This window comes from Anguilla rostrata, chromosome 7, assembly GCF_018555375.3.
Source record: "Anguilla rostrata isolate EN2019 chromosome 7, ASM1855537v3, whole genome shotgun sequence".
In the NCBI taxonomy this organism is placed as follows: domain Eukaryota; kingdom Metazoa; phylum Chordata; class Actinopteri; order Anguilliformes; family Anguillidae; genus Anguilla; species Anguilla rostrata.
In genome coordinates, this window is record NC_057939.1 from 20,164,674 (window position 1) to 20,236,762 (window position 72,089).

At 41.4% G+C, this 72,089-nt stretch overlaps 1 protein-coding gene across 1 annotated transcript; it reads left to right on the forward strand.

Moving 5' to 3' along the window:
• The first annotated feature begins 6,644 nt into the window (after nucleotides 1-6,644).
• LOC135259322 (serine/threonine-protein kinase 32B-like) lies at nucleotides 6,645-60,036 on the forward strand. Its single transcript, XM_064343557.1, has 12 exons — nucleotides 6,645-7,307; nucleotides 15,097-15,152; nucleotides 21,005-21,156; nucleotides 29,869-30,042; nucleotides 39,194-39,231; nucleotides 43,275-43,364; nucleotides 46,990-47,093; nucleotides 50,737-50,853; nucleotides 51,834-51,959; nucleotides 54,163-54,294; nucleotides 55,749-55,813; nucleotides 58,426-60,036. Exons 1-12 carry the CDS (start codon nucleotides 7,256-7,258, stop codon nucleotides 58,562-58,564), a joined length of 1,245 nt encoding a protein of 414 aa, XP_064199627.1. The 5' UTR covers nucleotides 6,645-7,255; the 3' UTR covers nucleotides 58,565-60,036.
• The last annotated feature ends 12,053 nt before the right edge of the window (nucleotides 60,037-72,089 follow it).

Below are 72,089 nucleotides of genomic sequence, written 5' to 3' on the forward strand. Positions count from 1 at the left end.
CAGTAGTGTAAGTTGTTGTAAATTACCAAATGAACATTTTCATGACATTTGTGTAAGCATCACAAACACTAATATCTTTGCCGCAATACACGAGGAAATAAGCAAGCAATCAGGAGGGTATACAGGCTACTCCTATTTGAGAGCTCGTTTTATTAGGTTCCCTCAATCATAAATGGGGCATACGGCTCATTACCTTCATTAAAGGCTTAACTTGCTAGCTGCTTGCGGGTCATTTCTCGTCATAGAAAAAATAGCTGTTTGTACAACTTAGTTATTGAGGTTGTTTATGTTTTTGTGTTAACGCCTCAGGGTTGAATAAAATTAATTACTGAAATTAATCACATCCAAATGATCATCTTTTGATTTTTCTTTAAATGCCTTTGCCTGGGGGATCGATTAACTTTAACGTTTGAAACAAACTTTAACTTACGTGCACATCCAGATACATTTTTGGCAACACCTCCACGCACGATTTCTGAAAGGTCAAATGGAATAGAGAATGATTAGTGTTCTGACATATATGTTATTGATTTGTCAGAACGTGTGTTTATGTGTAGCCTACGTGTTATCAAGCTTGTCTTATCTTACCGTGCGTTGGTATTGGTGCAGTTTTTCCAGCATTTCCATAATCTCTTTGCTCAAACCCAGCACTCGAGAATAGCAAGTTGGGGGAGCGCTGTTTGCCGTCCAAAGAAAGTTGAAGAAAAATACCAAAGCTACCACTGAAAATTTCATCCTGCTGCTTGCTCTTTCTCTCGTAAAAAACTTTTGACAGATAAAACTCCCGTTAGAACAGTCCTTGAGTAAGTTCACGCTCACAGTCCCACTGAGCTTTTCAACAGCAGAAGACAAAAACATCAATGACGTCACAACCATGCTACAACCAGCACATTATTGACAGGAGAGGGGAGAAAACATTTCACTGCCCCTGCAAAAATGAAAGGTAGTAGGCTACTCATTAGACTACCGTTTAATCATTTCAAGTAAACACAAGAAACATTTACACTGGCAAGGATGAAGGTTACATTCCTTTAAACTAACGGACTCCGGGAATCGACATGTAATAAGAGGCATTTATAACTTTTTTGTTATTGTTTGGTTAAACTTGTATTGACCGTTTTATATATTGCCAAGTAGTGCCTCACCTAATATCTGATTAGGCTTAACTTCCTTTGGAACAGTATTCTGCTGTGTCAAAACGAGTGTTCTCTTTTTGACACAGCAGCCTGTATTAGTCATCTAGCATTCCCTTTTTGAAAAGAAGATATCATTTAAATTGTAATTCCACGTAGAATAAACTGCGTGACTTGACGTGCATCAATGAAACGTCATTGATCATATTTACTGAGTTCATATATAGTTTAGCAGTTGTACAGGGCAGACCGGTATATACACAATTAACACGGTGCTTCCACTCTCACTTTTTCAAATCATTAAAATAATTGTAAAAATATATATTATGCTAAAAACGGAACAATGCAAGTAAAATAAGCAAGATATGTCGTTGTGACAACTGAAACAATACTAAATAAACTTAATAATGAACAGAAAAGTTGTATCAACCATTCACCCTGTGGGCAAAATAAATACACAAAACAAAATAGAATAAAATACAGAAAATAATAATAAAAGCGAATAATGATAATCAAGAAGTGATCCTATATCCCAACCAATAAGTAAGACGATCAATTTTAAGCTGCAAATTCAATGTGGAGAACGCAGCGTTTCCTCCACAAGATGTCGCTGTAGTTACCAGTGTAGCCCAGATTTACGATTACGTTTTATTTTGGTTATTATTTCAAGCTGAATCCAATTATTGTAGCAAAACAACTAATCAGGACGATCACATTTATTGTCTTTGTATATTCATTTCCCCCTAAACAAAGACGGTTAAATCTCTCCACTAATTGTGATTCTAAATCCAAGAACATTGCTCAAGCACTGTTTTCAAAAAGAACTGTGCCTGGAATACAATTGTATGGAATACAGATTAAATTAAAATATTTTTAGGAAATTTTAATCACTGGTGGCTGATACAACTTTGGAAAGACTCTTTTTTTTGGCCATAGCATCCAATTCCAGGATTATTAAATTCCTCAATAGATATTGAAAATGGGTCCCAAAATAATAAATAATAAAAATGATAAATAAAACAACACTACACCAGGGCCCCTTAACCATGCCATGGCCCTAGGCAGTTGCCTGTATGGCCCAATGGTTTGGCCAGCCATGCATTGTATCTGCACAAAGAATAACAGAATTGAATTATACCTGTCAGAGATGAGAGCTTTTTGAGTTTTTCTGAAAATATAAAATATATTTTCTTATCGGTCATAAAGTAAGCATTAGCATTTTTTTTACCCCTTTCATCCTGATACACTGAGAAAATTTAGCAGCAATACATGAGTAGGCCAGATGGTTTATTCAAAAGTACAATTGCACCATCTGATTCAGAGCAGAAATGCAAAGCAATCAGGTCATAGAATCAGCACATTTACACAGGAACCCAGATTGGCAAGCAGTGCATTGCCATATATTTGATTTGACTGGATTTTATTTTTAAAATACACATACATCTAGAGCATTACACAAATAAATCAGACTCACACATAAACGTACATTCATTAAAATTATGAAAGGCTCATTTCTATTTTCTTCAGACTTAACTGTATTATGGCCCTCATTTAGCTTGACATGAGGTAAACAGGACCTAGTTCTGGGCATTGGACCAGCGATTTGTGGGTTCCAATCCGATATGAGACGTCACCTTCATTGAAACACTTTATATGCACTTTTATAAACAGGTGTGGTAACGTTTAAAACGGTTTGAAAATACAGTGTCAGTAAAATTGTAACATTCGGAGTGGGCTGAGTCGTGTCTAACGGCATGTAAGATAGCTGCTCGGTTCCATTTCAGTGAACATCTGAACACCAGAACTGTGTGAGTTCAGATACTGTTCGATCAGGACAAAATCAAGACATGCTCAAGACAGACATGATGCTTATTGTGTTCTCAAATTCTTACCCAAATAAATTTATCAAGTGTTTATGTTTTTTGAATACATCATTCTTTTTTGTAAGTACAGCAGGCATTCTATAAAAATGTCCCACTTCTGTGCTTGGAGAGTGGGTGTGATGAGAGCACTCCCACACACAGACTTTGACACACATATTTTCAAATCAGCTTCATTGCATATTGAAACTTTCTCCAGGAATAGAGTCAGTGACTTTATGAACGCTAGCCACCCCTTATCTCCTCACGCAGAAGACCAAATTGATGTTTTTGCTCATTTAGCTGCATGTATAAAATTTGAACAGCCATAGTAATGTTGTGTCACGGTAACTCTTGTATGTGTCTTGTATGAGGTATCTGCTTAAAGTGGCCTGTATGTGTGGTTGACAGTGCTGGTGGTTTTACAGTGTGCTCCCTGGTCCTGTTCCTGTCTGCTTCTACTGGCTTACCCCACCACAGGCCTCTCCTCTCTCTCTCTCTCTCTCTCAAAAAATGAGTTTTTCTGACGAGTCATTCTGTTAATATCGCATCCTGTGGAATCATGCAGTAGGGACAGGGCACTGCACACGTTTCCGGTCTTGTTCCAACCCAGCTTTATGCGGTGTAACCTGAAAATAATGTAACATTTTTAAAACCCAGAAGTGGTTGCCACTCAAAAAATGAATATACTCTTGTGTAGAAAAACAAATACAAGTAGAAAAGGAAAAGAAAATGGAGCATTCTGAAGGGAAACAATGTCCTTAGTGGTGGAATTCCTTTTCTGCTCCCCTGGTTACACACTGTATCTATTTGCAATCAGAGGTATCAGACCAGGCTCTGCACACCAAAGGAGTCTGACAGAGCTGGTGTCCCAGAGATTGTCCAATCACAGCTCACTGGCACTCAAGAAGAGAACATCAAGTACTGCCAGTACTGTCTGAACCCTCTATCGCCCACAACTGTAACTGGTAAGAGAAAGAATATCTCTTCCCCAATACACACCCATTCTATAGCCCTCCCTCTCCAGTTCTTCAGCTTCATTGCCCTTTGCCTTTGCCGCACTTAAGGCCAGATCCACTACTACCACTGTTATCACTACCACTGCTACTACTACAGCCACTAATACTACTGTTAACAGTACTGATACTGACACTACTGCCACTACTACTGTTACCACTACTACTGCTGATACGACTACCACTATGACTACTGTTACCACAACTACTGCTGCTACTACTACCACTAATACTACTGTAACCACTACTATTGCTGCTACTACTACCACTAATACTACTGTTACCACTACTACTGCTCCTACTACTACCACTAATACTACTGCTACAAATACTACTGCTACTGTTACCACTAATACTACAGTTACCGCTAGTACTGCTACTACTACTACAACTACTGCTGCTGCTACCATTAATATGATGACTACCATACTAGCACACAGGTGATACTCTCTTCAACCACCTGCAATGTGTGGCAACTACCTGTAAAAAATATAATCAAAGCCTTCAGGTCATGCAATACTATACCACAGGTTCACACACTCGCAGCTCATATAGCACTGAAGCTATGAAGCTATCTATCCTGGAAATTATTTCTCATTGTGCAGATTATCCAGTATGCTGTCCCTTCTGAAGTCAACTGCCTATTGCCTGCTATGTTAGGCAGTGTTGTCAGCAAACACACAGAAGGACATTTTAGTAGTGATAAAAATATTTAAATCAATACTTCCTGACTGTGTTAATTTACACAATTATGTGTAAATAAGCAATGCCTCACTAGATTGACAACTTTTTGTGTGTATATTTTCCCAAAACCTGGGGTCATATGACATTTTCATCGCTCAATTAATAAGGTTTTTTATTCATCCATTTTATTAATTTACTAAAATCAAACATATTATTGTATAAACGAAGAAAGGCACATAAATCAAAACTATACCAATGAATGAATAGCAAAATGAAAAACAAACAGACTGAGTTACAAATATTACTGCCAAGTTTGTGTGGGTGATCAAACATAGACATTATATATATCCCATACTGGAAGGAATCAATTCATGCGTATCAGCTAATCTAGCTTTCTCATTTGATTTCAATTAATCTTGTAAATGAATTGTCCTTACTTCAAGCTATTGCACTCCCATTCTATCAGCTTTATTGGACTTTTTCCCCTTTATACTCTCTGTTGCTGTGCAGTATATATCAGTCTGTCCATTTTACTGTCATTCCACTGATTTCTCCTCTCACTTGCGCTGTCAGGTCATGTTTCGCGGGTTCAGTTATATGGTCCCATCATATTAAGGATTCTTTGTTGTTGTTGTTTTATTGTTCTGTGCTTTACACAGCCCTTGGCTGCAGCGTCAGTGTTCAGGGGGCTGTGCCCAGTAAAATTAGATTGGTTCAATTTAATTGTCACTTGTAATTTAGTCCTACCATGATTCATGCCCCGCTGCATAAAAGCAGACTGTGTAAATTGCCTTGGATAAGAGCGTCCATTAAGTGAATAAATGGGATGGTATCTATTAAGAAAATGAGGTCATTGATAAGGTTTGTTTTGATATATTTTTCTGATAGTGAAAGACTGGCCTTACATATGTAGTAATGGTTCATGCTTTAATCTTAATAAAATTACAAGAAATCAGTTTTCCCATTCAAAATGTGGCCAGTGAATTGAATCAGGTATTGTTGAATTCATCCAATAAAATAATTTGATGTTCCCATTTGTGCACATTGTTGTTGGTGCCTTCTCGGCCACTCCTCCCTGGCCAAGTCCTTTGTGTCAGTACTGTCAGATGTCCACCTTTCGGTGCAAAGGGCATGAGATCTGGTTTATAATGGCTGATGGTTAAACTCTAAAAGTGGCAGTTCTGTGTCAATGCCAACCTTTAAGGTTTTCTTCAGAGAGGAGTTCTCTTGAAAAGGAATGCATTTGGGGGGTGGTCTTTGCACCAATAGGCTGAAATACGACCATAATGATACAAAGGGTGTAAGATCAGTCAGTCTTGACACAGCGCTACTTTCCTTTTCCCTGGAGGTGCACAAATCACTGAACCTTTTGAAATATATGCTTTATATTTTGGGCCTGTATTGAGCTAGAAAGCATAGGCTAGTTCTGTATTGTGTTGAGATGACAGGTTAACTGCACCAATGATAACACCTCGGCTGTTGAGGCGTGTCAGCTCACTGTAAATACGCTTAACATGCTCTAAATACTAAGCTCTGTAAATGGTCAGACGACTTGCCACCAGGTCCAGGGGAAGAAAGTAGTTCCTAACTTCCTAAAGATTTTGTCAGAGGAAAATTAAACTTACTAAACTCTCATTTTTGTAATGAAACGCTCAGGGATATGCATATTGTCGGACGTTTAGTTTTATGTAGGCTATAAGTATGTGGGAAATTACACAAGCACGCATACACTCAGATATTTGCTGCTGAAGTAGGCTATTTATTTCCTTAGTTACACGAAGAAAACGCTATCGTATATTATTTTATTATGCTGAATATACCTGGTTGTATTTCACCATGATTGTTTCAAGCTGAAATGACAACTTGCAGAGATGCCTGTCCTTCAACTAATATTGCGAACAGCATCCCAGATGCCGCTTTATTGGCGTATTGCCACACGTGCTCATCGCATTCATTCTCCGCTCTCAAATGAAAGCACCGTGCCGATCGTTCGTCAGTGAGTGCTCATCTTTCTTCCAGAGGGTCTCCATGATAGGGTTAATCTACAGAGAAGCCGTTTTTTCAGAACCAGCCAGTAGGGTTTCCGCGATTTCCTTTATCCGTGGAATCACGGTTTACAGAAAGAGGTCTTTCAATTATTTCACTGAATCAGAACCCGTGGGCAATCTACCTCGGCATCCCCCGTACGAAAATTGAATTGAATTAGTCAATCGCTGGATGCATTTATTTTAAGGATAGATGGAGCTTTCTCTTTACACGAGCTGATTCCAAACACGCGCTGGGTTGTCCTTTAAATCTATCTTTTGAGATGATGCGATAGTGATTGTCCTCAATTGCGCTTAGTTTCTGGCTAATCGAAGAGGCTGTAGTTTGAAACCATGGATGAAAACGCGTGGGCTTCCTTCCGTATGTAGCAGTGAAAACAGACAACTTAAACAAACTGAAAAATTAAAGGGACAACTTTTACTCACAGAAAAACAAAAGATAAAATATTTGTTTCGTGGGATGCTCGTGACTGAAGTAGCGGAAGATTCCCAGTGGGCTGTGGAAAAAGCTCCAGAATATGGGCGCAAATCACTCCCACAAAACTCCTGTGTTTGATGAGAATGAAGACGGTAAGGAGCTGTCCAATGTACTGTTTTTGTCTCCGTCTATGCTTTTGCATGCGCCCCAGAAGCTGGCTATATCTGTTCGCTTTGTTGTGCGTAATCTTCATGTAATATCCGAAGCTCTGTGATGATACGCGAACCTTTGTGTGAAGACTTCATATTTTCAACATGTGTTAAAAGCGCAAAGTTTTTACCATATTATAAAACGGTTGCTTTCGATCCTCTTCCACAAGTCATGCACCATTATTTTGTCATCATATCCACTTTTTTAAATGTGTTTGACTACAAACAAAGGCTGATGGCTTTTGTTTTCAAATGGAAAAATCCGTAAGCCCATTGGCTGAAGATGTATTATCTGATATATTGAACAGATAATTAATTTAATAACTGCAAAACATTAGGCACAACATGCCAAATACACAAAGCCAATACTGAACAAGGTAGGCTACTGCGACAGCTTAGCCGTACCATTTTTTCAGATTGTTTTTTCCTTGACAGAAAATTACTAAATATAACACCAAAATAACATTTTCACCATTATATCGCAATATGTACTATCAAAATAGCAGACTGATTGTGTGTAAAAACAATAGGCGAAACGGCGAAGGTGCGGTTTAAAAAGAAGCGGCACAAGCGAATTCCGCACAGGCAAAGCCCGCCAACAGGATCTCGGTGAACTGGCGCTATGGGTGGGACGGAGTTGGCGCCCCATGAGTATCACAGCTGTACAGGAGCCCGACATTTGAATCTCCAGTAAATTTAAGGAAGATATCCTGAAGAACAAAAAGTTGCTTTATTTATTTATTTAAATTCCAACTTGGGTTAGAACTCAAAATTTAAATTAATACCAAACCAGTGGTTTTAGAAAGAGAGAGAGAAAGAAAGAAAGAAAGAAAGAAAGAAAGAAAGAAAGAAAGAAAGAAAGAAAGAAAGAAAGAAAGAAAAACACACATATAGTAGCCTAATTCAATTAGTGCACGTTCTGAGATTGGCAAGCAGAGTTTTCACTGTGCTATAGCACAAAGCCGAGGTGGTTCAGGAAAAGAGGTGATCGAAGTTTTGCTTATATCAAACCGTTTTATAGAGCAGTTCATGTGAATGCATAAATGCATGTTATAAGATGGGCATTTTATTTATAATTGAAAAGTATGGACATTACATCTCGCATAAAATGAAATAAACAGAACTTTGATTACTTACAAAGTCGTCTGCCAAATTATTACATTCATAAAAATGCAGAAGTGTGTGTGTGTGCGCGCGCGTGCGTGCGTGCGTGTGTATTCTGGAGTGCTGTCAGCAAGCGTTAGCAGTCCGCTTAAAGGGACAGGCTCGCAGGTGTTGATAAAGTCTGTCCCTGACCTGTCACCCTTTATCTCACCAACTGACATTTAAGTTGTGATGGGCTCCGTGGCTCGCTCATCTGGTCGCCTTGGTTGTGTAGCCCAGACTGTGATAGCGCGCGTGCATACCAGACGGGTCTTTCATCAGTGAAATAACAGGTCAGTCAATTCCTACCGCAGCATGTTTTCCTGTGTGACAGGGAGAACTCAGACCTCTCTCTCGGGTCACAGGGTGGCGCATACCAAGGATGCAACCGCGCTTCAGTTGCGCTGCCTTCTGTCTGCGTTCTGTCACCAGTACAACTTGTTTTAGACGTAAGAACAGATTAAAATCGGACACCTTAAATGGTGGTGCGTCCGAATGAGTTTTATGTTATTCAGGAGCCCATGACGTGACTACGGTAGGCTAGAGTGAAATACCACAATAATTTTAAGTTGTGTTAATTCAACGCAACAGTAATCATATATTATAGTTTCTTTATTATCTCCATATTCACCGTTGCCTGCGTAGCGCCTCGTTATTTTATGCACCCTGAGCGTTCTGTTTTGTACGGTAACAGCGTGACACATCACACAACTGAGATCGAAGAGCATGTTTTAAAAGAATAAATTATTCACACTGTCCACTGTCTGCTTGGAGCAGCAGCAGGCTAAATTAGGAAATACAGGTTGGGGCGCACACCTTTGAGTCTCACGCTGTACCACCACCACTAAACCATTGACTTTATTTGATCTGAAGTCTGTTAATGTTCATCCTTTAAATGTGCCAATAGCAACATAAATACGTTTTAAAACGTACGATTGCTGTTAACTCGGGTTTTAAAATAATACTCTAACCGGAACCTTTTGACAACTGTGACTACTTTCCTGGTTTTTTCGGTCACTAAGAGTAAAACATACGCGGTAGCTGCTCACATACCCATGTACACATTGTGACCAATGTATAATTACTGCTTTAAGAGCCGACTTTGACTTTTGTTAAATTGCTCTACGTGTAGTGAACACCAGCACTGCAACATATGAGCATCGAAGGCTTTATACGTTATTACTTTGGTAGTAGACCTCCTGAGAAGGCCAGGTTGCTGGTGGGTGTGGTTTTTATACTCCAGTAAAGGGCAGACGTTGGTCTGGGCCAACTAGAAATAAATATTACAAAAGATATCATGTCCATGTGTTGGTACTGATGCCAACCTTTCAATCAGATGTACAGACATATTTCTGGGTTTGCATAATAACCCTTCATTGGTGCTTTTACGGTGTTGCTTACACACTGTCTTTTGTCAAAGAGCATTGTATTTCTGTCCTATACCAGCTCATGTCAGTGTTCACCAATGTTCTCCAACATCATATATTGCTCTGGATAAGATCATATTCTATATGGCTGTAGGGTATGTAAGATCCCATGGCACTTTTTACAAAATGTTGGAGGTTCTTGGTGGTCTGGCCAAATTCAAAATCTGGTTCTCTCATCAACCCCCAGGCAGTTGGCTGAGGGAACCTCTGCCTTTCGATCTCAGCTGACGTGTGGGGGGCATTTATGCGTGAAATGGCTGTCTTAAATCACCTATTTGGGTACTACACACGTGCTGGTTGGTTGAGATGATCCCCTACCCTTGCTGCAAAATGCATTAAGAGCTATCAAAGGTGTTGTACGTCGTACATACGTACGTTTTGTACGACGCTTTGGATAAAAGCGTCTGCTAAATAAATGTAATGCAATGTAATGTGTCACACGCAGTAAACACAGCGATACTCATGGTCACTGCGTATGGTTTTGCGTAAAGCTAAGCTTCATGATAACGGCTCATTTTTAATGTAGTTATATCAATTCCAATGTCAGTGCAATAGAAACAGATATCCTCAAAAGATGTTTTAATACATCTACCAAGGGCGTTATATATTTGTAATGCTTTAGTAATGTGTTCCCAATAAATGGCTAATGGGAGGCCCCCTTCCTCATGGAACTAATTGTCTCTCCTTTGTCTCTGCCTGTACTAAATCATTTGAAATCATTTGAGCCACCCTAATCTTCAGCGGACAGAGGAGATGGAGAGAGGGAGGGGGTCGGGAGAGAGGGAGAGAGGTGTTAGATTTGTATATTATTCGGTATAATGTGTGAATACTAATCCAAAGCTAAGGAGAACATTCTGGCTCTTCATTACAATGCCCCCCTGACAGACTTCTTGTGCCATATTACAAACACTGGGAACAGGCACAGATACTTTATTATATGAAGGAAGTTAAACGAGGCGTAGTATTGTGCAGTTTATATATATATATATATATATATATATATATATATACAGTATCTGTGTGTGTGTTTGTGTGTGTGTTTTCTGGAATGGGAATCATTTCGGGGCAGAGAGTCAAATTTAAAGTATAAGAATTCAAAAACTTTATAATCAAAAATAGTTTATTTTTTCTGGAAATGATTTATTTCTACTGGATTTTATTTTGTGAATAAGCCATCAGAAACAGCTGGTGTAAAGGTAGAAACCATGATCATTTGGAAGGGTAATGTTTCTTTCATATAAATCTGATCAGACACCTTGTTACAAAAGATGTTGCCGTAAACGGTTTTCCCCACGGTCTTTTGAATATTTAATATTTCTAAGCAGTGCATACATAATCGGTCTGTTTCAGCCAGCGGAAAATAAATCTGCCAGAGCTCCGCAACTAAAACTGCCACGTTCTTGCTTATAGTCAAAATCATACGACAAAAGAATCAAATTTTAATGATAAACACACAGATTAATCCTTTTTGAGGGGTACCTTTCTCAAGCTGTAGGAGAGAGGGACTGACGGCCTGTTTGGCTTCAGGGGAGAGTGGTGCTCCTTCATGCCTGCATAAAGGCAGACAGTCGCCTTTCGCTTGTGGAAACGGTTGCTAGGAGAAGACACAGCCATGATAGGGATTCAGTAAGTGATGTCCTGGGTGAGTTAGCTTTATCATTTTAGCAGGATGTGGATGTGCTGCAGGAAGTTTAATCTCATGAACCTTGTTAAAAACCTGACAAAATGCCACGATGGATATTATTCACTATCACTGTGGGAAAGATTGTGCAGAGTCAGAGAAATGTCAGAAGGCTTGTGCGATTCTGTTGGAAATCTGAGTATTGTTCACTGCTATCATACGCACTTTCAAACGGAAAGAGAAAGCCTGGACGTCTGTGTGGGTTTTTCATGTTGTTCACTGTGAGAAAACTAAACTTAAGTCACATCAGAGCCATGTTAGTCATGGCAGAAGACACTGGTACAATTTGCAAACATCAGTCTGCATTTCTCTAGGTCTGACTGGTCAACAACTGCACTCATGGGGCTTGTCACTAGTGCCTGTTTTTAGGTCCTTTTCAAATGTAACTCCACAAACTCTACTGAATAATAATTGTCAGACAGGATTATTAATCAGATTCTTCTTAGTCTGGTCCTCTGTTTCCAGTTTTTAACCCTTGGATTCACAACATAGGACTCTTCTTTGGGTATGTGCGTGTTTTTCAGTCCATATGAAACATCACAAAAACATAGGGAAGATGGTGCTTGGTGAATAGCAGAAAGCACTTCATCATACTGTCAGTGAGTTTCCAGATTGTTCCGGTTTGTCAGCCCCTAGCAAGGCTGCATTGATTCTAATCTGCATGGGCAGAAATACTCTGGGTGCATCATGCACTAGGTAGCAGGGACAGCATGACATATAGATATTATTCATGCAGTAGTCCCAGAGGTTTTGGCGCATTCCATATATGGTAGTACATATGTGCTTTATACACATTTCATAGAACTGAACCCTGGAGCGACTGAATGCACAGATGTAACATTGTGAGTTATGTTCTGGTTACTTACATTTTTATGCAACACTCAATGATCAAGAATCAAATTTTCTGTAATGTCTCAAGCAAACAGATTGTAATAAGTGACTGGCAGAGAGACTATGACTGTGACTGATGTGTTCATGTCCATAAAAATGGATCACAAACTATAATTGATAAGTGGTTTTTATTAATTGTAGTTTCTGAACACCACATTTAAATTGAGATTTATGAATAGCAACTGGTATAGCAATAGTGATCCATCTTTGTAAGTAGGCCTACTACGCCATTCAAAAAAGGGCAAATGTATCAAGAGGTTTGTCACAAAGGTCTTTCATTCCATAGGATAGTAACAGTTACAACATCAGAGACAAAAATATTTTTTGGGTGTATAAGTTAATTGCTCCAAGTCCTTTTGAATTGACTGAGGAGTTAGACCGGAGTTTTCCTTAACTGAACCTTTAGCTATATTTGTGATACTGCTGGGGGTAGCCACTGTGTCATGTAGCAAACAGGCACGGCAACAAGAAAATGCTTGGCTTGCCATTTTTATTCACTTCTGAAACTCAAAGAAAAGGATCTTTTATAAAATAAAGTACAAAAACAAAACTCACTAGTATCAATGAAAAATCTGTAAACGTATTAATAAAACACAAAGAAACCCAACCCAGAGGCTAGAAAAACCCTCCACAACCAGTCACATCACCAAACTAGGTCCTTCTCTAAGACCAATGAACCAGACCATTATATAGGCCCTTAACTAGGCAACAGACAGCAGCTGCATGATTGGTAATTAGCTGCAGCTGCCTCCCTGCCTGTAAGTGAGGCTGGTGCTGTCCATGGTCCTGCAGGCCTCCCAGGTAGCATAAATACTGGAGGTGCTGAAAGGACAGCATCACCACAAACACAGGAGCAACGTTCTCTCCTGCCTCACCCTTCCTGGTGTCACAATATTATATATTTATTATTGAGCAGTGATGTATTTGCTATTGCCTCTGTGTTTTGCATGTATATGTGCAGCCCAGGTAGGACGTGGTTGCAACAGCTCAATTTTTGGGGGTTCAGCCCTGGTTTTTATGCAATTTTCCTTTCTGTTTACTCTGCAAAGGGTCTTCAGCATCAGCATCTCTGTAAAAAGTACTATACAAATAAAATTTAATTATCAATTAATTTTGTTTGCTGGACCTGTTTGGACATATGCGAAGAGCACTGATGTGTTTTTTCAAAAATCTGTGCTTTTGTCACAGTGATAAACTGAACCCTTTGCACAATATTACAATTTTTTATTGCACCAGAGCTTTTATTTGTTATATTTTTAGCGGGGCAAAATGAATGCCTCAGATACTAATCCACTGCTTCCACCCACAATGTTGGAAAGGTTTATATAGGAAGAGCAGAGCCCACAATTTGTACCCAGTCCTGTTTTTTGTTTGTTGCATTTTTTAAAGGCCATTGGTCTACAGCAGGGCTCACGTGGCAATGCAGCGACTCAACAGCTGTCCTAACTTTCATGTTATTTCTGAATGCGCTGAGACAATTTGACAGATATTATTCACATACTGCTCAGGAGAAAGCCTGCCGTTCTCACGCATGGTCTAATGGGAACCTCTGGAATCTCGCAGGGTGGAGAAATATTAGACAGGGTCAGGGAGAGGCCAGCGCTGGCATTTAGCTCGTTTATTAAATCCAGGATGTTTAGATCGCTAACCCCGGCGAAACGCCTCCGAGAAGAGAGTTCCTCCTTCATAAATTAATCAGAACTCCCCCCCGGAAGCGCGGCGGGGACAAGCAGCCCACGGCCTTTTCTGCCGCCGAATATCAAGGGCTGCGGGTTCCAAGGCATCCGGGAGAAAGGCAGGGGGTGGAGCTTCTGAAGTCCCCTTGGTAACGATTCGGCAACACAGGAAGAGACTGTACAATTTGCATATAGTTTCACCCCCAGCTTATTTTTAATTCTACTGAAAGCCTTGAGTATTTGGCCTGGGACATTCAGAGCATTCAGGTGTGATTTACTCCGGATCCCAAGCTTTGGTTAATGAGCCGCCTACCCATGTTTGGCTCTTTAGCTTCCTGTTCTGCTATTTTGTGGTTTGTATGTTGTGTTTGTATGACATAAATATGAGGAAATATTGTAAACGCATGCAATCACTGCTCTTGCTCAACCCCTGACAAGTGAGCCAGCACATATAGTGCTTAAAGGCACTTTGTGCAGAAAATAGGCATACAAAGACTACTATTTTTTTTCATGTATGACCAACAGGGAGAAACAATATTGCTTGCCCTCAAAAAACAATTTAAAACAGTTAACATAATTTCAGCATTTTAAGGACAATCTGAATGTCAACAGCTTTTTGCGTATCCCATTTTTTGCCGCATGCTTATTGATGTAGCTTGACCTTCCTGATCTTTGATGTGTCATCACCCTGTAATCCTCTTTATGGCTGTGGCTCGACATGAGCATACATGCTACATGTCTCAGCATGTCACATACATAAACACATTTTACACGTCTCAGTGCTCCTCGATGAAATTATTTTGAGGAGCACATGTTTTGCAGGTTGCAGTTTATTACAAGTTCTGAGTTATTACAAACTAATAATTAATCAGGATGCCTGTGACTTAATCAAGCGTTCTCTATTTTTTTTGCAGTTAACTTTGACCACTTTCAGATCCTCAGAGCCATTGGGAAGGGAAGTTTTGGGAAGGTAAGTAGTGACGATTCCCTCTCCTTCATTAGTCAGAAATGTATACACATGCGGACACACACACACGCATGCATGCACGCACGCACACACGCACGCACACACGCACGCACGCACGCACACACATACATACACATAAACACACACACACATGCACACACACACTCAAACACTCACTCACTTGTTACTTTGGAACATTAGAAGTTATATATAGGAATCATAAATAGCTTAGGGTATTTTGTGGTTAAAAAAGGGTATTGGACTGCATATTGTCAGGATTGATTCAACAGAGATAGAAAGATGGGTTGTTTTTTGTATTATATTGTGTGCTGCAAAATCCATAAAAATCTATTTGTGTAAAAACACATTGATGTTTGTGATTGTAAGCCTTTGAAATCACTCAGCAGTGTACCTTCTGTATGATGACAATCTCTGTTGACATTTCTTGGAAATGTCAAGACTAATTGCAGAAAATAGCAAATGTTCCATGTCTCATCATTGGCCTGCCCTATCAAAGCCCTCTCTCCCCATGTGATGGACACAGTACCTGACACAAAGAGACAGAGGAATCTGTCAAAGCAGCCAATGCTTTAGCAAACCACCGGTCACCTGTTTCCCTCAGCCAATCAAAGCTTGAAGAGCGGCTCCCTAGCAGTGCTGGTGACACACCCCCTTTTTTAACATTCAAATATGGTACAGGTCACTACTGTGGAGTGAAGAGTAACCTTTATTAATTTACTCATAAATAAGAACGTGTAAGAACCCCTTCTGAAATGACACACGCGCGAGCACGCACAAGTGCACGCATGCACACACACATTTTCTGGATGGAATATTGCCCTAGTCACTGGACATGTGGCAGCACCATGCACCTGCATGGAGTAAACGAAAGCCGGTATCTGTTATGAGCTGCCAGGGGGAGGGGAGGAGAGGTACCATCAGGGGGGCTGTATTCTGGGATTGGAGGAGCACGAGTGAATTGTTGCAGCTTGGGAAAGTGTGTAGCAAACTCAGGAAGGCCAGTGTGTATCCTGGTTTTTGTGTGGATCAGACTTAGTCAATCCAATCCGTTCATTATCGGCATGGGTTTGGAAAAATGTACTGCACAGCAAAATGTTCAGTGTAAAATCAATTCTGATCAAGTACTTAAAATTCGAATAGAGTACATATAGTCCCTATTGTACTCTGTTAGAGTAGAGTAAACAACGTTAGAGTTGATTTGACATTTGGAATTTTGCTGAGCAGTATAATATATTTGTGTTGAAAGAGCATGTGCAGCTTTGGTGAATTGTTGTCAGGAGTAAATGATTTGAATGTGCAAGTTTTTTTTTCAGTTTTTCCATCTTAATTGAGGGCAGAAGTTGGAGTAAGAAAAATGAAGCGATAAGCATGACAGCCCACCCACCCGCACTCACTCCTGCTCACACTCCCGCACACACACACACACACACACACACACTCCCACACACACACACACACACACACACACACGCACGCATGCACACACGCACACACACACACGTGCGCGCACACACACACACACACCCCACACACACACACACTGCGCGCGCACACACACACACACACACACACACACACTCCCGCACACACACACACACACACGAACACACACTCCGCACACACACACACACACACACACACACCACACACACACACACACACACACACTCACACACACACACACACACACACACACACACCCCACACACACACACACACACACACACACACTCCCGCACACACACACACACGCACACACACACACATATACACACTCTGACCATACAGAAAATCAGAAAATGAGCTGCACTGTGCTGACTGTCCTCAGAATTAGACTCTCCTTCTCATGACTCTGTGTCCTAGTCCCACACCTTAAAAGCAGCTGTAAGCTGGACCCCATCCTCAGCATTGCCCCCTCCTGCCTCATTCAGAAACGGGCCCATCAGTCACCCACATAGATGCTTAATTTTTCCATATTTAGAAATACCTGAATGCACAAATACCTGAGTGCACATTCCAGCTTGGATCCCGCAATGGCTAATTACTGTTTGTGTGAATTTCCGTTGATTTTTTATTTATAAACTAACTTATTTATATATTCCTAGCATGCAGCGGGAATCATTGTCCTGCCTGCAATAGATAATGACATGCCTGGTTTTTAATTATAGCCTTGGAGGAAATTGCTATTTTTGTCACCCAACCCACTCATGTTGTGTAAATTTCATGAGCCGCTGTGGTTCTCCTCCTAAGCTGCATGATCTGAGCGCGACGCATCAGTGTAATTAATACGCTAATTCTCGTCTCGACGCACTGACGATTTGCCACTTTTGGCTGGTTGGAAGTGCGCAGTCTAAGGCGAGTTCTTCGGAAGGCCTGCAGTCCGTTCTTCCGTTGCCCCCTTTGCCCTTCCTAAATGAAACGGTACAAAGATGTAAAATATTTCACGGCGGGTATAGCCTTTTTGCGGGGCTGTGTCTTTTAAATGTCATGTGTGCGCAAGGCTCCGCTCTTCGCTTGAGGCAGGAGAGAGAGGAAGACCCGAGATTTTCTTTCTTCTTTGTGTTTTCAGAGATAAGCTGTCAAACGCTATATCAGCTGGGGAACAGGGGTGGGCGGATGAAACGCTGCCTACGTCTAAACCAGGAACGGGCCCCGTAGCCCCACAATCATTGTCTAGACTCTAAGCTGGGGGAACTGTGGCTAATGACCACCTACGCTTTCAGTCATTGTCTGTTTCGGGGTGTAATGGGGTCATGAGCGGGGCACTCATGATAAAGGCATTAAACGTTGCCCCCCTGGCAGGGCTCCTAGGAATGCCCAGCTCAGGACCTTGTTCCCCATGCAGCTCCGCAGTCTGGGTTGAATGTGACCATGCTGGGCTGCTGAGTCACTTGGTAAAAGCACTACTTGCGGCACCGCAGTCTCAGATCAAATCTGACCCATGTCTCTGCCAACAATGGCCAGCCGTCCTCCAGGGGCGGTGCACAATGGGCTTTGCATATATGAGAGGGATTCAGTAGGCAGGGACCCCTGTTGGCCATCCCGGCGCCCGTGGCCTGCTCTCTGTGCACGCGTATGATTGGGTCTCCTCCGCCCCTACTCTACGTGTGTGCAGTGCACACAGTGTAAAAAGAAACTGGTTAGCACCATGTGTTTCTGAGGAGAACCGTGAGTTGTCTTCACTCTCCGAGCTGGCAGCCGGGAATATATGAGCATGCTTGTGCATAGTTCACAAATTGGACATTCCATATTCAGGAGGGATTGTAGGTTTGATTGGGAACACTTATCCTTGAGATAAATTTAGCATGACATCAGGGACCAGACTGCTAGAAAAATCAGAATTTGGTGCTTTAAGGAATAAAATCACCTAAAAAACATAAACATATATATTTTTACTGTCTGAAGATGGAAACACCCAGAGCACAATACATGCAATATCCTGCTGGACAAGATGGTGCTGCAAAGATTGCAGCCGATGTCCTAAACTCAGGAAAGAACTTCTGCCCTGTGTACATTAGAGGCTTCAAATCACCCTCGGCCCCAGTATCAATAGCTGGGATCAACAGATCATTCAACTGCAGTTTTACTATTTCAGCTAATTGCCTCATCAGCCATTCAAACCACCGCCTGATTAATGATTCAAAACAATGATTGATTAAACATTCAAACCATTCAAACCAAGGACTGATTAATGATTCAGATCAATTGAAGTGATTGGCCCTGGTCCTAGTCGGCAGATCAATAAACGGAAGCAGTAGACCAGCTAATCCTTAAAAGGTCCAGTTTTTCAAGCATACATTTTGCATTGCCAATTATATATATTTTTTTTTAATAGAAAAGAATATAATTATTAATAAATATACATTTGGTATGCTGTGCATATGGTGAATTTCCAGCACAGCGGAATATTAATGTTGCAATGATTAATTTAATTACACTGGAAAGAATGACTGTGGCCCAGAACTGTAGTTTTGTGTGAAACTATTTCTTATTCGCATTGGCAATTCAATTTTAATGTTTAAAAACCATGAATTGAAAAAGAATCTAATCAAAAATTGGTGAGCCCTGGGGTGCATCCATAACTGCAACTTTTCACAACATTATTAACATTTTTCTCATGAATGAGCAGGCCCACTTGAAATAATTTGCCAGTTTTAGCAATTTTTTGGCAGCAGTGCTCTTTGTGGGTGTGTCAAATTGGCAAAGCCATGATTTCCTATTGGGTCACAGGTCTGCTGGCAAGAAAACTGACAGGAAGCCATGGGCTTGGATTATTGATTGAAAATGTTTCACTGACACTCAAGATTTGCCCTAAAATGCTTCCACTAAGCCTCATATTTAGCAGGAGCAAAATTCAGTTAGCATCATCAAATGAGCGGATGTGCTGTTTACACGGACATGCGCGCACACACACGCCCGCACACACACACACGCACGCACACATACAAACACGCATACACACACACACACACACACACACACAGTGCCGTTTTGAAGTGTGGGAATAGAAAAAGAGAGTGATATTTGTCGTTTTTGCTATATACTTAAGGCATTTGGATTTGAGATAAAAAGATGAATATTAGACAAATTAATTTCATATTTACACGTTTTACCATTTTACAGAAACCACTGTTTGGATTTTGAATGTGCTTCTGATTCACGCAGGCAGTCATGAATAAAGCAGTTGGTCCTGACGGCCTGGACGGGCTCAGTGCCTCGTCCTTCGGCTATCGTTTTTGCATTCCATTCAGTCAGCTTTTTTTTCTCGACTCCTTAGAAATGAATTTAAAAATAGCGCAGTGTTGTCCTTACTGTGCACCGTCTACATGATTGCTTCACTGCGCTTTCGTCCGTGGCAGATGCGAGCAGACTGACTTGCATGGCAAATTAATTTCCCTGGAATAAGACTCGGTCCCGGCTACGGAGATAACCAATGATTGACTGCGCCTCCGAAAGGTTTTTTTTTTTTTTTCATATTTTTTCCATAAAACGTTGATAAGAATGAATCATCTGTCTTTTCCTTGTTTATTCGTGCAGGTGTGTTTATTCATCAAAAGGGAATTGCCATTGTGTCCATTTGCGAGGATTCATTGTGAATCTCTCTCCCTCTCAGTCTCTCGCTCTGATATGTTCTTCAGATTACGTTGAGTTTGGACCTGGAGAAAAAGGCATGTTATATTTTTAGTGCATGGCTGATGAGAGGATGTCTTTCTTTTCAGGGGTATTGGGAGGAGGGGGAAGTACACAGCTACTGTAGATTTATCTGTAGAATCAGAACCCATTTGAATTTGGAGAAATATACACCACTAGGCAGAGATGTGCACAGATGCCTCTTGTAGAAAGCTACCTCAAAAGTGCAGTGGTAATAAACACTAGAACCATGTTTTCCAGTACATTATTGTGCCACACTGAATTTTATGATAGTCATTGTGACAGTCAGAGAGTGAGCTGCCAATCATTTGAATGCGTGCACACTCACACACACACACACAGACACACACACACACACACAAACACACACACACTTTATTGAAACAGTTGCCTCCCCATCACCGCTTCAGTGTATGTATAAATACTGGCAGTCTCACTTACTGTGTTTGCTGTGATTCAGTTATTACAAACTGCCTATGTTTAACTCCATTTAATGAAAAGAACACACACACCATTTAAAGAATCATGCAGGTTACAGCCTTAAGTAAGGTTTGCAACCTGAGGCAAATATTCAGCTTTACAAATAAACTGCAGCATTCAATGTGCCGTGTGCCATGCCAATCACTCTGGAAGAGGGCTTGTGTTCTGATTGGCTTGCGTATTGGCTCCACCCACATCCCCAGGTCTGCATCGTGCAGAAGAGAGACACCAAGAAGATGTACGCCATGAAGTACATGAACAAGCAGAAGTGCATCGAGAGGGACGAGGTCCGGAACGTCTTCAGGGAGCTGCAGGTCATGCAGGGCCTCGAGCACCCCTTCCTGGTCAACCTCTGGTGAGTGTGACCGTGCGTTACAGCACATGACTGTCCATTACACCGCCTGACTGGCTTGTAATGGCCGATGACCATATGTGCACTCTGTACGTCCACTCGAAGTGCAATTTCATGAGATTCTGGACATACAAGAGGCACATACACACCATACATAAACACACACATACACGTAAACACACATTCATACACGTACAGTCATGCACTCATATAAACACAAATCGTGACGTATGCAAAAATATACTTTCATGAATTCACAAACATTCACTTGTACTAACACACACAGTCATACATGCACAAACACATGCATACAAACACACATTCATACACACAGACACACACACAGACATATGTACATACATATAGATACCAACACACACATTACTAGTGCACAAACACGCATATACCTAAGCACACATTACCATACACTCGTACAAACACACATTCATACGTGCACACACATACGTTCATGCAAAAACACGCATTCATACATACACATGCACAAATGCACACAATCATATGGACCCTGATAACTTAACATCACAGTTTATTCCCTAAACCTGTAGGCACATACTTATGTAAGTCTCTCAGGATAAGAGAATTTGCTAAATGCCTGAATGTAAATGTAAATGTAAAGCACATGCTCAAACATGAAATTGCTCGATCACACACACAAACGCATTCACATATTCACACATAAACAGGCAGACAAAAGTAGGTAAAACACACTTGTACAAGAGTAAACACAAGCCCATTCACACACATGCACATACACAGATTTGCATGTGATTATGTAGTAGCATTTGCTCCAGCCTCTAGGGAGCTGGCAGTGTGGTAAAGGTGCGAAAGCGATTGGAACTAACCTCTAACCGTTTCCACGGTTTTATCACAGTCTTAAGTTTCCCTGCTGAAAAAAACTGCTTGTTTTTTCAAATCAGCCCAGACAGGAATTACACTGCGATTCGCCTTCCTGCCGGAACAGATTTTTTTTTCTCTCAGAGTAATAACGGTGACTCTGTGCGGTGCACTCTGCCCGATGGCATCCTGTTCTCCTGTGCGGTGTTTTTGTTTTCTCCTTGATTAGAGTCGCTGTTTTGAAGACAGACGGTCCAGATGAATGAGCACAACCTTTAGAAATCTGTCTACTGCTTTCAGAATCCTCTTGCTTTTTCCAGGGGGATTGAACGAGAATAACAATGGCAGCCCAGACATCTGGTACTGTGCCTGTGAATGCGACAGCAGTCTGTTTTCATTTTTGTGAAGGCTCTAATTGATAATGACCCCTCTTGCCTCTGTTAAAGGGCTTACGCACAGACGTCTTACTCTCCAAGATTATCCTAGCAGATTACTTTCTTATTAAGAGTTATCCATGCTAAGTCGCAGCAATGACGGGATGAGTGTTATAGGTGTCCGTTGGGTTGATTCATCCAACTCCTACTTGAAACGCACTGCAAAATAACTTGGGTCAGAGGGCTGGGTATATTTCACTGAGTAAAAGGCGAACAGTGTCAGGAGCTCAGCAGTCCTCCGGGCATCTCGATGGCATTTGGGTAAATCAGACGGTAGACAGGCCCAGTTAAATCCCTTTGAACTTTGAAATAGGGCAAGAAGGGGTTCCCTGGCTGAGTCAGCAAAACGCAGTGTAGAAAGTGGAAGCAGGCTATTGGCTTTTCCCCCAGATTGCCTGGCTAATGGACTGCATAGTGGAGCCGAGACTGCACTTCCTGTGTTCCTGCTGATTTTTCCGGAACTCTGAGAGCTCAGAGAGCAGGAGGGCCTGCAGTTGGATCAACCACTAGGGGGCAGCACTGGGAAATGCAAGACGCATTAGCTGGGGTCCACACCTGGGTCTCATATTTCAGTCAGGGGTGGGTGGAGAGGGGTCGCTACGGTACTCCGCGTCTCAGATTCATTGATGCTGACAGGCGATGACATTATCTGCTTGTTCGTGGGCGTGGGTTCAGAGCAGCCCTGTACAGATGCACTGATCTTCATGTCATCTGGATGGGCCAGCGGTGGGCACAGCTAATCAGACTGACAGATCTATAAATCATTTAAAGACTGTTAGGGTGGGAGGTCTAAAATGTAATAAAAGCAGGCTTCTCTCTGCTGCTACCGAGAGTCCATGGCTTTACCTCTGGTCTTTGTAAACAGGTGTAACAGAGATGTCGCACTTGTGCATTTGTGCAATACAAAAAGCATACAATCGGAGGATCACTCACGTGTTTACAGAAGGCATCTGCACGTGACATGGCAGATCACAGGTGCTATTTTTAGCAGCCTTTTCACGTCACACAAGCTGTCATTTGAGAGAGAGAGAGAGAGAGAGGGAGAGCACACATCAACCTCCCCCCCGCTTCCCCAGTTAACGTGTACTCGTGTTAGTGTAGGATACGCCTGAGCGAGGATGTTGCCATAGTTTCGTTCTCCTGGGTATTGCGGCACATGTTAGTATATACTAGAAACATGTCACTTTTTCCCCATGTCACAGTAACTGAATTGGGGCTTGATTTGATTTTTTACATTTTTTTGCCATATAGTTTTCCCCTAAATATTTAGAGAAGGGGTGCCAAGCAACATGTGACAGTAATCCCAACAGGTGAATGGAAATTTGGATAATCTATTCAGATACGGTTCGACTGGCAGTCTAAAGAGCTCTAAGGCTGAAGGTTCTTTTCCTAGGTGACGCGCTACATATAAAACTTTGGGAAAAGGCTCTAATCCTGAGGAAATCTGTCTTTTACTCCCCTGGTGAAATGAACAATCAGTCTCTGGGAGCAGCGCATGCTGAAACCACTAAAAGTCTATTCAAGCCGCTTAACTGTTGATGTGATGCAGCACTGTAATCTGATGTGGTTTGACTAATTAATTAATTAATTTCTATACTGACATTACAGTGTAACAAGCCTAAGGTCAAGTTCAAATGAATTTGGTCTGACAAAAAGATGCAGCTTTTATACAGTGTTCACTTTAAAGACACATGAAAACAAAATGATCTACACTAGGGGCATTTTCCTACTCATCCTCTTCTGATTCATATTGTCTTCAGTGTATGTGCACGTATTAGCTCTGAAAAGGATTGCACTTGTCATATTGTCAATAAACATTCACCACTGTAAATTCAAGGTTACTCTCTCTTTCTCCTCTAATATTTAATTGGAGTGTCTTCCCTTGATTTTGTGCAAGTCTGACTTACACATTGCAATGCGATAACAGCACCGGTTTGTCTGCACTTTTACAAATGAATAGCACAGGTTTCAGTGATGAGTACATGCATATATATGCACAATTTGGTAGCAGTTTTTGACAGTCCCCTAAGGAATATGTGTTTACCAGGTAAATATAGCACACAATTGGGCAATTACCACTGGTAAAAACTAAGAAACTAAAACTGAAATGCTTAGAACACAATCTCTATTACCTATCAATTCAAGTAACTGCCTTGTAGTTATCAAAGGTTTAGGTTAGTTAGAGCCTGAGTTTGTGTACCTCTGATTGGGCGTGCCAAACTAGGGATAAAATGGAAGGAGAGTATTAAAGAAGTGCTCTAGAATTATGACTGCACCAAAAATCAAGCACCCCTGACACACTACTGCTCCACCATCTGCACAAAACAACCAGAAAATAAGTAACATCCATCATACATAAATTTGTTATTTTATTATAATTAAAGTCAGCAATAAATTAATGTTATTGATGTATTCCTTATTATGGTTTTTTCCACTGTTTATTTTTTCTGTATCCATCTTTCCCATTATCAAATGTGTAATTTACTTTGGAAATACAATACACAGTGGTTAATGTGCCAAAAAAGCTCATTTGAATATGAATATTCTGAACTCTATTTGGCTCATCCTGTGCTATACATCTATTAAGATGTCACATTCATCCCATTTAACCTACGGTATGTTTAATTAGCTAAAATGACCCATTTGAGTAATTGGATTTTCCTCGCTTATTAAGCTTTATTTATATGACAATAATCAAACAATTACGGATTCGCAAAAACGAATCTATCATTCGAGGCACGTATTTCAGTGGATATATCCATTATTTGCAGTGTCCTTCATTCCCTCCATTTCCCTGTATCCGTCTCTTTCTCCCTCCATCGCTCCCCCATGCTGTGGCATAGACCAGAGGTCGTCTGATAGCCTTCCCTGGGTGTAGGGGTGTGCTTTCTGGGGCGTCAATGAATTCTGGGTGCAGCCGTGGGCACATAGCCTCTAGCTCCCATCGTGTCAGGGCAGGATCCAGCTGCCACAGTTTGCAGTTTCTTCAGGGGGGAGTAAAACTGTGGCAGATTAGAATCACTTCTGGATAGAATGAAAAATTGCCACAAGTTGGAATCACACCTGGGTGGAGTAAAATGGAAGCATGTCGATACTCACTACTCAGATGTCAAGTGGCGGCCTCTTCCATTCTCCTCTGCGACCAATGATTGGTCAGAGGTGTGTGTGTGTGTGTGTGTTTGTGTGTGTGTGTGTGTGCGTGTATGCCTCATCTCAGTCTGCTCTTTTACCCTCTGTGGACTCACTCGCTTGTGCTTTGTTGAGAGCTGTTTCCCTCCCACTTGTGAACAGAACTTAAATCGCTGACCTCAGGAGGATCCCCCCCCCCACTCTCTTTAATGTGCCAAACTTCTGAGCACCTGCTCCACGTCACTCCGCATCCCAATTTAGATCAGACCAGCTGGGCACCAGCAGACATCCTCCCTACATTTTCATCTAAAGATGTCTCTTCGTTATCTCACATTATTTTTCATAACCCTGACAAACGGATGCATATAAAATTATATTTATATATAATCACATTGACGTGGAACCAGAGAGAGCACTGGGTGTGGATAACAAAATGGAACATAAAATAAAATTATCGACGACAAGTAAACACCTCTGAATTTCACCATATTTCTTCTCGATGACCGCATCATTTGCAATGATTTACATTTAATTTTGTTTTTAAACTCATTTTTCTCTTACTGTGCCTGATTTTGAGGGAGGCATGAATAATTGACTCTGAATTAGTACTCCCAGTACCATATTACTAAAAGAAATCGACATGCAACTGTAATCCTTTTATAATGCTCCTAAACACAATCAATAGGCATATTGACAGTATATTGGATTTCATTATTCGTCTTATCCATACATCTTATTCAGATACAGAAATATGGAAGACTTTAATACAAATCACTTTTGAAAGGCTTGGATTTAAAGGTTAGATTTGACCTCCACGATTTCCATTTGTACTTTATGACAAGAATGGTATGAATGTTGGTTTGTGCAAGAATAAAAATGTCCATGGCCAGTGAGCTGATCTTTTATAGTTTATGAAGAGTAATTGCTGAGATATAAAATGTATGACATAAAAATTATATTTAAAAAAGTCTTATGTATATTAATCTGTAACATTCCTTCAGCTTCCATTTCTTACAGTAATATGTGAAGTAAAACTAATAAATAAATACAATTTTCATATATCAACATATTTTGTGTAAATGCATTAAAAAAATTAAATAAATTGAAATCACAGAGGGGTTGAATGGTCTTCTCTCATCATCATTCATTCTAATGTTCCAAATAGTCCCGTCAGTGTTCGCATTTGTATCCTTTGTTGTTTTGACTATATTTCTTCACAAAGGCGCATACATTATTGGTGTTTTAAAACATCATCTCTCCTGATTAATGCAGCACAAATGCCTGTTAACATAGCTGCACATTCCTGACACTCCACTGAGGATGAATTTAAATATTTTCATGAACATAAACATGTAAATAAAATGCTTAGCCTTTTATCATCAAACTAAATGAGAATACGGGATTGTGATAAAGTGTCAGACATAGTGTTTATTCTGTGATGCAGTTTTTCTAACCACCCCCCCTTCCCCCGCCCCCACATCGATGGCATCTACATTCAGTACTTTTGGGCGACTTATGAAATCAGAGGCAGCAGCATGTGCAGGTTTAACATCCTGAAAGCTTAACTGAACCATATCGGTTTTATTTCTTTAGATGCCATAAACGGCTGCAGGGTGGAGACAGCAAAGGTACTGTCACGGCCTTGCTCTTGGCCTGCAGTTTGTCCAGCTTTCACTGCAAACAGCGCATCCCTCAGTCTGCCTGTTCCGGGGCGTGGCCCTCCGAACTCCGCTACACCCAGTTGGCTTTGGATTTAAGTCAGATTTGCTTTGGATTTGTGCATCGTCTGGTTGAAGGATTCTGGGAATTAAATAGTGACAACGGCTTTTGAACAGAAGAGAAGTCATCGGGGGGCAGCTTATCACCTTCCAGCAATGTATGACATCCCCCCCCCCACCCCCCAGCAGGTTAATAATCTCTGACCCTTTGACCTTTTGATCTCCTCGAGGCCCTCTGACATTTCATAATAGCATCGCCAGCCACAGCTGACATTATCAAACGGCACGGGGTCCTGAGGTTAACTCCACTCCATTTTGCAAAGTCATTGCCAATTAATATTTGCATATCCTTCTGAAATAATCTCATGATTGAGATTTTTTTTTTAGCATACATCATTTCCAATTTTCATTTAAGATCCAGTGATTTGTTCCAGGCAGACAGACGAATGTGGCAGGCAGACAGAGTGCTCCTCACATCAAACAAAAAACAGCATTTTCAGTTTGGTGTCTGTCAAGCAATGGATTGGAGTTACCATCTTATCATCTCTACAGTGGCCAGACACTAGTTGCTTGTAGAAATGTCAGACTGTAGGATGAAACAGCATGTAATGAAATAGAACCGTAGCTAGTTTGGTCTGGTCAGTGGTCTGCAGCTTCTCTGTTCAGAGTGAGTGATCATCATGACCGCGCTTCCCTGTTACTTCCTACAGTGCACTTCTCAGAGGCACCTGCTACTTACCATTATGGCACACCGGGGACCACAAAGCCAATTAACTGTGGGGGAAATGAGGTGCCACATAGAGAAAGCTGGACTAAAAAGGCAGGACACCTTTGTTAACACCTCTATTTTTCCAAGCCGTGGGATCCTTAATGACTGTGAGTCACCAACAGCTCACTTTAATCTCTTGTGAAAAGAAGGCACCTCCTACAGGTAAGTATACTGACAGCTGCACTGCTGCCATTGGATTTTACCTGGTCCATAAATAAGGTTGCTTTGCGGCTCAACAAGACTATTGCTAGCAGCAGCAGCCAAGGTCTCCCAGAAGATCTCCTATCCAAATACTGAGCCTAACCTCATTGACTGAAGTGTCTGTCACTTGATAGAATACAGCTGATCAACCACCATACAGTCAAACAGCTTTTTTGCTTTACTCTAAAAAGGCACAGTAGTTTTAATTATCCATGGGGGTACTTCTGCATTATGCATTTCCTCAAGTTCACTCTGAACACATACTCACATGTGAAATACATAAATGTACTCAGCGGACATAGAAAATTGAACACAATAGCGAGATTGTCCTTGGTCGGGAAAAAAACCTTATTTGAACTGGTTGCCAGGGATATACATTAATCCACGATTATGACCTCTAAAGCACCACACAGATTAATGTAAACCTGTGAATCAATCTCAAATGCTTTGATTTGTGGAATGCACTGTGTCACCAGTAAATTGGCACGTGCCAGGTTGTTCATCACCTTGCTTCTGTTTCATCTGATTAATTACATTGAGAGAGAGAGTGTGCGTGTGAGAGAGAGAGAAAGTGAGTGAGAGAGAGAGAGTGAGAGTGAATGAAGTCAATTTTGCATAATACAGGTAGTGAACAGAGAAAAGTAAACACCAATGTAAAGTCACTCAAAAGGGTGTGGGCAACCACATTGCCAGTGTTACACTATCAAGGGGTGTAAAACAAGGCTGCCTTCTATCACCATACTTACTTATTTTGACAATCAAAATACTTTCAATAAAGATAAGATTAAATTTGAATATGAAACGAAATTCAAGGTTTAAATACAAAGGTCTCAATGCATACTGATAGTACTGTACAAGCTTCCTACTTAGCCCACAACATTCATTATTGCAAGGTCTCATTGAAGGTCTCATATCTAATGTATCAGGCTTAAAGCCAAATTATGACTAATGCACAATATTAAGAATTTGGTCTATAAGGAGAGATGGGATGCACAGAGAGTGGCTGAAGGCTGTATGTATGTACGCATGTATGTATGTATGTATGTACCTCAAGCATAAATAAATAAGGAACCATAAGAAATAGTAAAAGTTGTGCTCTGAAGGGCGTGGGGGAGTGGGGGTGAGGAGGTGTTTTTCTTCAGGAGGACTTTCAATATAAATGATAATGTGCAAATGCATAGTTTATGATAAAAAAAGATTATGTATGAATGCTGAAGATATTGATGTGTAAACCATATACTATGAAATAAAGTTCCCTTTTATAAAATTACCAGGACCCTTCACTGTTGGAACACTTCTGTGTTTTTATTTTGTTATTCACTACCTGTATATTATATTGTTTTGTACTGTACAATTCTGCCAGTATACCCTCTTTCAGTTGTTTTCAGTGTGTGAGTACGCACCCTCTACCCTTCCTCTTTTCTCTTTCCCCACAGTCAGCAAAGCACTGCATTACATTTGCATCTGTTTTGGGAGAAAAAGAGAATGTTCTCTCTCTCCATTTCTCTCATTCTTGTTTTCTTCCTCCCTGCTCAATTATTTCCCCTCCCTCACAGTGTATTTAAAAACTAATCTCTACCCATCTTTGTCCCTCTCAAACCCCACCCAGGTACTCTTTCCAAGACGAGGAGGACATGTTCATGGTGGTGGACCTTCTTCTTGGGGGGGACCTGCGATACCACCTACAACAGAATGTACATTTTAAGGAGGAGACTGTGAAACTCTACATCTGTGAATTAGCTCTGGCCTTGTACTACCTGCAGTGTTGTCATATCATCCACAGGTGAGTATCTGAGAGAGCCACTTCTTTAGCCTTGTGGGTTGGGTGTTTTTATTTCCCCAGGCTCCACGCACATGAGCAGATTCTTAAAGTAATGTCTTCTACTTGGAGCTCAGTATAAGATAAATGAATGCAGTAAAGGCTCTTAAAAAGACCTTCATGCTCCAACCTACATGTCAAAATTTATCATTGATAAAATCCCTAACTCAGGATGAACTCCAATACCCAGAGCCACCCTGGCTTCAGTATGGTTTCTGAATTTCATATCATTTCAGATAGGAATGGTACAGAATGAGTGTGACAGAAGCCATAATGAAAGCAGTATCCTGAACGAAGCACAGTTTGCTTAATGCATAACATTGAAAGGCAGATTACAATATCGGGATAAAAACGGTTTAGCCGCAAAAAAAAAAAAAACTGAATCAAATTCATCCAAGGCTGATATTCTGGATGTAATGTAGGATTAAACAAAGATGTGCAACCATGGGAAAACTGATTTTTTTGTTTCACACAGAAAGCAGTGTGACACCAGCACATTAACCAGTCATCTGTGCTCAGGGTATATTTTTTATGTAATGGGGGAAAAAATCCAGTTTTATTTATTTAGTGGTGAATTCAGTTCATAAATATTTTTTTCCTGCAGCTTTTAGTTGTAGGGGGTTGTCCCAGTTTTTGATACAACATCTGTGACTGACACTATGATTCTACCCATATTTAATCTCTATTTTGATATTAATGTGTTCACTGCTAGAATATTAATGATTACCATATAATATACTCATTGATCGTCATGGATATCAAAAGGGACTTTTGCATAATACATTGGCTAACAGTTTAAGGTACTGCTTATAAACTATAAATAATCAAATATGATTTTTTTATAATTAGTAAACTTAAATCAGTGTATTAATTTATTTCACATTAACATGAATAAATGCAAATGCAAGACCTGCTGTTCATGATTAATATGTGATCACAGCTCTTCCTAATTAATTGTTTATAAATGTCTTTTGATGGTTAACAAGCTGCTTATTAATGGTCTGCTTATAGTTTATAATTATATGGCAAAGTTGTGTAGTGCACACACCACATACCAATTTACTTAAAATGTGTAACATGGGAGAAAACACTGAGCCTGTGAAATCAAACAAGATTAGAATTTTTTATGACCTGTGAGTCTGACATGGATATCTAGGCGCAGTATGGTCAAATTTATATTTCAGTGCAAAGTACTATCACTTGGCCTCAATTGTTTGTCCACAAATTGAAGACAAGTTTCAGTACCATTGGAGGAAAAGGAGCACACACAAAAAAACATTGACGGACATTATCTACAGTCTGGGTACTTCATCATCAGAAACTACTTTTCACATCAGAAGAGATTCAGATGTGATTAAAAGTAGAAACAGAAATTGATATTCACCCTGTGCGTGCCTTTCAGGGGGAACTGACACATTAAATTACTATCTAAAAAATACAATCTCAGATGGCATGGACTGCAATGTCTTGTTAATTAGAGCCCAGACAGTACAAAATAGTTTTTTTTTAATTTCCATCTGACACAATCTGTCAGAACAACAGCAGTGTCACATATGTTTTTGTTTATTGTCTTTAAAAGGATGGGTTGATGGACGATGACAATCTCTCCGTTGTTTTTTTAGCTGCTAGTCCGTGTCTGGGTTGCAGTCACACTCCGCTGAATGCTGTTTCTGCAGTGCTAACCTGTTCCTGCAGTGATAATCTGTGTCTGCAATGCTAACCTGTGCCGGCAGTGCAAACCTGTGCCATACTGCATTGACAGCTGTTTCTGGTGTAAAGAAAAATGGCTCGGGGTGTGGTCAGTAGCCACAGTGCTCTGTCCTTTGTTTCTTTTGTGAGTGAAAAACTGTATTTGTGGTCTGGTCACTGTTTGTTGGGGGTCAAAGTGCAGAAGTGTATCACCATCTGGTCCCGAGTGTCTTCCATGGTCTGTCAAGTGCCAATTCCATTGACTGATAAGTGGTTGTATGTATGATCCTTTCATAGTCTTCTGGACAATCACAGCAGTATTCACAGGCACCACTAACCTGGGTGGACCAAGCCAGTTTGAGAGCTTATACAGCTCCCAGGACAAAGACTGTCCACATCTTTATCAGAAGATATACATTAAATATACTCTTATCAGTGCAGAATTTACTGAATGAGACCGGATTTAACACTGAAATCCTTTCTGTTTAGCCATAGGTCCTCTGGGTCCTCTTTTTCCTCTGGGCTGTCACAGAATGACTGGGCCCACACCAATATTTTATTCCATATTTTTAACTGTGGCCTATTCTAAAAAAGTGCTCATTTAAATTCAATTAGCATAGAGTCAAATGGAACTATCAGGGAGCCAAGGACAACTTGAAAAAAAGTAGATGTGAGCTCCTAACTTCAAAAAAGTAATATCATATTCTTTCATTTTCTGAATTGTTGCCATGGGCCTTGTTCTTGGCAAGAAGGCCGAGACAGGCTTTGCTTCATTATTTTAAAAGGGCACAAACAGCCCAGTGATGACAGGTTGAAGCAGAATAAAAGTTAAATGGTAACTTTATTTTTTATATTGTGCTCATAATTTCATTTGGTTGGCCAGCCCTGAAGTTCCAACTCTACTAGGGTGCTGGCATTCATCACACATTCCTTCAATATATTTAAAAGTTCCTGTTTTTGGCAATTGCAACATTTCTATAGGATATGCTAGCTCATCTTTCCAAGACATAAAGTGTGCAGAACAGTAATGTAATGATTGTGAAAGAGTCCCTGTTCATGACCAAGCTCTCTTCAAGTGTCTTATTAATGGAAGTGGTCAAGTCTGCTGTCTGTTATAAACTACGCCTCCTCTTCCTGTATATTCTTTTCTTTAATATGAAACCATATCAATTAGTTGGTTTGGTCTAATGGCTACACAGTAGCAATGTAAGTGTATGTGGTAACTGTAAAAACATGAACACTTTTTATTGTTATTTTACAGCAGATGCATCCTCTGGCTTGTCCTACCACAATAACCATATGCAATATGTTTACTTTTTTTTTTTTGGATGTAAAGAAAGTGAAGTACCATAGTTCAAAATGCAAAAAAGATGGCTTTATGTATGGATTGGTCAATTTTAATGTCATGGACTACATGCGCTCAGGGGAGTAATGTGTGGACATGTTTCTTTAAGGACGGACAACCGCGTACTCATTGCGATCCTTGATTTGGAAGGACAGCTGTTGTGATAAATACCGGAATCTGCGTTGGCGAGAGTTACCCAGGGGACATCTGAAGCCGGGTGCCGTCAGGTGAAGTTAGGTCAGGGCTGAATTATTAATGGTTCAATTCCTTTTGACCCCTTTTGATGATGATGTATTCAGTGGACTGCGAGCAGTCCCTTTGAGCCCTGCTACTGCTTCAAATTTTATTTAAAGCACATTTAATTGAGGGTCCCCAACCACAGATTCTCTGAATGTGCCAGACCAAGTCCGGACTATTCATTTAAATACCTTTTTCATTATTTATCCAAAAAGTCAGGAGTCGAAGAAACCGCCATTTTGTAATGACCAAAGTATTTATCATTGATCGGACAGCTTAGAGGTCTCCACAAATAATTGATAGGTTAAATGAAAGGGGAGGGTTTCTAGCAACACTACATGAATACAATATTTCTGTGGCCCCGTTTGTACATCTGGCTGTTAGGATATATTCATTTTGTACAACATCTAATAATAATTCAGGTTTCTGTTTCCAGGGGAGACATAAAACATATAATTTTAAAAAACACTTTCAGCCTATATTTTGATAAAGATACAGCGAGTCCATTGACGTCAAATCATAACTGAGAGAGATCAACTACTTTTCACAACTACATTTGATCCATCACTCACTAGTTTCATGGCATCAACCACAAACTTGATTGTAGCACATAAAGGGAAGGTGGTGAACCATTTTCATATCCAGAAAATGTATAATTGCATTAAAAAAGGACACCTTGACAAAGATATTTACATATTCACCCGTATGCTTACATCACACTTTTTGATGCTCAGCTGTATTGCTCCTTGGAATGTTTTTCTTTAATACATTATATGAGAATATGCAGTACCTCCTACAATGGCTCCAGCCAGGGGGAAATGCAATGTAATGCGTTCTGTCACTTCTTAGAAATTGACTTTGGAGCCAGAGGGGATTAGGATGGCCATACCATGATACTCTAGAGGTAGTAAGAGTGTGTTAAAGTGAGCTGGAGATGTTGCTGAGGGGCATTAAAACCTAATTACGGTGTTAAAGTGTACAGAGTAGTAGGTATCTGCTGGTAAAATTGCTTGTAAAACGACTTTACCTCCCTACTGTTATCAGGGCAAAACAGTTACAACATAATAAAAATGAAAAAAAGGATTAATATTTGCATGCATTCCATTAGGGTCCATTCCAGAAACACCTTTACCAGATGTAGATCTGTTTTTTGTTTTTTTTGCACAGATGAAAATTTCACAAAACACTTGAAAGCATATTGGCTACCATGGAGACGAGTGTGCATGCAGTCCAGAATCTTTTCAGTAAGAAATATTTCACTGAATTTAATCAAAGCCTAAAATTAACATAATTATTCACTTGTTTTACAGTGAGATATTAAAATCATAATGATTCAAGTGCTCAACCACATAAATAGCCCTTCACTAGATCAGAAACCGATTATAGCTCATCCTGTCAACAGGCTTAAAACTGGCAGGGGAATGTGATGGTGTGTGATTTAACTCAGCAGTTTTAGGGGCACATCCATTCCCAGTTTGTTCAGTTATCTTGACTGTAGGTGAATGCTCATGCATTCATCAGCTAACTAATCTGTGAACATTGCTCACAAAATAGATTTTTAAAAGTCAGCCCTCTCAGTAGACTCAATACATCAATTCTATACTTGATGGGAACATATTCACTGTGTGAACCAGTCCTGTTCATAGCACTGAGTAGTGTGGTTGTGTGGTCCTGTTCATAGCACTGAGTAGTGTGGTTGTGTGGACCAGTCCTGTTCATAGCACTGAGTAGTGTGGTTGTGTGGACCAGTCCTGTTCATGGCACTGAGTAGTGTGGTTGTGTGGTCCTGTTCATAGCACTTAGTAGGGTGGTTGTGTGAACCAGTCCTGTTCATAGCACTTAGTAGTGTGGTTGTGTGAACCAGTCCTGTTCATAGCACTTAGTAGGGTGGTTGTGTGAACCAGTCCTGTTCATAGCACTTAGTAGTGTGGTTGTGTGAACCAGTCCTGTTCATAGCACTTAGTAGTGTGGTTGTGTGGTCCTGTTCATAGCACTTAGTAGGGTGGTTGTGTGAACCAGTCCTGTTCATAACACTGAGTAGTGTGGTTGTGTGAACCAGTCCTGTTCATAGCACTTAGTAGGGTGGTTGTGTGAACCAGTCCTGTTCATAACACTGAGTAGTGTGGTTGTGTGGACTTTGGGGTTCTGGTCGCAGAAGACATGTGGGCTCTGGCTTTCAATTATTGGTGCCTCCTGCAACAGGAAGGCACTGTGGGAAACTGTGGCCTATGAAAGTTACTCATTGTGAGGGTATCCATCTTACTATAAGTCATTCAGTTATTGCTTCCAGAGCATTTGATCTTGGAGGATGGGTTCATACATCATGAATTATTGCATAAACATAGTCTAATACAGAAGAGGTTGTGTGTCTCTGCCAAATTAAATACTACAGTAGCACTGTTAAAAATGCAGAAGGCTTCTGTTAAAGAAAAATGTGACCTTGACAGGATTCTTGACATTTTTTTGTTTTTCAGTCTGTCCATTTTATTTATCTCCAATCATTGCGCATGGAAATTGCTTTCCTTTAAATCTCGGCCAAATGACACCGCTCAGTGCCCTGATTAAATGATGTCACCCGAGTCATAAATCTGCTTGTGCCCATGGATGACTCGAAGCAAATGGGCGTTGGAAAGGCGTCAAATCGCCACCACTGTAGAACTAATAGGATTCTAATGACCGCATGAGCAGTTTGGACACCATCAAAGCTATTTGTTGGAAATAGATAAGAAAGAAATAAAGACAAATTATTTTTCAATTCATTGGTTTGAACTCGAGTGTCAACCCGAAGAAACAAAGCGTTTTGCAGTTTGCAATAAAATTTCATGATTGGCCTCCAGACACATCAGATGTTGTTAAGGTGAATACTCCGCTCCCATGTTGTTACATTTCAGTCTCAGTTCCATTTCAGGTAGAACATATTGCCGCTCTGTAAATGGTTTCGGTAGTTTTCACAGAAATATTACTGTATAATGACCATATCCTTACTGCAGAATCTGTATAGTCTGTAGCTGTAGATCTGCAAAGCATTCTGGTCAAAATTTAATGTCGGGGGAAATGTACAGTAGATCTATTTTTAGTACTTGCTTTGACTGTCAAAGTTTTCCAGCCACAAAAGGCTTCTTAACGTTGCTGCCCTTAAAATTGGGGTTATTTTCAACATGCAAAGTAGTGCAATTTGTACCGTAATTAAAGTAGCTCTGAATTATCAAGGACTATTTTGGTAATCACAGCAACTTGTATAATGGGTAGATCCTGTGATATTTTTGGAAGAGAACCTGTGTTGCTTTTTATTTAACTCGATATGCACGTTGCCCTGCTGAATTATATTGTATTTGTTGTTTGTGTAGACTTGGAATTTGTGCAACTAATACCCCTTTCCAGTCCGAGTGAAAATTCTAAAATTCTACCGGCAGGTGGTAGTAACATGAACGTATGTTTGTTGTGTGATCATACTACATCACACATTAGGGGTTTATTATAGAGGCATAATCCGGTCATATTTAAAATTAAAATGGAAATCGGCAATTGCATTTTGTTTTCATTAGATGTGCGCAAAAATAGTGAGAAAATTCTAATTCTAATTCTAATGAGTGTGTGAGTCAGTGAATGGTGTGTGTGCCCTGCGATAGATTGGCGGCCTGTCCAGGGTGTATTCCTGCCTCTCGCCCAATGCATGCTGGAATAGGCTGCAATACCCCTGCGACCCTGCTCAGGATAAGCGGGTATAGATAATGGATGGATATCATACTCTACCTGACACAACCCTATCATAATTAAAATGCAAATGTAAACCATCAAACCTGTACATTTGAAATAACATTTTCTTCTTGATGACAAAAAGAAAATAAATAAATTGATCATCTTACTTTCCATGTTTGAAGCACATCAAACTTCTCCCAGGTGGACATAATGACATAAATGAAAATCTACTGTAGTTCTGTCGTTTGCAATTTATTGTTGTTTGGCATCTACCATGACAAAATTCTAATAATAATGCACCCTCCTTTACAGTTTCATTTTCAAAGTCGGTCAGTATTGTGTTTGTTCACACTGTGAAATCTATTACAGAAACCTACAAACTAATTGCTGCAAGCAAGTAACAGAATGGTAAATGTTACATTATTGCTAATAAAGTGCATTTAATTAATTTGCTTCACAGGTGCCCTAATACTTTGCATGCAGGTCACTGATGTTTTGCTCACTGTGGTAAATTACTAATTTGTGCTGTAGGCTGATATTTCTAAAGCACACGGTGATATTATCTGATTTCGACAATCTTGGTTGTCGTATTCAATTTCTGAGCTGCTAACCCACTCTTGCAGATAGATTACAATATAATCTATAAATTACATTTTAATCCATTGTTATCAGACTGCAATAGCTGTGTGTCCATTGGTGCAAAATAAGCAAACATTTTTTTTGATTGCAGCTTTTTTGCACTCATTTCAACCAAGAGTGGCTTAATTCACCACACATGAACACCTGTAAACATGGCAAGTGGGCCTATCTGTGACAGGAAGTGAGTGATCCCACACAGTGCAAGCAGAGAGCCAGCAGGTAGCATATTTTGACTTGGAGTAAAATTTGGTTCTGATATAAACAATGTGAACTTCTGATATGAACTTTCCTGGTCAGGGCTGTCCCACTAGCCACAAAATCATGTGAAAAAACATTTCTGTGTAAAGATACTTGGATTGAAAAACAGCCAACACCAAGGTTTCCCCAGGATGACTTGCGACTCACTTCCGCGGGGCTTTAGGGTCCGTCTGTGCTTTCCAGACACTCCTCACCTTGTTTGTCTGCATTCCTCAAAGGTGAGACGTCACCAAAGCTGATCTCCGATCAGGGTAGGACAGCTGTGACCTGACAGCCGGGGTGGTGGGGGGAGGGGGGGGGCTTGGGGATTACCTGTTGCCGTGAATGGGGAGCTGACAGGAAAAGTCTATTAGTGATGCTGAGAAACGCGACACCTCTCTCGGGGCAACAGGGGCTGTGTGTAGGAACACAGCATGACAGCCATAGAATACAACCATGGTTTGGAAGAAATATGAGGTTTAACTGCCAATAATCGATATTAATGATCAGGGTCTTTTTTTTTTTGTCTTTTTTTTTGCATTAAACTTGTCATTCCTAAAAAGGCCTGCTGGGGTACATGTAATTAAAACGTAATATGCATTTGTTTTTTCAATAAAGCCACCTCATGGCTATATACAATCAGACTGGCTTCATGAACTGGTGTGAGTACTTCAAGTGATAATATATCTTTATAACATCAACTTGTCATTGTTGCAACAAATAGCTCATAATCTTGGTAAATACGGCAAGTGACATTTCACAATTTGAGGAGCTGAGTTTGTTGTGATGGTAATAACCTGGCTCTTGCAGAAGAAAGCTGCTTGGGAAATCATTTTGCATATTAACTAAAGAAGGAACATCTGATTGAAACATCTCTGATTGCCCTTTTAGTGTTTTTTTTTTTGTGGGCTATGCAAATGCCATACTTAATTTTCATTTGAGTGGATATTTATAAAAAAAACCCGAGAAGCAAATGTCATCTGCTCTTCTAAAAATATTTCTGCCCTCTCCGAACTGTTAACTGGGATCCATCCTGGCATTTGCTGTAGATTCTGTGTCATGGCATACCACAAGGGAGGGAATGCAAGCCATCAAATCAACGACAAAAATCAGCCTGAGGGCCAGTCAGTGTGCGATCCTCACCCCCCCTTCTGCCCAATCCCCTGCTTTCTGCAGGCCCCTTAACGCTCTTTCGTCTCCTGCTGTGAAGGAGCTGCACTCCTCCAGCATTTTTGGTCCTCATCCCTCTTTTTTCCTCCTGTTTTTCAGAGACATAAAACCTGACAACATTCTCCTAGATGAACACGGTAAGCTGCACCTGTTCGTTCAATGCGTCATTCATTCTCTCATTCCCTCATCCATTCCTTTGTTCATTGGGACAGCTTGCGGTTACATTTGTGATATGTGGTGCTCTGCAGCAAAAACCATTAAGCCAAAGGATAGTTTTTTGCAGTCAGCGCAATATATAAATCTTTTACTGAGACAAAGAGAATGTTTGGATGTATCTGTTCTTTTCTTCTGTCTATTTTATAAATTCTGTAAATAATAAATGGACAATATATCATGGAGAGCATTGTAAGTGGTTTTTGAAATGTGCCCATATGAAATCCTGGCAGTACGCATTGGACTGAGGAAAGCAGACAGGTCAGGATAATCTGTCTCTCTGTGATGGTAGAAGCAGCCAGTTAAAGGTAGTGCACAGAACTTTATCACAAGAGCAGTGTCCCTGCATTAAGGTCAAGCCAAAAGCCTACCCCTTACTCTTCCAGCCGTGACACAGCTGTGTGCTTTCAGAGCACTTAGTGCTTAACCCACAATTACGGCCATACGAAAGCGTAACCAAGCTTCTTTTTCCTCCTTTGCGTCTCATTCGCTAATGGCCAGACCGTAACAGAGCTCACACACATTTAATAACAGCCGTTAGTAAGGAGGCAGGCTTAGCTTTAGAGTTGCAGAAGTCCACAAAGTGTGTTAAACAAGGGAAAACAAGACTGCCCACATCTCTTAGAATAAAAATAAATTAAGAAGCATGAAAAATCAACTCTGTTCGAGACATTTCTTCTTTCATTAACTAAAGAAGAGCAGCAGGGTGCAGAATTCATTGAAAACTATTTTTGACCTGCAGAAGCACTGACAATAGTCTTGTCTGTTGTATTACAAAACCTGCTGAAAGACACAGATATTTTCCAATGTTGCTAAATTAGACCTTGATCCAACAGCCTTGCGGCGTGGTGAAATGCTGTCTGGTCCACAGGAGAGGCAGCCAGATATTACCATGCATTTTTCTGAAATCATAAGAGAAAAATATGCTTCCGGCCCGAAGCTAGTATTAAATTAATAACACCTCTTTCTCTCTGTCTTGACTCATCTCTCCATTGCACTTCCCTCTTTACCTTGCCATCACTCTTTCCTGCAATCTCTCGATCACTCTGCCTCTTCTCTACCTCACCGCCTCCCTATGCCAGGTTTGTGGAGTCCTGTCATTTCATTTATCATGAGTAACGCCTCATCTTCTCTTAGTCTTTAGGCAGGTCCTTTACTCCAACCGACAGAACACTCTCGTGGGTTTGAATAAGCAAATTATCCTCCTTTTTAGATCTTTTAATATTTAAATTTTTGCCCTTCCGTGTACCTGTTTGTGATACACCTGTCTGAGAAACTGTGATACACAGTGGTGATTTTGAATGAATAGCACTGTATGGTGAGTCATAGTACAGAGCTGGCTTCAAATGAATCACACTTAATTACTTAAGCTTTTCTTATGGACCTCTCTCAGCTCGGGCACTCAGATTGCGTGGTGCAATACCGAAAGCACATGCATGTCTTCAGTTATTCTTCTCGCCTTGGTAACTAGCCCCTTTCACAGAAAAGTTCTTCCTGAGTGTGAAGTGAAAAAGAAGCTCAAACCTTTGAGTCTTTTGATTGATACGATCAGCTTCAGCAATCTGACCAAAAATTGAATACTTTCAATACTCACTGATGTTGAAAATGATATTACACACCGCATTATACACCGTACTCATTTAACTAAGAGGTTGAGAAAGGGGCTAGGAAGTGTAACCAAAGGGGGATGCGATGATTGATAGGCCTATTTACTAAATTAAAAGCGTAAAACGTGGCACTGACTGAAGAGATGGTGTCTAACTCCCCAAATCAAATTCAATTAGTTGAAATGTTGTTTATACAGCACATAGCCACATCTTGTTATTGAAATACTCCAACAAAAGGCTTGCTATTTGACACATGTGCCCTGGTTTAATTTATTTGATTTTAATAATTTTTGTTACTTCCACCCCTCATAGTCAAAAACTGTCACTTTCTGTTCAGCAAATTCAGACAAAATGCCTTTCCCAATCCTGCTCATAGACGAAAGAATGGCTGCTTTGACCAAGTAATCGGACGATTGCGTGTCAAGAGTGGAATAAATCTTGGACTAACACACACCGTAGAAGAAGTGCTTAAAATTCAACAGAACGCAATTGGCCACCTTCTCAAATGAAATAAAAACACTTTCATTTCCTTTTCATTAAATTTAGGAACTAAGTAAATATTTTTTAGCCAGATCAACTGTCTGTCTGTCGTGGATCACTGTAGATTTTCAAGTTCAAATTCAGGCTGTAGTCTAATTTCTGTTTCAACTAATCCTTAGCATTCCATTCATCTTAATCCACTATCCTGGCACAGTCGATCCTTCTAGGCCTATGCAGTTCAGTTAGCTGAATTCGAGTGGCATTGACGCAATGACAGATTGCTATTAAAGTACAAAACGGGGCGCTTCCAACAGAGGTGGACTCCAACTCCATGGAACCCCTGAGCTAGAAGGCTAGCAAACCAACTGGTGGATGGTGGTTCAACCGTGCCGCAACAAGCTGATTGTTCTGGGCTTGGCTCGGCCCCCGGATCGGTTGGTGTGCCATTTTGTTGAGCTTCTTTTTGTAGTTCAATTGTTTCGTTTTGTTACTGTTTTTTATAACACACAAAGCAGATAACAAAAAAGAAAAGTGGTGGACTTCGCTGGTGGACAAACAAGACAAAAACACACAAAATAAATGGCCAGAGTAGAGATCAAAAAAGAAATAAACAGAATATAGGTGGGAAACATGACACAAAATAGCCCTGTTGCTGTCATCGACCTTCCAGAAAAGAGAGCTACCAAACCAAAATTCTCCTTAGAACAAAAACCTCCCTTTGCCTCCAATATGTTGTGCTCCCAGTGTTTGTTTTAACTTCCATTTGCTGCATTTCTTACCATTTGACTGACCTAGCGGTGTGCGCTTCCTCATATTGACAGAGTACAGTAGCTTTGAGCTGCAAACTATTACAATTGCTACATCATGGCTCTCCAACCCTGGTCACGGAGAGCTGCACAGACTAATGTTTTTTGTTTTTTGTAAGCCAGATTAGTTGTGCAATCAGCTTATTTAACTTCTCAATTAAATGCTGACTACCATGAAAAAACAGCAGACCCTGCTGCTTTTCAGGACTAGGGTTACATAATTTTACATCACTGACAGGTGGGGGAAGGGGTGGAGGTTGGGGGGGGGGGGGTGTTGGCTCTGGACAGAGAACAAGGATTGTGAAAATCCTTGTTCTCAGTCATCTCAGTTTTGACAGGACTGCTCTCTCACTTCTGGCAGCTCAGCCTTTTGAATTAAGAGTGGTGAGCCATTAATTACATGCAATAATGAACAGCAGTCAATGGAGAAAGTACATCAAGAGGAACGTGTCTCTGGTCTCAGTAACGCTGTGCTGGGGTACGCTTGCCCGATCCTGCCCTCAGGCATGCTGTCCATTGACAGTTATGGACCATTTCTGCTCATTGGATCTCAAGTGGGATTAATTACTGCTCATACGGCTGACACTTGTAGCCAGAGAAATGTGAACAGCATCGCGTTCTTTCTCTTCGGTTATAATTGGAGAGAATGCCCTCACCGGAGGTTAAGGATGTGGCAGGTTAGCCCATGTGGGGTACAAACCCTCCTGTCCAGAGGGCACCAGTTGCACAGCTAACCCAGAACTGTGCCCTGTGCCTGCAAAGCTCTAAAGCTGCTCACAATGTGTAAAGGAAACATGGTGCCCTACATAATTCATTTAATGAGTCTTATCGAAGGTGACAGTTTAGACACCGCACACACGCACACACGCACACAAATGCCTGTGAACTTGTGTGTCTTTGTGTGACAGTTATGATCAATCCATAGAAAGGTTTACCATTTTCATCCATGCATGCATGCATTGGCACCAAGTCATTTATTTTATTGTTTCACCACCTTAACCACAGGATACAGTAGCAACCATCCTTACAAGTGGAATCCCTCTAAGTGACCGGACTGTGATCTGTTCTTCCTAGGCCACGTGCACATCACAGATTTCAACATTGCCACTGTGCTGGGGGACTCAGAGAAAGCCACATCCATGGCTGGGACCAAGCCCTACATGGGTGAGTGCCATGGCCACTTGTGCTTTGGGTCCACAGATGAGCCTCATTTACAAAATCTGTCTGAAAGCAACATTTTCAGGGTTGACTGAATTCTGCAATCAAATAATTTGCTCAAGGGTCACTAGTGCTAGACTGTATTCTAGCCTTTTTAATTGACTTAGTTTGCTATGTGATGTTAATTTCCTTGCAAGACTCACAAAAATTGAGTTTAATAAAACATTCCTGGGCTTGATTCAAAAGTAATAAACAAGAAATCAGAAGAAAAAATCTGAAGAGTACTGAAGAAATTAACTTATTAGCGTAAACTGCATTAAGCGAGTAAGTAGCCACAGGCAGTAAAAAAAAAGGGCTAACTACACTGATGTATATGTGCAAGCACAAATATCGCTTTGCGCATTTCTTCAGTGCTTAAACTGCGCAAATGTATTTCTTCAGTGCTCAAGAGTTTTCATATTTTCTGTGTATTAGTTTTGATTTTTCTGGGAAATCTTGGCTCTTCTCCACTTTCTTATATGTCTTTGTTCCAAAAGTTAAAAAAAAAGAACAGATTTGTGATCAAGGTGTCAGATGCGATCAATAAGCAAGCGCTGGGAGACTAGTGTTCCGTCCTGTGTCTCTGACCTTACAGTCTGTGTACGGGCCTATTGGCTGAGATAGCATCACCATCACAGCTTATCTGAGCATTTCCTCTTTGTTTTAGTAGATATGGAAATGAATACCTGCTCATGTGTAATTCATGCAATTTGTCTGTGAAAAGGGCTGCTATGATTGGATTTTAATTGGATGCCTAAATACCCACAAAGTAGTTTCCGAAATTTGGAGCTACATCATTTGTGAAGCGACAATGCTGTTATATATGGTTCACGTGTAATATTTCCATTTTTTCTGTCCAAATAAGATCATTTGTTAGGCTTCAGTTGGCTGGCTGCTATACCAAATAATTGTAATATGCTCTCAGATATCATTAGACTTAGAGTAGTAAACATCGTTATGGAAAGGAGAACTTCACGCTAAAAATTGACAAAGTGAGACAAATTGAATTTGAAATTATTGTTTGGTAACGCTGCAGAGTGGTATACATGGTACAGTGATGAAGCTCTGAGTACAGAACACTGCATTTTCCGTCACACAATGACAGTCAGATGCACTTAGGGCCAGGCCAAGCAGAGAGATAGAGACAAAAACAAAAGCAGACAGGCAGACAGAGGGAGAGACAGACAGAAACAGACAAACAGTGACAGAGAGCGAGAGAGAGAGGCCGGAACAGAAGCAGACAGTGACAGAGAGAGAGAGAGAGAGACAGAAACACAGTGCGAGAGAGAAAGAGACAGAGACTAAAATGCAGATAGAGCTACATTAGGAAGGCAGGGGCATTGGAATACGGACTCATTCGGGCATAACGTGTGAGTGGAAAACGAAAATCCACTGGCAGCCTCTGTTTTGTCACTGACTCGTTTCTAAGTAAACACACTGAGCTGAAGCACAGGAACTGTGAGGGAAGGTTCAACCTTGTCAGAAACCAACCAAACGAGACCAAAACACTAACAGATGAAGCCGAACAGGTAATTCATCACCAAGTTTATTCTATCAAACTTTGTTTTGACATTACGCAGAAGGCTACATGTTCAGGAATTCAAGAGCTGTCATGCAGACACAATCTATTAGAAGGAATTATGCATTCCCAAGCTGAAAAAGTGATGCAAATATCTATTTAATGAGGCATTTGCCAAACAGCGCAATCTGTCTTCCTGCTTACAGTGAGAAGCAATGGGCTCTTCACAGCATCTGTTTGCATTTAGAGATTGATTTTCCATATGGCTTTGTCTGGGGTGAGTTGGAACTGCGTCGTTCGTTGTTCCGCAGTTCTTGCCTCCTTCAATCGTGCCAATAAAATGTCCCAGGCTGAAAGTGGATGTTATCTCCGTATCTCAGCAGTGAGGCTGCACCTGCAATCGTTTGCGTGCATCACTCACCCTCGTGTTCCTTTCCCTGCTCGAAAACGCACAGAGGTGAATTAATTTTTTTCCAACCGTCTCAAGCGAGAACACATTGTATCGACCAGGTGAATGTGTTTTAACAAACGGGTGCGATCATCGCCACGGAATTTCACTTTTTTGCAATTCATGACCGGCTGCAGGTAGAAATGTGCAGTGCTTCTGTGTTCCACAGAACACTTTGCCATGCAGAGTCATCCATTTCACCAAACACATTTTATTCGAAGGGACAAACCCCCTCCCCCTCGCCCCAAATGACAAGAATAGAACGGTGCTTCTTTGAGGGCAGGCATTTTGAGAATTTCAAGCTCACAAGAGAGAAGAGCCCAAAGCCTTAATATGTGAGTCTTAATGTTTCAGGACATCATTTTGGTTTAAAAGGGGGCACATCCCTCCATGGCTGAGATTTAAAAAAAAAAAAACAGGAAGTCTCAGGAACAGGTGCTAAAAAGGAAGCCGCTGGACTGTGAAACCAATGGACAACTGTGTGAATGGTCTCTGATTTAGAATTGATATTTTGCCTGTCACTCTGGGGCTGAAAGTGACAGCTGTAGAATAAGTGGTAAAATTTACATGGGGGGGAGGGGTGATGTGTGCATGTGTGTGTGTGTGTGTGTGTGTGTGTGTGTGTGAGTACACGTGTGTGTGCGTGCATGTGTGTGTGTATATGTGTGCGTGTGTGTGTGTGTGTGTGTGTGTGTGTGTGTGTGTGTGTGTGCGTGTGTTGCTCAGGGACAGAGGGATTTGGGCCTTTACTGTTTCTCTCAGCTCTTAATAGCTGGGCACAGCAGGCCCCCGTTGGTTTTCTTAAAAGGCTTCCTCTGAGGAGTAACCAGCAGAAGAAAGACAGACATCTTCTGCCTGGCCACACTCTGTGCTGTCATGCTAACGTGGACCCAATGCAATTAGCCAAGATAGATTTCAGCTAATGGCACCTGACCTGCTGGAGGCTCGCCAGAAAGATCTCATGCCAGGAAAAATATATTTGGGTGCACAATAATATACAATAATAACAGCCTCTGCCAGTGTATTGTGCCTTGATGATTTTCTCTTGGTTTATTAATAATACGAATGTAACTAACACGTTGTATTTACTCAGTCGTCAATCAGTCATTACTCATAACCAGTGCAAGAGTGACAGAAGTGATGTTGACAAGCCTAGTGTGAGGAGAGCAGAACCCAAGAATATACATTTTGGTATTTTGTTCCAACTTCTTAGCACAATCACTTATGTGATTCTTAATTTTATCTTAATGTACTGATAAACCTATGAATTACAGGTGGTACTTGTTCTGCTAAATGCTTTGCTGCACTGTAATCTACTACTGCACTGGCATTGTTATAGAGCACTAATTAGATAATGATGAAAGGAAAAATCTGCCATACACCGACTCTCCAAGAATGGAATTGTATACCCCTGGTACAAACCCAGGAAAGTACAATTGGTAGCGAAAGTTTGCAATGGAAGATATGATGCATCACAGTCCGATATTAACACTGTACGCACGCACACACATATAGGTATGCTTGTCTATATACACACCGTGCAGAGGAATAGGTGTGTGATGTGCGATGATGCGTACATATGTTCCCTTTTACCTATATTTTTTTGGGGCATGTCTGTCTCATAGCTCCAGAAGTGTTCCAGTCCTTTATAGACGGAGGTCCTGGTTACTCTTATCCTGTGGACTGGTGGTCTCTAGGGGTGACGGCATACGAGCTGCTACGTGGATGGGTAAGATCAAGGGTAGAAACGGGTTACCGTGGTGACACTTCAGTGTGACCATACAATTGGTCTCAAAAAGTGGGAAAATGTGTTTCCTAAAACAAAGAATAACATGTCATGTACAATGTTTTATCAATGTGGCTAAACCGCACGTTTCCATTTTTGTCTTTGTTTGCTTGCTGAGTGCTCCTTGACAGTACATCAATTGACATCTGCAAAGTATAGTACATTGTCCACTATTTCTAAAATGATAACCTAGAGTTACAGAATAACCTAGGGTCCTCCAGCCCTTAATATTTAGAGTTCTGTAGTGTATGCATCCCTACCTCCAGTCGTAATGTTTCTTGAAGTACAAAGTTAATATGTATAGGTTGTGGACTAGACATGAAATAAAATGGATAGCATATGCCAAATACACACACATATACACAACCTCACATGCACACACGCACATCTAAACACATGCACACATGCAGACACGTATATGTGCACACACGCGCGTGCACACACAAACACAAACTTATACATACATTTCAAACTCGTCAGTACGTGGATATACAGAGGGTGGGAGGAAGGAGAGGGAATATGGATAATTCTGCTTTGAAACATATGTTCCTTACCATGAGTACAAAAGGATTCTCCTTTCAGGTTCAGTATAAGACCTCTGCAGGGCATGTTCGTTTGGGACCAGTTTGTTTTTTCATTGTTTTGTCATTCATTATAGTGTCCACAGTTATCCACCTCACGTGTGTCAGCAGGTCTTGGGTTTACAATATCCAAGATTCAAAAGCAGTATCTGCTTGATAAATACCATTATACAATTTAAAGGACCTTATATAAAAGAAACCATAAAATCCTCATAGTAATGTCATCTAGACTCAACAAAATCCGAATTGTTTCAGAAATGATCAGGTTTAACCAGTTTTCTGCAGCAGCATTCAATCAAGAATAGTCTGTCATTACCTCGAATCAATGCAGGCTATCAACCCAATCAGTGAGTGATTGTACAACAAGGAGAACAAGCAGAAAGCCTTCCGGAATAATTCTAGATTAATAACACCCGTCATGTTCTTGTGCTCAACATGGGTTCACAAAACACCAGGCTACCTAAGATGGAGAGGAGCGTAGAACGTGCGTATTTTGTTACAGCCCAGCTGAGGTGTCATTCTTCAGACAATCTAAAGCAAGCACACACCCGGTCGCTGGGATTGCTCGGCTGTAACTGTTGAAAGTACACCAAAGTACAGGCTCAGGCAATAATGGCAGCTGACCAGGGATAGAACCTGGGAGACCAGACCTGAGGAGCGAGCTCCGACGCCTGTCAGTGAACACGTCACACTGGAAAAACACACCCACACCGAGGGCAGGCGTTGGAGGAGTGTGTGTAATGCCTGTGTTTCCACCTATCCCAGCCCGTCTGAAGCAGATCACTCAAGTCCAGGCTGTATACATGTGGTTGGAGCAGCCGCACTTACATCTTTTTTGGAATTTTTTTTTTTTTTTGATAAATGAGTCTGATTGGTGGATTAGATATCGATTACTGATAGAGGCAGAGGATGAGGAAGATCAGACAGGACCAGAAAGAATAGAGTGCAATGTTGGCTTTGTTTGGAGAAATCTCAGCAACGACATTGAAGGAATTACCTATGTGTGCTTGAGCTCTACAAAGCTACCAGTCATCACTCTGAACTAGTCTACTGTTGTAAATTAGTTGGAATTTAATTACCTTTCCCAGTGGCACTGAAGTATTAGAGCCTGGGCTGATTCATACACTAATTCTCCTTTGAAGCTAGTCACAGGCTTTCTACAACTAATTCACGATTAATTAACTGAACCATAAATTTGCATTGTATGTTAGGTGAAAGTGCATATGCGAATTCCATTTAAGTGTCCTTGGAATCTGCTTAATGTTCCCACGTTAGAAGGCCTCCTGTCAGTAACTGCCTCCGGTCTGAACTGCTCCGTGCAGTCAGTGATGCCAAATGGAGTGTCAGACTCCGTGAAACTGCCTTCCAATCTCCCGGAAACACCTGCTGGAGCACAGCAGCATGGTACAGGTGACCATTATCACCTCTCTGCTGCCTGTTAAAGGCCAGACAAATCCCCCCACCTCTATCCCCCTGTCAAAGACCGCTGGGCTGGATTACTCTGCTTGCTTGGGGGCCAAGTGGAGCGCGGGTGGGGGCATCAGACGCTAATGTACAGGCCTAGCCTCGGGTGATGATGAATTCCTCTCTGTCCTCTGTTGGCGTGGCGATGCGGACATGACACTGCATTAAAGATGCGCATCTCTCCCAACATTACTGCATTAGACCCATGCATTTCAGCTAATGCACCGTTTGTAATGCACGCTGCGCTACAGCATTGAATTTCTGCTAACGCTATTGAAAATTTCGGCTGTTTGAAAGCATCTGCATTTCTAATGCCCTCTCCACAAATGTATGTGTGCTATGTAGCTCTGAATGGGATTTTTATAATGCATATTGCGTTAGAAGTGCAAATCTCTGAATGTGCTGTCATTAGTGCATACTTCCTTTGAACAGTGCATCTCTCTATGGGCTGTTCACAATACCTAATGCATCTACATCTCGTTGACTGTGCTCTGTAGACAAAAGGGACTCTAGACTTACTAGAGGTTAGTAACGGTGCTACAGAACCTTACTAACAGGTGCTGTAGCTAAATTCGCTGTTCAGTGACTGTACCTGTTAGCACAAACCTCTGCTTATGTATGAACTGCGTATAATCACTATCTGTACTTATGTCTGCAGTTAGTACATTTAAAAAGAGCAAAGGGTTACCTTGGGGGAAAAAAAGAATGAGAAATGAGAATCTTATTTTTTTCTACCACTTATGGTGAAGTTCATGTTGAGTTGCCATGACGATGGTGGAGCCTTGGACTGGGAGGCTTTCTGGTGCCCTGGTTTGCAATTGTAACACAAAGGGCTACCCCACCCCCATGTCTTCCTGTCTGCTGAGATTCCAGAATCCTGATTCATCCTGGTATTAAAGCATTCACAACTAATTCCAACTGTACGTGCCAATAGTGCCTGAAAGAAACCATTCAGATACCCCAGCCTGTCATTTCCAGGAGAGAATTGCAAATATAATTCCTTGTTCTCCAACTAAAACATGCAGTTTACATGGTGCATACAGGTATATCAGTGAAAGAGGGGAAACCAGTTGAATAAAATAAAGGAACAATATGTTTTTATTAAGTTGGTCAATAAAATGGTCTTTCGTTTTATGAATTTGATGTTTGCAATTACATGCAATATTGCTTGTGAGAACTGGCTGATTGTGTATTGAATATACTTTGAATATGTTTAGTGCTAAACGAGTTGGGTTTGAGGAGAAAATTTAAGAACAGTTTTTGGAATATCGAGGCCATGACAGAATCAACATCTTAAATTTTGACTTGAAATGAATAAATGTTCAATGTTTTATCTTTGAGAGATAATTAGGGTGATGGCTGAACCTGTCAAAAATGTATTTATGAGGAAAATAATCAATTTCATTTAACTATATATTACATTTAATTCAAGTTTAATTTTGAGGAGGTATGTTAATTGAATCCAGGCCTATGTAACAAGTGTAATTAGAGCAACAGAGTTGTATTAGAAAAAGCCTTTGAATGTCTTCTTGCTTTCCCAGCGGCCGTATGACATCCACTCCAGTACTGCGGTAGATGACATCATCAACATGTTCCGTGGTGAGCGTGTGCACTACTCCTCCACATGGTCCAAGGGCATGGTATCTCTGCTCAGGAGGGTGAGTGTCTGTGAGGTTGCGACTGACCAATCAGCAGCTTCCACATCAGACTGTGAGGTTTCTCTCCATAGAAACTGTCAGGATTTTTCTTTTTATATTATATTGTTATGGACTTCATATGATACTTATGAACCTCCATGTTAAAAGCATAAACAGCTTTGGTGCAGGCCTAAATGCATAACATATGTTTTGTCAAGGATTTAAGCACGATCCTTGCAAACAGACCTGCATTTTGATCATTTATTATACTTTTACTATTAGTTTGTGCTTATCTACCTGTAACACACAATGAAAAGAGGCAAAACCATTCCTGTTCTTTCACAATTCAGATTTTACCAAAATAGTTCATATTCCCTTGAATAACAATGACAACTTCATGTTAAGCACCACAGCAGTGTTTAAGTGTATTGTGTTTCATGCCATGGAAACTGACTGCATGTTTTGTGCCAGCGGGCATGTGTCACTATAAATTACGAGCAGATTAGAGGTTGTGTGACTTCATGTTGTGTTCCAGTGAGAAGAGAGCTGGCGCTTGTACGTATGTCGTGTGTAGGTGAGAAATTCTGACTGCACTTTGCGTTAAACATCTCCGTTTATTTTCAATCTGCTCCGCACACAAACCATCAGGTGCTAAAATCCCACATACGCTCTGAGTGCCAGAGAAGATGGCTTTCTGCCTCTTGAGCTCCAGAGAGCTCCAGACACATCGCACTTGCAAGCTGGCTGGGCTCCAGCTCACTTAATAACTGCCATATGGTTCTGAGTGCGAAGGGGGCTTCCCCCCATCTCCCACCTCCCGGCATGAGCACCAGCTAAATTCCTCTCACAGCCTGAGAGAGGTGTGCTTTCTGTTTTGTATTTATTTTTATTGGAAGCACAACCTTGCCTCTCCTGGTACTTGTTGCCCCTGCTCCCATCAAACCCCATCTGTCATTGAGCTGCTAATCATTACAGTCCTCTCCCCCCTCCCCTCTCACCAGCTCCTCGCCAAAGACCCCGAGTGCCGCCTCTCCAGCATGGCCGACATCCAGAACTTGCCCTACCTGGCCGACGTCAACTGGGATGCCGTCCTGGAGAAGGGCACGCCTCCTGGCTTCGTCCCAAACGTAAGAGCAGGGGCTCCTTCCTCGCTCCTCTCAGTGTCCTCAGGTTTACTGACACACAACTGCTACTTCACCGCTATCGTCAATTCGTATAGCTTTCACATGGGCAATTCTCGACAGTCTTGCTTGACAGAATATTAAAGATGATTTTGCATAATTAGCCAAATGTATATGATTGCAGTTTAGGAATATGCAAAATAATGGGTGCAAGTGTGCATGAAGGCACATAAGCTGTAATTTGCATAGAACATTGCCTGCAACTGAAAATCAATCACCCTCAAGTGGCAATTTTTGATTAAGTCAACTGCAGCACATAACGGTTTCTGAGACCATGTGACACCAGCTTTTCCCAACAAACAGCATTTGGAACTGAAAGGCTTGTTTTAGTGATCCTTTTGCGTGAGTGAAAGCCACTGTTAGGGGTTGAAATGGAAAGGTAGCTTGTGAGGTAAAGTGTCATATTTACTTGTAAGCAGCTGGGCTCTCGCTCCTCAAACACACACTTTACAATTATGTTCACATTCGGTCTGTCCCACATCTGTAGTGCGTTTCCTTGCTTTAATCTCTGTTCAGCTAATGGAAGTATAATGTGGTTCTCCGTGAAGCCTTGCCAATGGAGGGGCGTGACCTCCATTCACTGTCTTTCAGTGTCATTGCATTTATCTGCCTCATGTATACATTTAATGGATCTCCAGTTTCTCTAGCTCTGTTTCTCTTGTTCTCTGGTTATTCTTTGTTTGCTAGAAGATCACAGCGTGCATTTAGCTGGAGCGCTGGCCAGCCATTCTGACATTACCAATGAACCATTAGCACACATGCTGGGAGTCGACAGCTCATTGGCTTAGCAGTCCATCACTATATCATATTGCGGTTTGGGGGCAGGCGTTTTTGAGCAGCGAGAGACCTTCACACGAGGAACGAACAGCAGTGTCAGCCGAGCCATTGATCTCCAGCAATGCAAAGGGTGTGTTAATGATCCAATGACAGCTCTGGGTCTGTGAGCTGAGACTAGGATGCAGAATGTCCGCCACACAAGGAATTAATTCACACATTCAAATTTGTCGGAAATCGTATCAAATTGTAGCTTTCATTTCATTTCATTTTCACATACTTTAAAGCAGACCAAAATATTCCACTTCAAATTACAATGAATTAAAATAGAATGAATGCATAAAGGCCCTAAATTGGCTGTTTGGGGAGGAGGTAAAAGTTATGCAATTGTGGCTAGGTGGCAGACAACTTTGTGAATGCACCAGAGACAACAACAAAACGAAACTTCAGAGAAGTTTCTCAAAGCAATTATAAGTAGCCTGCTCTAGAGGGAAATGTGGGAAGAGAATTGTTTGGGGCTCCCTTGACCCAGCTGAACCCAGCAGCAGAACACAAACAGAGGGAGATATGAGACTGGATCTGGGAGCAGGCTAGGTCCACTACATTTCCATTACTGTAACAGACACAGAAAAATAGAAAAATAATGACTGGGATGTTTCTCATTCCTCTTGGTTGTTTAGACTCGTCTGAACCGCAATCACACAGTCGGTTGTCTGGACTGAACTTTCTCGGTTAACGTTTGACCCCTGTCTGCTTGCATCTGAATTTTATTGCGGTCCTGTAAATGGCAGGAAACAACTAAGCAATAAGAAAACAGTGTGCAGATCAGAATTCACAGTCCTCCAGAGTATAATATTGGCTTCATCTGTGCTCAGTATTCTGAGGTTTTGAACATGGGATTTTAGATGGTATTTTTTGACCGTGTTTTGATACTGACTCATTGTTTGTGTGTGTGTGTGTGTGTCACCTCTGGGAAAGTTACCAGTGCAAAGGTGATTTTAAAACGGAAGAATGGCCCACTGCACTTCAGGATTGAGCACGGGAAAGTTTTTGATGGACAGATTTGGGAAGGGAATTTGACTGACCTTGAGGAAGGAGAGTCACTGAACTCATTTTTATCTTTGCAGGTTGTCGAATGGAGAATGGGCTTTTCATGTTCATCATTTAGGCAGTCCCAGCTGCACTCCCTGGTGTAGTGCTCTTTAAGAGCATGCACACAAATTTAAAATTCTATCCAATACATCAGATGAGTTGAGGCACAGATTAGTTAGTTACGGGATGCGTATGTGTTAAACACCACTGACTGAACTTTGCATATAAATGATAAAGAAAGCATTCCAAAATCACGTTTGTGGCTTCTTGTCGCCCTCTGTAGAAAGGGAGGCTGAACTGCGATCCTACCTTTGAGCTGGAGGAGATGATTTTGGAGTCCAAACCGCTACATAAGAAGAAGAAGAGGCTGGCAAAGAGCAAGTCACGTGACGGAAACAAAGAGGCCTCCCCACTGGTCAGACTAAGAATCATTTGAACTTCACTCATCTCTGCTAGCCAGTGTATGATCTATCAGCTAATCAATCAATCAATCTATGACAAATCTGTGACAGAATGCTTCACATGTAATCTTACATGAGAAGACCTATAGGAGTATATTAAATATAGTTTTTATAAAAATCAGTATCTTGTTCATAATAGATTCGTTATACAAATAACAATGAACTCTTAAAGGAATAAATAACCACATAAAAACTCAATAGTAGGTTTGAAAAAAGCATAGAACAAATTATAATGGGTGCTGATGATACATGATTTCTTATGATGCTGCTGATGGCTATATTGTTAATCAAATGTGCTTCATTGTGGAAATATTTAGTTACAATGTCACTTAGCAAAGGTTAATTCTATCCACAGAGTGTCAAAAGAAATGAATCATACACCTACTGCAAATTCCCAAAATTGCTTTAAAGATTTATAAATGTCATAAGCATCTTCTGACATTTTAGGTGAACATACATGACAGAGGTGACTAACTCCTTGTGCTGCATCACATATGGTAATCTGATTTAGCCATCAATCACTGTAATTGGAGTTCTGCAGCAACTAGATACTTATGCTCAGGCCACGACACTTGGATCTCCCAGCTGACTAGCCTGTTCTCTTATATGTAACAATAGGTTCATCACAGTGCACAATTACACTACACATGTCGGCATCTATCAGGATGGTCTAAAAAAAACGATCTAATTCACTGCTAAAGAGAGCTTGTTAAAATTGGTAGCATATCCAACTGAGATGGCACTGAGACCATCACCTTGATGAATGTCGGTGAGCATATGGCCCCTGGGTGGTTAACATGCCTGTCAGATATAGCTGTGGGGCTACCTCCTCACGGTTAAACTTCCAATGCACCGCCTGCTGTCACCCGCCATCTCTGAAATGACGGAACGGGCAGATGGGCTCCTTGACCTTGACCTGTCCTTGATGGACCATGTTTCACTGTGATGTCTCGTCAGGTTAGGAACTTCTGGCTGAGAATAGTGTACTGTATGAGCGGTGGGCAGCTCAGTTCCTCGAGGGCCACTGTGTGTGCAGGTTTTCTACCAATTTCAACCCTGGTGACAATTCACTTGTAGATTAGGCAACAATGAAATGTTTCATATAGGGACACCAAAACACTTACAAAAGGTCATTCATGAATCAATAAATTTAGCTTTAATTTAGCTCACTGTAGCTACTGAAGGCTTCTAAATAAACACTGAGGAAATTATTTAAAGCAGTAAGGTCAGTCAAACTTGGTACCTCTGGTAAACCAAAAAAAAAAAACATATATTATCACGTTGACGGTTTTTTTTTAATGTGTGCAGAAATTTTAAAACTTGTGCTTCTATGTTTTTGTGTTTCATTTCATGTCCCGTGCCCTTACTGGACAATCGTGGCGTCAATTATTGCTCCCTCCCACCAAAGCCCGCCCACTTGCAGCAGTGCCTGGAAACAGTGCGTGAGGAGTTCCTCATCTTCAACAGAGAGAAGTAAGAGTCGAGCTCTTAGCTCATCCATATCCTGCCTGTATTTCTGACCACTGTGTAGGGTTTGAACCCATATTTATAATGTCTGAATATTAAATAGGAGAGCCCTCTCAATGTAGCCTTCTTAAACACATATGTCTGAATACCGCACAGAGATGTTCTCCTTAACCTGCATTTGTATGTGTCAGACAGAAGTAACAGACTTCCCTTAGTATATGCGTCTTTAGCCCATGATATTCACTACTAAAATCTGAGTAATGAATTACTGTTGAAAGGCCGCTATTACAGCTGTCTGCACTCATGGGCCATCCTTTTAAATCTACGTTTTCAATGGTTTCCATAAGGGGAAGTTAGATTTTCGAAATCCCTATCCCCCTCCCTCTCCAGCCCACAAGCTCGTGCCTCGAGCCGCCATCTTTGATGGTTCAGCAGGGCCCTGTGTGAATATGTGTGGCAGGATGCGCTGTCAAAGCATTCCCAGCAGCGCACCTTCGCTTTCACACAGCCCGCGAGAAACACTGAGTCACACAGGAGACCGCAGGCTGTTAGCTTGCTGGCTACAGATAAACTGAGCGTGGCGGGATTACCCTCCTCCTGCAGACGCCGCGGAGGGAAACCGCTCCGAGGGGTGGGCCAGATCCAAGAAAGCCTAGCGGGCGAGCATCTTGCATCTGTGCCAGCTCGAGAAACGGGTCCTAACGCCGTTCAGCAACCGATCGGAAATGACTGCCGTCCGACGCGCCTTTGGAAAATCTTGGGGTGGCTCCTGTTTTTCAGACACTGGCAAAAAGGGGGTCATAGGATCCTTTCAGCAGACAGACAGATTCTTACATTAATAATTCATCTCCTCCATCACCCCGCGGGACTCTAACCGAGCCCAGGAGCCCACAGAGCTGCATTAGAGAGAAGAAGAAGTCAATAAGTGCTGCCGCTCTCCATTTGGGCTGATAGTAATATTAAATCCATAATTGGCACCGCGCTGCTGCAGAAGAGCCGCGGCCGGGCCGCGGGTCGGAGTGACAGCGGAAAAGTGAGAGCTGATCGACTCCCCACCGGACCGGCGCCACTCAGCGCAACCTTCACACTCGGCGGGAAGTCTTGGGCTCAGCCATTTGCTCCATCTCTTTAAAGGGGGGGGGGGAGTGGGAGGGAGGGTGATGGGAGGAGGAGAGATTTCTCTTCAGGATGAAAAGCCTGGTCAGTTTAAATGACGAGCGTCGATAACATTGTCATGCCGCACCGGCTATTAATGTATTAATGCATATTCTGCTAGTCATGTTCTCTAAAATTTCCCTTCATGAATAATTGAGTGATGTAGCGGGGAAAATGCCGTGTCCAATTAAATTACAGGGATTTCTCAGTGTCACTGTGGAGAAGCAAATGAAAGCGCGCTGCCGCTGCTGTTCCAGGGGTAATCCACGGAACTGACCTCAGCAGCATTAGCAGGAAAAGCCCTTTCTGTAAAAACTAAAACATTCCAGTATATCCGTTTACCAAAAATAAAAATGTATTATTATTATATATATACACACCACATGGCCAAAAGTATTTGGACACCTGACATCCAACATCAAATCCAAAATTATGGGCATTAATATTGAGTTGGTCCACCCATTGCTGCTATAACAACTGCCACTCTTCTGGAAAGGCTTTATAGTAGGCCAGGCACTGATTGGGCGATTAGGCCTGACTCACAGTTGGCTTTCCAATTGATCCCAAAGGTGTTGGATGGGGTTGAGGTTTTGGCTCTGTGCAGCCCATTCAAGTTTTTCCACACTGGAACTAAAGGGCCTAGCCAAAACCATGAAAAACAGCGCCAGACCAAGGGGTGTCCAGATACTTTTGGTCAAATATACTTTATATATACACATTATTTACATATAAAAACATATATAATGTCCCCACACAGTACAAGAGGGCTAGTCTTCCAATTGTCCTTGTAGACTACAACATGTAGTGGCAGGAAATTAAAAAGGATGCACACGTGCACATGCACACAATGTTTGTTGTAGCCATCACATGTGAGATGCAGCTGTGTTTCATAGGGAGATACAGTTGCCACTGTTGTCCTGAACCCCACTTTCATTGTACAATCTGAGCCAAATGCTGATCCAGTTACACCTTCACTCCAAAAAAAAAAAAAAAAACTCACTTTCATGTGCCCTGTTGTGTTGTATGCCATTGACAGTAATAGTCATGAGCTCTTGCCCATGGTCACCCTCCTTGTAAAAATCCAAAATATTGAAATTTGAAAGATAAAGAGCAGAAAACATATTGTGGCAATTCACAATATATAGGCAAATACACAAGTTATGGCTTTCACATACTAAACAATGTTTTAAAACACATTTCTGGGAAATATATCCTTTTTATATTTCAAAAAGTCTACATACTGACTGACTCTACCCACAGCCTCCTTATAAGGTCAGCACCAGTAATGCTAAGTGGCCTGAGCCAGTGCAGTTCATATAGTGGAAAACTAGCTGCTATTTGTAAGTGCGCCTACCTTGCCCCAGCTCTGCAGCAGTCAGAGGGTGTTTACATCATAAACACATTATCGGAGGAATGCATTACCTCTCCCTGCTGTGAGCTCATAAATCACACCTGTCTTTCAGACTGAAAAAACAGGCAACCGGTGTCCAAGAGGCCAGCACGGAGAGCCGGCCGGCCTCACCCGCCCCCACGAAAATGGAGGAGGGGCACAACAATAACACAGTCCAGCCTTCAGAAGAGACTGCTGTTGACAACAGCTAGGCTGACAAGGCCGAATGAGGGGTGACGAACCTTTTGAAAAAAAGAAACAACGGCAACTGAAAAATGGGCCCCTCCAGCTGTTCCTGTGCATGTGATCCCTTTTGCTACAACGAAGAAAAAAATCCAGCGATACTCAAACTGATTACAGTGTGAAGGTGAATGATGTCACCCAACCTGACCGGGACATCATATACTTTGACTATGACATCACCCAGCAGGCCATTGCTTAATTCCAAGCTGCGTGGAGAGAGATAAAAAAAGAAGTAAAATTCATTAGTTACAAAGTTTTATTTGGCACCTGAAGCCGAAGCCACCATTTTCTATTGACCAAATACTGCTTTTCGCGTATGACTGTGTTTCTGTGAAAAAAGACTGTGTGTGTGAACTTCATGTTTTTGGTAAAACACACATTCTCTGTCATCACACTATGACTACCACAGCAAGTTCCCCTTCTAAAGAAATCGCTTTCACTGTTAGAAAATGGCCTTTTTAAATCGACCAAGATGGGGGGGTAAGTTGTGCAGAAATTAAAACTACTTCCAATTGCCTTAATGCACATTTTGACTTGTTTTGCATTTTTCCAAATTGCCGCCAAGTTATACTTTTTTTATAAGGTAGACTATTTCCATGTGCATATGCTAATGTTCATAAGGCACTAAGAACAAAATTGCGACTCACGCAAATGGAAACATACCTACTATGTGGCATACACCCACACTGTTTACTGAGTGAAAAAAATGTATATCGATGCCAAAGCCTTTTTGTCCAGCACCATAAATTACAATAAGAGTGAATCTATGAGTCTATCTATAATCTAATGCAGAGGGCATGACAATATGATTATTTATACTGGATGAATTCCCCTCAGTTTCAGTACAGTACACACATATATTGGCTTATAATACAAGCAATATATCTGTCAATTAATTGACAGCTCAGTAGCATTACCTTAGTTAGTGAATGTAAATATTTACATCTGGTTGCAAGTCTGGATTTATATTTCTAACATTTTGGTATATAACAAGAGTTATTCCATGATGAAAACTTGATTTAAAATGAAGGACTGATCTCTAGCTTTGGAGGAAACCAATATGTTCCCCATACTGTGTCTGTGTTTGTATGGCCAATTGTCTTCTATTGGTTTCAATAGCATGAAGTAGCTTGACAAAAAAGTATATATCTCCTTCCCAGCATCCTCAGCTTTGTTGAGGTGGTAGTAGCTCTGAATTGCCAGAATAAAGTAAGTCTTACTACTGTACATCTTTCCCCCACACTCTGTGTACATGTTAATATAACATTTCTAAAAATGATTTTGTATGTCCCTTTTTAGGAACAAGTTTTTGAGATACTCTTCTTCATTTCCCCCTGTTCGGAAGGCCTTGATGCACAATTTGACCTGTTATTACTGCCTCTCAGTAATGTGCATAAAATAAGACACAGCACAAAGTAAATCTAACAGCGTATGCAATTTATATTTCTCGTTCTGTTTTTTTTTAATTTTTTTTATTACCGACTGTGTAGAATGAATCATATGGTCTTATTTTCTCACCAATCAGTATCCTCAGAAGCATTCCTCATTCCATTTATGGTAAAAACTGATGACCTCAGCATTGCTCCGATTATGTACGCGAGACATTCATTCGCGTCTCACGGGCCACTAAATACTGTTGTCCTATGTCCCCCTAATTGGGGCTATTTCTGCTAAATGAGTTGACATTTTCCAGTCAATTTGATGCAGAGCGCTTCGAAAGGCTGTATGGTCCAAGGCACTGTACCTCCTTTCCACTGAACTCTGAGGCGGGAAAGCATAGCTCTTTTTATAGAACGGGCTGAGAACTGCAGGACCGCCAAAACAGGTGGAGTTTCAGACCCCAGTGCCCCGTGCCCGTATAAGGGTGAGGCGGAGCAGAACAAGGGGAACTGAGACTCAGATCAGTTCTCCTGAACAGCTACAGATCTGCTCCAGTAGCTGATTAGTCCACTCTCGGCTGAACAAGATGTCCGCAGACCCAGAGATGGTCTCTCAATCATTAACTACTGATGAGGGGCACGGTGACTCGCAGTATATGGGGAGGTCAGCACACACCCACCTTACCGTCTGTGAAGATGGAATTTGAGATGTCTCAGTGACCATGCCTCTACTTTTTTTTCTTTGCAGTTTTTTTCGTGATCTGCCTCACAAATCGGTACTTCGGTAATTTATGTACAGTACATCTCTCCCCTGATACGCAGGCTTTAATTGAGCATATATAACCGTGTTGCAGCCAGTTTTTCCCCCTCAGTAAACAGACTGCCGTTGTTTTTGTTCGGTCCCGGGGTTTGGAATATGTGTGTGTTTGTGCACTGGTGAGCATATTCAAATTGTGCTCTTTAAACTTCCCAGCAGTGATGTAGCATAGCGAGAGCAAAGGTGGAAGCCAATGGAGGTGCTGAACACATGGCATTGTGAAATCATGGCCTGTTAATTTCCACACACAGAACAACGAGGTGATCTATTAGCACCGGCTCATTAACACCAACACTACAAGCTGTGATTCAACCCAATTATCCGAGCCTCTGCACTTCATCAAGTCTCTCCGTCTTTCCTTTCTGCGGTGTTCTCTGCAATCATTCAAACCGTACGGCTCGTGGAGCATTCCACATCCCAGTGTGAATGCTTTATAAGGCTGCCAATTTAATCCAGTGAGATCATTAAATCCCAATGAAAATCACAGTTAAATTCATTAAAGGGACAGGATATGATTAATCGCACAGTTACTCCACAGTGTTCTTCACCCTAAATACCAACAAGTATACACAAAATCGCAAAGAAAGAAAGAAAGAAAATGGCCGCACTTGACACAGGTGATGAACCCTCAGTCCCAACAGGACAAGGACCCAGACTCTTCTTTCTTCCATTTCACTTTCATCTTCAGCGACGAAGAATCAGTGCGGGATGTAGACAGTCTCCAAGCTTTCTTTAATCTGTGCATAAAACTGGAGCGAGTAAGATCAGAAACAGTCAAATCAGCTGATAGGACCTTCAGGCAACATACTGTGGCTCTACAGCACCAGGGCTGAGTTACCTTGAAGAGGGGTTACATTGTATTACAGGGTTACAATATGTTCTACATCTCATCTAACTGAGTACAAATTTCCGTTGACCGTGGAAACATCAGAATAAAGTTGGGGGGGTGGGGGTGCAGTCAGTTCTCAGGCCCATTATTATTAGGGCAAGTTCTCCCAATCCCCCACCACCATTTTGTTTTTTTTTTATGACTCACCACTGTCCTGCAGCACCCTGTGGGGAGGGGGGGTGTCTGAGTGAGGATGACTGGCTCCCTTTGCGGTAGCGAGCCGGAGGCAGGCTGACCTCTCCCAAAGGCCCCCGGAGAACGCAGACGGCTGGAATCGCAAACATCTCCTCAAATGGCCTCAACTTCCTGTGACTCATTCACAACCATGCATTGCTTAGGGCGGCAGGCAGTCTCTCTCTCTCTCTCTCTCTCTTCCACTCTCTCGTTCTCCTCTCTCACTTCTCTCTCATTTGTGTGTGTGCTTTTTCTCATCCCCTCTCTCTCCTGTCTGCGTGTGCTTTTTTCCCACAACCTCTGGAGAACAATCAGAGAGTATATTAAGTGCTCTTGAAGACATGAGTCCAAGGTGCGTTCATGGGCCACTCTCTTTGTCTTGACATTGTGTAATACACAATAGTAAAACATGGAGAGGTCAGCATAGAAGCCTTGGTTTTCTCCGTTATAACCCTAGCTCTGCATGTTCACGCTTGTTATGGCTGTCTGAGATTGGACTGGACAGTCACAAAATAACTCTAACTATGTTCAGTTCTGTTGATGAGAAAAGATACATGCGCATTATAGTACACTAACACACACACACAAAATTCTGTCCTGTGCTTGTAAAAGAAAGTGTTGTCCCATAGTATGTGTGTTATCATTTGGCTGTGGGAACAGTTGTTTTGTCAGACATTACACCGATATTACGCTGTGTGACACAAAATAAAATAAAAATGATGTTTTCTTGCCAGGAAGCTGGTTTGCTGTTGTGTGTGTCTGACATGTTCTGGAACATCAGTTCACAGTTTTCTGTATTGTCTGTTTTTCATTTTTAGTTAATTACCAAGCACAAAGACATGGAAACATAGAAGGTAATATTTTTCAATGATATTAAAATCTGAATGATGTCTAAAATTCAAGGAATAAAAAAAGATCCTACTTCTACTCGTCCTTTCATTTCCTGTCCTGATATAGACTCATCACAAAGTATTCCTCATGATGAAATCATCAAAAAGTAATGAGAAATCTATTTACCCACTGCTCTTATCAATTACAGACACAAAGGACAAAAATGACTGGCAGACCCCATTCCATTCAATTGTATCATATAATAAGTTGAAGGGAGAGGAGAGAAGCAACTGAACTGAAATGGCCCAGCAGAGGACAGATTAAACACGAGAGGAGACTTGACCTAACTTCACCGAAGGCTTGTGAGATCTGAACTCTGCTGAACTAAGGTTTTACTTCCACATTCCGACTGTAAGGTTTTACTTCCACATTCCGACTGTAAGGTTTTACTTCCACATTCCGACTGTTGGCGATCTGCTTAGAAATGTCAGAATGGTCATTAATTTGCCACCGGTCATATGTGTTTCTTCTCTGTCCTGATTTTTTTTTTATTTTGGGGGGAAAAAAGCAACAGTTTCAGTCCATTACTTATTGCGTTTTGTTTGTGTACTGTGTAAGTGTGATGACTATGACTCATTTGGGAAACATATCCAACAGCTTTCTGGTTTCAAGTCACTCAAACCACAACATTTGCTCAGTGTCTACACTGAAATGCGATAGTGAGTGAATCTATGGCCTGGGTCAGTTGGTCATGCACACGTACCCACGCTCGCTTGTGCGCACACACTCACGCTCAGGCACTCATGCACACGCTCGTGCACACCCACCCACGCTCCCACACTCATGCACACGCTCACACTTGTGCACATGCACTCGCTCGCACACTCATGCACACACCCATGCTTGCGCACATGGAGCTTGGCACAGATTGTCCGGATGGACAGACATGATGACAGTTAAGGATGCAGGATTGAGCAGTGATGGTGGAGAGGACATTGCGCTCCCTCTGACTGCATGCCTTGTGCCTCTGAAATGCTTAATTCCATCACAGTCTCGGTCTATTCCCCTCCACAACTCCCAGCTTCATGCTCAGTCAAATAGTAACACAAGCTCTGCTGTTACTGAAGTCCACATTTAACAGAAATGGATGGATTGAATGTCTTTACACAATGAAAAAAAAAACTAAGAAACCCCCATGTTTATCATTAAAATGATCTGACGAGGTTGAACAGAGGGATTAACAAGGAAATATGGTTCCAAAATAATAGAATTACAGCACTAATAGATCCATCAATAAATCAAACTTAGGTTGTTGTCAAACTTAATTGTATATTAATAGCAGGGTCCCTCAAAATGATTGTATGATCACTGTTTGTATATTATTATATCAATGGCTCATCACAGTTTCAACTAGACAGTTTAAATGAGTCACCAAACAGTCACTCTCACTTCTTGCGTCACTAAGCAACATTCCAGACATTATTTAAAACTAACTAATCTGAGGTATCTAAAACAACAGGAAAATACTGTCTAAAAGCATTCTATAGAGAGTAAGAGAGGGAATACTTTCTTGGAACATCTAAGCATGTCTGAAAATCAGCCATTGTTCTACGTACGCTCATTTTTATCAGTTTTATAGGCCTCTACATATATTAAAACTTACAGCCACATAAAATGGCATTTTATCAACACATGAATGTAAGTTACGATGAGAAGAATGATTCTTAGCTCCTCATTTGCTCACAGTTTAGAAGGAATCCATCATTGTCAAGTTTGGTCTGGATAGGATTGCAATCCTTAACAGTAGTTTCCATTCCAGCAATTTATTTCATGCATCCGTAGCTCTCTCTCTTTTAGTGCTGCCCAGTGTCAGTGTGACATTTTCTCTCTAATCTAATTTCCACCTGTGAAATAGAAAATAGCAGTCAAACCAACTGAACCTTAATTTAAAAAAAGAAAGAATACACTTTAATAAATTCCCTCTTCCAACCTGCTTTAATGAGACCAAAGTCATGGCCAAGCCACGACAAGAGCATTTGTCCCTTTTCACAAATAATCTCCTTCAGACCTGGAAAGAGCTTGGTTGTGCCTCTCAGTAATACTGCATGCATACATTTTTAAAATATCTTTTTAAAGAATGGAAAGCCTTTAAATAGCATCTTAGGTGTGATATATTTTTATTTTGTTTTTGTTTACACCCATTAGAACAATATACATGTCATTTTCCATATACAGTACCCCAAACACTGTTGCCTTATTGCTCACCCAACTTACGTGTATGAAGACAGGAAATTCACTGATATATCATGTCCATTGTCAGTGAGCTCCTTGTAAAATCTATTTGTAATTTCATGACTAATGTTTTCAGCTTCTGGCAGTATTCTACTTTTATTATTTTGGAAGCCAGCAAACTATCTATGAATATCTATGAATCTCTCCTTGCTTTTCAGCTAATCAGTATTGCATCATACACACTGTATGTGCATGTACATAAATAAATGTCTTTCTTTATGCACAAGCACATACAGAGACCCTTAAACTATCGTGAACTACTAAGACAGTCCTAGCCGGGCTAAAGTTTGATTTTTAAAAATAATTTTATTTAATATCCATGTCATACAAATGGTATGAACCACTGGGGGTTTCTTTTACAAAAGCCCCAAAACAAATGAAATCAGTTTAACAAAGCACAGCTTTGTAGAAGTAGCTTGAGTTGAAGTCAAAACATCTGTGGTAAAATTGTTCACAAGCGATGTTCCATATGAAAGTGATCTCTACAGAAAACATGTTTTACATTAAATCCTTGAATTCTGTTTCCAAAGAAAGGTTCACAAAAGGTAGATATTTGCAGAAATTAAGTTGCAGAAATGCTATTCAGCTTTTCATGCACACAACTCTCCATTTATGAAGAGATGGTCTAAACGAACTTGTTTATCGAATAGCATTGTTGCTAAGAACAAAAAACAAATAATTATGAGGGAACGTAAACAGAACAATTTTATTTTATGAGCAGGAGGCCTGTGGGGATGTGAGGACTGTCAAAGGTGAAGAAAAATCACCCTATTAAAAGCTGGCGTTTAACACGTCTTGAATTTTCTGCCTTCTTCATTACTCCAAATCTCCACCGCAGCGATGACTCATCCTCGCCAGCGCCGGTAAGCATCTCCTTCAGCCAAACGGTGGGCCACTCGCCGGGCGAATGATCGATCGCCCCGCTTAGCAAAGAGTCGCTGAGCTCCAGATGGTGACAAACCCGTTTCATTCAGGACTTAGTATGGAGCAACACACACTGGCTTCGGTCCAGGAGTGTGTAGGCTACACACGCGAGTAAGTGTGCGGCTCGGTCTTAGAGGGGAAGGCATCGGTGTGTACGGGCAAAGTTTCATTTCACAGCCCCATTTACCTTGCCCTCCTGCAGGACACCACTTTCCCATTTTCAACAACACAGCCACAAAGAGGAAAAAAAAATCTAATCCACATCGACGCCAAGTTAAAAAAAAATTATGATAAAATAAAGCTTTAACCCCAGGCTGCCTTTCCCTCCTGTAGAGAATATTGAGTGTTATTGACTGCTCCTAAATTTTTTAGCGTGAACCTTAAAAATGCACAAACCCACTTACGTGAAGGGGGTTATATGTTGCCTCAGCGCTCAATAGAACCTCCTTTGCAATCTTACTGCGATCAGCCCCCTGGCCCAGTGATGACAGATCAGAAAATAGATTGCTGGAAATAAACTGTCAGTTGACTTAACGTATTGGAGAATACGTGCGGTAGAGAGTCGTGTGCACACCAAAACGATGGAACACCAGCAGGAGTGGACCAAACTACAGTCGTGATTGCACTTTAACTTGAGGACAAATTGCTAGTGGATCACAGGTTCACTTTTCACAGGATCTGAGGAATGAAAAAAGAATTCTGTCCAATTTTTCCCCCGCAAAAAATAGTCAGTATCTCTCGTTGGACACAACCCTCCTTATCATGGTGCAAGAAGTACTCGCTACCTGATAGGCGCCGAACCAATATAACTTTAACTTCACATTATTATGCGTGCAGCTTATATAAACTGAATTCAGGAAAAGTGTACTGCTCAAGAATACAATGGTAGCACCTAGCAACTGCACCAGGGAACCTCTGGTCACAAATCAAGTCTTCCCACAATTCCCCACTGCTGTTTGCATACTGTATGGGTTCCAAAAAAAGAAACTCATTAAAACCTGACTGAGTGAGCTTTTGTTGTCAGCCATGATTGCATATTTAGGTTTCCATTATCAGAGAACCACAGGTTTCTCATAGACCATCATATCATAAAGCATCACATCATTTCATCAGACTCAAAGCTACAGCGCCTTCAGAAAGTATTCATGTTCTGTCATGTTACACCTTTAAATTTCCATGCATTGAAATATTCTTTCCCATTCACCAACATAATGCCCTGAACACAGTTATTATAATTTTTTATTCTACATTTTATTACTTAAACATGAAAGGAATTTCTCATTTATAAAAGTATTCAAGAGAAATAATCAACTGAGGGCTAAACATCTCTGAAGTTGCGGCTCACCTCTCAGTGGATGAGACTACCTAGGCACCCATTCTCACTGTCGCATTCAAACAAAGCGATTACAAAATTGGACCTTGAATAACAAAGGTATTACATTTCTTCATGAATTTGAAAAAAAGTTCTTACTGCTGCCCAGTTTTTTTTGTACACAGTGTCTTTTCCTCATTTCTATTTCCCCACAGAGTTGTGCTTTAGATGTTTTTCTCACAGTTACCAACACAGAGATTGCAGTGGATGGCCGCCGGGATCCAAATTAAGGAATCGATGAAATAATAGCAGCACCTTATAGCCAGGAATGCGCTACAAAGCTTTCTGAAAAAGTGGCCAAACGGAGGGCAGTAACAAATGGCTCAGACATAATGTTTACAGGAAATGACCAGAGAAGATGATACCCATATATTTAATTTTCGTCTCCCCTTAAGGGTGATTTTCCAGAAAACCAATTACATTTGGGCTGCAGTGCTGCGGTCCCAACCGCAATACATTCCATTTACTAGTTACATTGCCATGATGTTTCAAAATGCTTTGACTTTACCCCAATTTCTGCAGCATGAAGCACACTGACGTGGGTTTGCCTCCTTAGCGTGTTAAACGCATGGACATGGACAATATTATTCTGTACTGGAATCCTTTCCATTGAAATATAATTCCAAGAGCGTTTCAAGCCATGACACACAGGTCACAGGCCCTGTGGTTCAGACTCTGTCTCCCGGTTATAAGAACAATGAGCCCAACAGAACCAGTGTATGAGTGAATTTTACAGTTTACTGCCAGCACCAGCACAATGTAGCCCGCAGAGATAATCTGAACATAAAAGTACAGCCAAAAAAGTGATGTCTGTCGGCACTTCAGGATGTGGCAATCACACACTGCATTCTATCCAGCTCAAACCAGCAGGGCTATGGATGCACAACAATTTACAAACAATACCAGACCAGGCTAATGGTACAGTGCTATTTCCCCTACTCCAAAGCCTGTCACGGCACAGTGCGGCAGTGTTTATCAGAATGATGTAAGGATGTACGCGGTTATCATTTGAAATGCACTACCTTGAAATTATTTCTCTGAAGTGATTAGTCATTAATCAGTGACAATCTGTGATGTTTACTTAAGACATTTATGTTACATACCAAGCAAAGAACACAACATCAGACCCCAAACTGAAGCTCAAGCCTACAACTTCCCGCCTAATTCAGGCTCCCAACTGGAAAGCCTAGTTTGTTTTACACTTAAGTCGGACAAGTCGCCACTGTAACTGAGCTGCAGCCTTGGCACAAAGTAGCCCTTCAGCGTCACCACCTGACCACGCAATTGTTTTTAGATACAGGTCAAAATAACAGCATGTTCACTTGCGAGAGCCGGGCTTAATTACATTCATGTGGACGCCTGTGAGAGGGGACTGGTGTGTTTCTACCCGACGTGCCTCGCAAATCACCTCGCGGCCTACCGGCGGGTCCTGACCCCCCCGTTTGTGAACTACCGCATTGAACGCAATGTCTGCTTTTCTCCGCTCAATGTTTCCTCTGAAAATAGCTGTAAATATTAGATTCAGTCCCCTACTGCTGTGGCTCCCACAGTGGTCAAAAGGTCCGCCTGAATTGGCAGACAAAACACAGCGAGTCACTGGTGCATTACGTACATTTTTCAGTGCGCAGCCAACAGCAAACACCCGAGCCCTCTGTTTTTTTGGCAAGCTGAAGGGCAAATAAATATGAAAATAATTTAATTCAAACAGATCTCTCCCCGTGATTAATAACGGTTAGGGTCTGGCTCTGTAACCGAGCAGCCGACAGATTAGATAATGAAGTTATTAAACTCGCATAAAAATCTACCTCCTCATAGAGCCTTACAGCAATATAGTAATACATTATTTGTTTGCTGGCCAGGATATTGCCTGCTGAGAAAATGACTTTCTAGTGAAACAGTAACGCGGCATTAGAACGGCCTCTGCTGCTAAAGCTCATTTCTATATAGGAAATTGGTTTTGAATGTTTTTGCATCCGATGCTAACTACACACAATGCTTGAGGCACACCTGACACAATGCATTACCGTCTCTCACATTGCCCTCACTGTTTCAGCCTGTTAAAGGCACAGCACCTTGTGCGCACAACCATGAATGTTGTTTTTTGGGGAAGTGCTTAGTTCAAGTCATTGATTGCTAGAGTCCACAGACCTGGTTTCTTAGGCCTAAAATGGCAGCTGACTGAAAGGAAACCACCAAATACCATAGACACTCAGGCCCAGCAAGACTGGGGTTGTGCACCCCTGCGCTACATAGAGTGGAGAAGGCCTGTGCTGGTTCATTAGCATTCTTCCGGGGTTGGGCTGAATAAACTGGGTTACGTCCAGCCTCCGGTCATCTTCCTGGCTGAGAGCCCGCACCATCCACAGGTGCTGGGCAGCAATTACAGTCCACCTCAGCCTGACAGCATTCCACAAAGATCCGTCTCCATCAAAGGCAATAGGTACGACACGCTTCCCCCGTCACTGAATGCAAAAAAAACAACAAAAAAAACATGACGGTGTCCATCTGGCTACACAACTGCAAACAATTAAACACCCAATCAGAATGAATGGGTTTGTGACTGCACTGGAAACATCGCTGACTGAAACAGCCAGTTGATGTGATTAATGTGTTTGCCCAAACTGGCACCCAGGAGTACCAGTCCAAATATCACAAACAGAATAACAATAAGTGAGTTACAGCCATTACTTGGTTAAGTTTTTTTTTTGTACTAGGGCTGTACTAGAAAGCTAAACTCGTCCAAATCCATCTATATTTACAGGTATCCTCTTCAGTGACAGACTAGGTTAATACCAGCTTCAGTAACTGTCCACATTGGAACGAACTGCACACAAAAAAGAACACCAGATGGACACGGAGTCTTTAAGAATGTCACTACTGGACATTTATGGGTGCTCTGACAATACACCGCAAGACAAAGCAATCAACCCATTCATGATGACATTTAATTTTTGTCATTACAGTTCAGTATTCTTGCACTTATGCGCCCAGTGAAATTTTAACCTACATGAACGGATTATATGCCACAGAAGCCGGGAAAAATTTATCACCAGCTCACGACAACATGACTGCCTTTTCCTCCAGTGGCGGGTGTATGGTTGGGGCTGGAGAGGGCAAAGATCACCAGTATGAGGGGCAACTCAGCTGCCAAACCAAATCAGTAATTACAGAGAACAGAGCGAGAGGTAATAACCACAGGGTAAGCCTCACTGCTTCTGGGTGAAGTGGAACTTCGTAGGGTCTGGAACTTCTGTAGACTGCTTCTCTTGAGAACACATTAATGCAGTAGAGTTGGAAGAAGGCAACGAACGGATGGGAGGGGTCACGGAGAGGTCTGCGGCACTGAGACTGGGCCCACACTTTGAGGAGCAGTGCTTTTCTTGAGAGGAAAACCAGGGGGAAAAGAACTCACTCAAATTGTGTGTGTGAAATTGGACTTCCTGTCTTATCACATCAGACCAGGCGACACAGAAGCACAAACGAACCTGCCCCTCAAATGCTCTGTAATGTGAACGGTGACTATTCTCTTCACACAAGTCAGTAATCAATCAATCCAAAATATCATTTTTATTCAATAACCTCCTTTTTGAAAAATGTGAAATGAGAAATAATTACTGGGGGAGAAAACATTCTGAAGACACTAGAGAAAAAGAGAAAGAAAAAGAAAGAGAGGGAAAGAGAAAGCCTTAACTTGAACAAAGGCACAGAAGCGATTATGCCTCGTCATTCGCCACAGAGAGAGAGAGGCTCCACACACAGGAGCATCACCGTGACAACCACCTCCACCGGTGATGCGCACCCCTGATGAGACACCATGTCAGCCGGACCCCATCAGCAACGCAGCGGCGGCATCCTGAACACCCGCCGCGTTCACACAACACTCATTTTCTCTTTATTCTCTTTCATTTTCCGTCATTTTTCAAAACACAGTTTCTGTCCCCCCATGATAAGCAAAGCATTCTGAATTCCCAGTGTCATTAGTTTCTTAAATGAAATAAAAGCCTTTTTAAATCAAAGGCATGAGTTTGAGGGTGGAGGCGACGCATTTGCCGGGGGAAGTGTTTACAAAAGTGCTTCAAAACGGGATGTGGGAGCCTGTTCCCCTCCCCCCCCTCCCGACCCTCACCCCCACCCCCGCCCCCGCTCCCGCCGCACTAATCACAGACTGCAAAGGGCACGAATCAAAGACATTACTCTCATGGGCCTAGCAGGCTGACACTCACTCCAATACGGCAATTTCCATTCTTGCAAATTGTAGACCGAAGAAAACGCCGTGCTTGAAATCAAGCCTAACACACACAGCAAGCCAAAAAAGAAGGTGAGAATTTGTAACCCTTCAGAAAAAGGCCCGCGGTGATATTTTGAGGGCTGTTCTTCACAAACTCTAATTTTTCAGTGCTACATGGGGAGAGGGTTAGAGCCCTTTGGCCCCCCGTGGCTGACAGTATAATTACTGTAATTTCCAGATGTTTACTGATGATTCAATTAACATTTAGCACTCATTCCAGTGCATTTCCAGCCTACTGAAAAACATTCAACAATCGGGGGGAGATTAAATAAAGAAATAAAACTGCAGATCCCTCTCCTGCAACCATCCAAAAAATAGACTAGTCAAAATTTATGACACATCCAGTCAGTGAGACGCCTTTTACACTCATAATAAAAATGATGAAATGAAAACCATACATCAAAGTACTATTGAGATATCAACAACACCTTTCAAATAATCATGAAGAAGCTGTCTTTATGGCCAATTACCAATGGCCATAAACCTTGGGGCTACCTGATTGCACACACGGCTAACACAGTGGTAGAG

Coding starts and splice junctions, on each gene's coding strand:
- LOC135259322 (XM_064343557.1), top strand. CDS start 7,256: ATGGGCGCAAATCACTCCCACAAAACTCCTGTGTTTGATGAGAATGAA. Junction 47,094..50,736: donor ACGAGCTGCTACGTGGATGG/GTAAGATCAAGG, acceptor TTGCTTTCCCAG/CGGCCGTATGACATCCACTC. Junction 54,295..55,748: donor ACAAAGAGGCCTCCCCACTG/GTCAGACTAAGA, acceptor CTCCCACCAAAG/CCCGCCCACTTGCAGCAGTG.